A 72,089-nucleotide genomic window follows, 5' to 3' on the forward strand; every position below is an offset into this window, starting at 1 on the left:
CTCTGGACAAGCTGTCCAGCAACTCTTTTGATGTTTGGAACCTGTCTTTGGAGTGCTCCGGGCCTGCCAGATAACAGCTGTTGCGATGTCGATGTCTGCTGTGGATGCTCCTCATCTGAGCTATTGGAAGCAGCACCCTCTTCCCCCAATGGATGCCAATCTGGGTCAACAACTGGGTCATCCATCACCTCCTCTTCTATGTCATGTGCACCTTTCTCTGTGTCACCGTGTATGGTGGTATAGTGTGCGGGAAGGGGCACCTGAGTCTCATCAGGGTCAAAATCTGGCTCTGTACACTGCAAGGACAATGTAGTGCTCTGAGTGAATGTACCAGCAGAATCTTCCATCAGCGGCTGTGCATCAGTGCACTCCATGTCAGATTCATCTTGGCCTGGGTAATTCACCATTTGACTTGATAATCCAGGCATGGTATGTGAAAACAGCTCCATGGAGTAATCAGTAGTATGGCCTGCGTCATCCTTCAGTCTTGGTTGGGGTGAAGGACACAAGGAAAGGTGTGGTTCATGAACATGAGCCTCCAATGACAACTCAGTGCTTTTACTTTTTACAACTGAAGAAGAGGAGGCAATAGAGCTGGAGGCTGGGTCAGCAATGTAAGACAAAACTTTTTCCTGATGCTCTGCCTTTAAAAGCGGTTTGCCAACTTCTAGAAAACTAAGCGTTCGAGGCATTATGTAGACAGGCGATGATGCAGGGTCAGCACCTCCTGCATTTGGTCCTATTTTGCTCTTGCCACTACCATCAGATCCACCACCAACACCATCATTACCAGCTGCCAACCCCCGCCCAATTCCACGGCCTCTTCCACCAGCCTTCCTCATTTTTGGTAGAAATGTAGACAAAATCCAACAAACTATATAGTAATGTAAAACAAGGTACAAGGTGTCTATAGGACAGGGGAGTTTTAGAATTTCTGCACACACTTGTGGACAGTGGACACTTGTGGGTTGTGTGCGGCCCACTGATATCTGAGCGCTATGTGACACGCTCGATGGCACAGCTGCCTGTGACCAAAGTGACGAGAGGATAATGGAGATTTTGAATCTCTGCGTACACTTGTGGACAGTGGACACTTGTGGATTGTGTGCGGCCTACTGATATCTGAGCGCTATGTGACACGCTCGATGGCACAGCTGCCTGTGACCAAAGTGACGAGAGGATAATGGAGATTTTGAATCTCTGCGTACACTTTTGGACACTGGACACTTGTGGATTGTGTGCGGCCCACTGATATCTGAGCGCTATGTGAAACGCTCGATGGCACAGCTGCCTGTGACCAAAGTGACGAGAGGATAATGGAGATTTTGAATCTCTGCGTACACTTTTGGACACTGGACACTTGTGGATTGTGTGCGGCCCACTGATATCTGAGCGCTATGTGACACGCTCGATGGCACAGCTGCCTGTGACCAAAGTGACGAGAGGATAATGGAGATTTTGAATCTCTGCGTACACTTGTGGACAGTGGACACTTGTGGATTGTGTGCGGCCCACTGATATCTGAGCGCTATGTGACACGTTCGATGGCACAGCTGCCTGTGACCAAAGTGACGAGAGGATAATGGAGATTTTGAATCTCTGCGTACACTTGTGGACAGTGGACACTTGTGGATTGTGTGCGGCCCACTGATATCTGAGCGCTATGTGACACGCTCGATGGCACAGCTGCCTGTGACCAAAGTGACGAGAGGATAATGGAGATTTTGAATCTCTGCGTACACTTGTGGACAGTGGACACTTGTGGATTGTGTGCGGCCCACTGATATCTGAGCGCTATGTGACACGCTCGATGGCACAGCTGCCTGTGACCAAAGTGACGAGAGGATAATGGAGATTTTGAATCTCTGCGTACACTTGTGGACAGTGGACACTTGTGGATTGTGTGCGGCCCACTGATATCTGAGCGCTATGTGACACGCTCGATGGCACAGCTGCCTGTGACCAAAGTGACGAGAGGATAAGGGAGATTTTGAATCTCTGTGTACACTTGTGGACAGTGGACACTTGTGGATTGTGTGCGGCCCACTGATATCTGAGCGCTATGTGACACGCTCGATGGCACAGCTGCCTGTGACCAAAGTGACGAGAGGATAATGGAGATTTTGAAACTCTGCATACACTTTTGGACACTGGACACTTGTGGATTGTGTGCGGCCCACTGATATCTGAGCGCTATGTGACACGCTCGATGGCACAGCTGCCTGTGACCAAAGTGACGAGAGGATAATGGAGATTTTGAATCTCTGCGTACACTTTTGGACACTGGACACTTGTGGATTGTGTGCGGCCCACTGATATCTGAGCGCTATGTGACACGCTCGATGGCACAGCTGCCTGTGACCAAAGTGACGAGAGGATAAGGGAGATTGGATTGCTTTTAAAAAAGCAGTTTGCGGAGCAGTGGGTAAACAGCAATGCCAGCATGTCAGGAAGCCTTAGAAGGCAGCCCAACAACCAACACCACTGATACACCACAATATAGCCTCCCCTTGCACTGCACACACAGTGACTTGTGTGTTGTGCAGGCCAAATCGCTAGCAGCAGAAGCAGTTTTTTTGTCTTCTTCCCTGCCTAACGCTCTCCCTACAGAATCAGCAGCAACCTCTCCCTATACTAAGATCGGCAGAAGTAAGATGGCGGTCGGCGTGCACGCCCTTTTATACCCCCTTTGACGCCCACCAAAGCAAGCCAATCACTTGCATGCCCTTCTGAAAGATGGTGGTGACCCGTGCCTATGTCATCACGTTGCCCACAGTGTCCGTGGATCCTGATTGGCTGAAAAAGAGCGCAAAACAAACTTTTGAAACGCGACTTTGGCGCGTAAGTCGCCGACCTCGTGGCCGACCTCATCCTAGGGTCGGGTTTCGTTTCATGAAACCCGACTTTGCCAAAAGTCGGCGACTTTTGAATTTTTTCGACCCGTTTCGCTCAACTCTAGTATTCACCACAAATTTTGTGAATAGAATTTCCAGGGAAAATTAGAATTTTGTCTGATTTACTCATCTCTAATCAACAGTAGAAATATTGAGTCTTTACATAAACTTGATGAATTTATCAACAAACATTTAAAAACTTATGAAATGCTTGTAATTCAGTACAACACCTGACTAAAATAACTAAAAACAGTAAAGCAGCAAACTTTTTGAAAAACATTTGAGTCAGTTTCAAAACTTTTGACCACAACTGAAATTTTGCCATGTATGGTTGCCAAATTAGAATATTAAAACAGGAATGAACAAAGTCAAATAAAGCTAGGTTCACATTTGCAGTTGAGTCTGCAGCATGATGCCAAAAAAAGCTGCGTTTTTATGCGTTTGAAGGCGTTTGCGTTTTTTATATGCATGCGCTCCATAGGAAAAAAATTCTACAAGAGATTTTCCTTGACACAAGCCACACCCAATGGGTGTATTTCATGGGATTTCTGTATATAGACCCTTGTACAGATGAAATCCTCAGATTTTGTTCTTGTATCCCGCATCAAGATGGATCTTTGCATGGAGAGTTTCTATCGGAATCTGGACTTGGACATCAACTTGTTTCTTGCATTTGCTTGTGAGCAAGAATGGAAAAGACAAAGACAGAGAAGATGGCATAGGCGCTTTTGGCAACACCCCATTGTTGAAGTTCGGGATAGCCGTGGAGTCTACCACTCCTTATTCAGTGATCTCCTTCAAAACCTGGATAAATATTTTAAGTAAAGGAGGCTGTCTCAAGAGAGCTTCCAGGAGTTGCTGAGTCATGTACCAGGAGTCATCAGCAGGCAGGAAACCCAGCTCCGTAGAGCAATTCCTGCTGAGGAAAATTGTTAGGAATCTGTGTCCTGCCATACTTATGCAGAGATCCAGATCCTCACATTTGTCTCCAGAGGCAAAGTCCTTTCAGACAGCTTCTGAGCATGCTCCTGGAATGAGCTCCCATTGGAGTTCAGGAGTCAGGTGCTCAGGTCCTGCTCCTGATTCCATTGGCTTAGCTCAGGGCTCTAGAGATTTCTGGCAGGTCCCGTACGCTATAAAAAGTGCGCATGGCCGCTATGCCATGCGCTAGTATTTTCATACTGCTGCTGTATGTATGGTGATGGATGCTTGGACTGGTGGCTGACTTATTATGAAACCCCTTCCCTCTGATATTACGACTGTGTGAGTGATTGGGCAGCCGCCAGTAGCAGCGCTAGCGTCAGCGCGCTCCAGCTATACGTTCTCGGCAGCTAGCGTCCTGCATCGCGCCAGCGAGATTGCGGTGCCTTCTCTGTGGCTCCGTTCACACCGCGCTGCGGTTGCAGTTTTTCTGCATCTGCAGTTGCGATGCCTCCTGTCTGATTTCACGGTAGGTCTAGAGGGAGTAGTCCTGCTGCTTAAGGCTACTTCTGTGACTATTTATACCGTGACAGTTTCGCTGTTAGTCTGTGTCCCCGAACAGACTTAGCGTATCACTTTATTCTTTTGTCTGCAGCTCTGTGAGCATAACAGAGCTCGCTTCTGTGCACTTAGGGTGCAGTTAACCCCGTGCACATTACCGTCATAGTGCTCTGCCTCTCTAGCAGCGGTTATATCACCTGCCGCACGGTGGACCCCGGGCGGCGAACACGTTTATTTATATTTTTTTAAGCGTGTTCCGCCGCAGTAACAAACATCTGCTGCTGACACTAAGGTCCGAAATATTTAAAAATAAATGCCTGTCATAATTATTATTGTTCTGCAATGTACTTATTTTTTTTCCCTTTTTATGTTTTTCAAAACCCCTGCCCTAAATATTTTTGTTCTGAATATTTTTTTTCTTTTTCTGTTCAGCAGATTCCTGGCTACCAGAGAGAGCCTATCATCGCTTCATTTCTAGTTCTGTATTGGCGTTTCCACCCTTTCTGGGTTTGTTGCAGACACCTGCCGGCTTTGTGGGATGTTCTGCATGCGGAATTTATCCCCTACCCACCACAGAAATCTAGCAGGAAAATGCATAAAAATTCTTGGAACTTTGCAATTTCCGAACTGTTTCGGAGCAGTGGATGGAAAACACATTCAGAGTACCAAACTGGCTCTAAGTGGATCCAAGAACTTTAATTATAAAAAATATTTTTCCATTGTGCTCATGGCTATTGCGGACTGTAGGTTTGTCGCCGTGGACATTGGATCTTTTGGCCGTGGTAATGACTCGCAGACATTTAAAAACTTGGGCATGGGTCAACGTTTGTATGGGAATAATTTTAATTTCTCCCTGCCACGAACTCTTCCCAACACTGAAGGCCCACCAATGCCATTTGTTGTTGTTGGGGATGAGGCCTTTCAGATGTGTGGAAACCTACTGAAACCATACTCCAGTCGGGACTTGAACCACACAAAAAGGATTTTTAATTACAGACTGACCAGGCCGCAAAGAACTGTGGAGTGTGCCTTTGGTATTATTGTCTCGAAATGGTGCATTTTAGGGACAGCAACTAATCTCAAAATTGAGACAGTCGATGAGGTGGTAAAGGCGTGTGTGGTTCTCCACAACTACATAATGGCTAAAGAGCGACCAAACTTCGAACTTGATGAACCTGTTTGTAACCCATTGCCAGATTACCATCATTTCCCTCTGTGGACAACAAGGGAAGTTGCCCAAATGAGGGATACATTTGCGGCCTACTTTTTTTCTGATATTGGACGTGTTGCATGGCAAGATGAAATGGTTTAGCAAAATGTTCTTGTAATTTTATGTAATGTTATGGACCTGGAATGTTAAAATGTACCTTTAATGTTTGCCGACAATAAAAAAAACTCTAGTGAAACACCTGTCAACTCCCTGTCTCATGCAGATTGGGTTATGTCACTCATGCTTTACACTACACTACACTACACACTACACTACACTGCCAATAGATTAATGCACACTGAAGAGATGATGGAGCTAATCCACCTCCTATCTTAACCCACTTGCCCAAGTGTCAGAAATAGTGGACTCAGGATGCAGAAAACCCAGCATCCTGAGTGCACTAGTGCTGACACCTGGGCCGGTGAGCATTGCTGACTCCTAACCCTCTGTGCTGTATCACTTAATTTTTTTGGGAGGATTTTCATCTTTGTGTTTTTGCCACCACATAGCTTCATGACAGACACAAGAAGCAAAGCTGCAGTTTACATCAAAGAAAGAAATGGAGGAGCATTTTTTGTGTCATGGAGCTTTGAGGTGGCAAAGACACAGTGTGTAGATGGCGATGTGTGTGTTGATGGCACACGGTGTATGTTGCTGGTGACGAAAGAGACAAAGAACAAGCACTGATAGGGGAAAAACAACACAATTTTATAAAAAAAAACATTTACATTTTAGAAAATAATGATGGGGAAATGTTACGGACCTGGGGGGTGTGGAGCTGGGAGGATTGGCTGGGGGTGGACGATGAAGGTGTTCCAGAGGAAGCGCCTAATAAATGTGTGGGGTCTGGGAGGTCAAAGATGGAAGTAGACACATTAGGAGTGGAAACATGGGACAGGAGAGACACACTGGAAGGGAGAGACAAATTGGACAACACAGACACATTGGGAGGTGAGGGTGGTGGAGGTAGCACAACAGTTCTTTGTTCACGTCTCATTTCCTGTCTCTTTCTCTTGTGTTATCCATGACTGTATGGCTGGCTTTTTCATCTCCTTGGAAAGGTGGGAGTTGTGGGATCCGTTACCCACATGGTGGCGGTGGACGACCGTGCAGGAGCAGGATTCTGCATGTTGGTGGCGGTGGACAGCCATGCAGGAGCAGGACTAGGCGTGGTGGTGGAGTGGCTTTCAACAGGACCCGGCATGGTGGTGGTGCTGTAGTGGTGTGTGGCAGTACTGGGCATGGGGGTGGCCATACAGTGGTATGCAGCGGAACTCGGTATTGAGGTAAATCATGTAATTGGTGGCACAGTTGGAAATGCCAAGTGTGGCTTTGGGTAGAACCGAGTCTGCTGCATAGCTTGAATGTAAGCAGCACTGCAAGCCTGCATCACATTCAGCTGGACTTCAGGCGTAAGGTGTTCTGAAATGCCTTGCTCTATCGCAGAAAAAAATGGTTTGCTGGTCTCTAGAGGTCGGATTCCAGACGGTCAAGGCGTTGGTGGACAGACTGGAAAAGTGTGTCAATGTGGATCAAACCACTTTCCAGTCTATCTCCCACCTCCTTCAGGCTATTCTGGAAGACCCAGCTCAAATGAATAAACTCAGGCATGAGTGTCCTGTCCGAGGCCTTCTGCACTGTCGGGATGACCCAACAAAAAAGAGGCAGAGGTCTGGAATAGGGGAACACCTGAAGGACCAGCTACCTGTTCTCCAGGCTGTGACGCCGGCCCACTTTCTGCATCGCTGGTGAATGGCTGGGTGGTGGATGGCTGGGACTGCTCTGAGGCTGTTTGCTGAAGGACTGCTCCAGAAGACAATCCAGGTTTGAAGGGTGCAGCTCCATTGTTCTGTGAAAAGAAAAGCATTACTGCCAAAAAATAACAATTGTACAAGCGGCAATTCCTGTGGAATAGGAAATTTCAGAATAGGGAATACAACACAATGGAATACAACACTAAAATACTTACATTCTCTGAGCAAGGACAGGCCTCAGGAAAGCTACATCCGGTGATACTTATATTTCTGGATCCTTGCTGCAGCACCACTGCAAACTTGGATCTCCAGTCGCAGGTCCTTGTTGAAGTGATCCTTCATTGAACGCCAACAGATTCTGACTTTGTTCACTGTGAAGGGGGAAAAAAGGGTTAAACAATGCACTTTAGGTCAGGAACACACAACCGTGTGTGATGCGAGAAACTCGCAGGAGTTTATTGCATGACACACAGATGTGTGATCCCAGCTTTTACAGGTTCACTGCTGCTTCAGACCACATTGCAATACTTACGAAATTCCTTTCTGACGCGTGGCGTGGCATTGTCTCAGTCATCCATCATCTCTTGGGCCACCTCATTCCACAGTCGCCGAATCACCACATTGTCCGAGTGGTCTCGATCTCAGGTATCCCACAACGCAGCTCGATCCTGCACTAATGTGATCAGGAGTTCATTGTCAAGGTAGTCCTCCTCCCATTGTGGAACCTAAAAATGAAAGCGACACATTAATGTTGGAAAGATAAAACAAATTTAAAAAAAAGAGAAAGAAAAAACAGTCAAGAAAAAATATAAACAGTCAAGGAAAAAAAAAAAACTTAAACGCCGCCTTGCCACCAGAACTTGGGCCTCCGTCTGCTGCTCCTGCTCCTCTGCTCTTGTTGAAGTGTTCTGTAAATGAAAATACATGATTTTGACACATATGTACAGTGAATACTTACCAATCTGTTGCAAATGTACTCACTTCAGACTCCTGTCCGGGGTGCTCTGGACTTGAGGCCATGGTGATATGGTGATGAATGTTACAAGAAAGAGACAGAAATGATTACAGTCTGCAGGGAGAAAAACAGACACACAGACATTAGCTTGTATACTCACATTTTGGTAAATTCTGTGTCTTCAAAGATCTCTTCAATAGTCTGGAGTCTTCCAATGTTTTCCACAGTCTTGAGAGTACTGGACAATAAGTGCCCACACCCTCTTTTTATACATCTTTATGTGGGGGGTGGCTAAAACCAGTTCCTGCACATATTTACTCAAAAAAAGTACATGCGTATGCAAACGCAAGCGAACACATGTTATTGCGTATGCATGCGTTTTCGTAGACTGTAATGTGTTGTTTAGACGCATTCCTTCTGCAATCTTCCACATGCGTATGGCGGTGGCAATTTGACGCCTCCAAAATTCCAACATGTTGCGTTAGCCGCGCCCCACCGCACAACCCGAAACGACTCATGCGTAAGAAAATGCAGTCAAATGCATACAAACGCATGTACCTGCGTCCACAACATAAAAGATAGGAAGACACGATGCCTGCGGATGTATGCGTCAGAAATGCTGCGGACACAACCGCAAATGTGAAACCGGCCTAAGTGTACAATATTTTCTTTGCTTTTTTTTCTTAAATACTATTATGCCACCTTGTTTGGTACGTACATACATAAAAAGTGGCAATTATACCATTTTTTTGTGGCACATACTATCTCTAGATTACACTGGTTTTTTGTTTTCATTTTATAAAAAAATAAATAATTCACCCCTTTGACAAAAAACACTTAACCCAGTAATGTCAGGCACCAATACACAGAGGTCCAAAATTAAAAGCATGGACAATGCCGTGGGCCAACCCTGAAATTTAGTAAAAAAAATCAAATATAACAATGAACTTTTTCATGTGAAAACAAACTTAATGGGGTGGTTCCATAAAGTACATTTGAATTAATAGATCTTAAGAGCTACATCACATCACTGTAGCATGGAGTATTTGCTCACAGACAGGGGCATACATAGAAATCATGAGGCCCGATGTCAAAATTTCTAAATGAGCCAACACCTCCCAAAAAAACTAAATATTTGGTATGGTTCCAGAAGAGCATATCTCAACTTTGCAGCCCTTTCAAAGCAATTTTCCTCCTATTGAAGCCCTTAGATTGCCCTCTCATTGACCCCAAAAAATATAATGCCTAGCAAACCATATACTATCCCCACAGTCAATTCCTCCACACGCATGGTGTGATAATCTTACTGTACCCCGTTCAACCTCCTCCTGCAAAATATTGTGAACCGAACATCGCAGAATGTCCCAACTGTGATCCCAGTACAGCCCTCTGCACAGTATAATGGGCCCCATGTAGTCCTTATTACAGTGTAATGGGCCTCACATAGTCTTCCATACAGTATAATGTGCCCCAAATAGTCAATAGTCATCCATACAGATTTGGCCCCTCAGTGTTCCGTGCATTGTTATTATAGTCCTTCATATAGTATAATGGGCCCCACAGTCTTCCATACAGTATAATAATGCCCAAAAAGTCCTCAATAGAGAATAATGGCTCCACATAGTCCTCCATGCTGAATAGTGGCCACATAGCCTTCCATATAGTATTATGTGCTCCACCTAGTCCTCAATACAATACAATGGGCCCCATAATCCTCCATACAGTATAATATCCACTACATACAATAATTGCCCCACATAATCTTCAATATAGTACTATAGGCCCCGCATAGTCTTCTATACAGGATAATGTGTCCTACATGGTCCTCCATACAGTATAATGGGCTCCACAGTCCTCTATACAGCATAATGGATTCAACATAGTCCTTCATACAGAATGGGCCTCACATAGTCCTCCATATAGTATTATGGGATGCACAGTCCTCCTTACAGTAGAATGAGATCCACAGTCCTCCATGCAGAATAATGGCCCCATATAGTTCTCCATATAGTATTATGGCCCCACATAATCCTCTATGCAGAAAAATGGGACCCACATAGTCATCAATACAGTATAGTGGCTCCACAGTCCCCCATATTGTATTATGGGCCACAAATATTCCTCCATAAAGAATAATAACCCACATAGTACTCCGTACAGTACAATGAGCCCCACATTGCCCCACATTAAAAAATAAATACCTCTCCTAGTTTCTCCTAGCTCCATGCTTTCCCTGCTGTTCCTGTTTTAGCACCAAGTGTTCTGAAGCTCTTCACAGCTTAACACATAGGCAAGAAATAATGATGTTTTCAAACTTGAGATGTCAGATGAAGAGGAAAAAATTACACTACTGCTCGCCTTTCCAAAAGTGCTTCAGCACCACAGTAGTAGTCCACAGATAGAGCTGTGTGCTCTCACCACTGATCCCTACGTGGTAAAAGTCTAAAATGGAGCTGCTTGGCTGGCTCTCATCTTTTCTAATGGATTTCATAGTCACCCCGATTGGCTTGGCTAGACCATGAGATGTGAAAGTGGCAAGGCGCTATTTGGAAGGTCGCGCCTGACATCATTACTCGCTCTATTATTCTTCATCAGTATGTGAAATTGTGCCAGGCATTTTTCTTTGCAATCCTTGTGAATTGAATCACAAATTGTTCAAATTTATGGGGAACTGCAAATTTGAGCGAATTCGAGTGGAAGTCCTCTCTAGTAAGTAGGCTTCTTTTCCCATATTTATGTAATAATTTAGTATCCATTATGGCATCTTTGCAGCAGGAATGGTTCTGTTATGGGACATAATTAGAAAGCTTGATTCTGTTACAGTATATATCTAGAAAGATTGGTTTAGTTACTGTATCTATAAGTGTGATTGGATTTTTTGTGAAGATCTCTATACAGAAGCAAAGGTTAAAGGAGCTGTCTGACAGAAAAATATGGATCCATTGCCACATGGATCCTTTGCAGACTGCTTTGATTGTCTACATTGGCTTAGAAAGCAATATCTATGTCATCCAACAGTTACAGGAACTCTGAAGCCTGTGATTGGCTGCAGCAATTTGACTGCTCAGTTGAAGCAAGTGAGTACCATTAATATTCTTATGCTTAAACAAATACAATCCAGAGGCCAAAGATATGTTATAGCCTAGGCCATGCTTTAACCTCTGTACTGTAGATTCAGACACAATAGTATAATTACATTACTGTGCCCTCTTAAAGGAAGCTAAATGGAGTCCAAAGTTTCCTTGTTATACAGAATATGTGTATGGTTTAGATTTATGCATGTGATATATTCACTTTTAGTATACAGTATTTATTTATATGTGCGGTTTATTGATTGAGGTGCTGAGTACAGGTCATACGGATGTTCAATTTAATTTGGAGAAGAACTTTTTTGTAGAGGGCTGGAAAAGTGAAAAAAAAATATTCACTCCAATATTCTCATTGTCTGTACCAACCTGAGCGCAGCTACCAAGTCCTCTTCTTCATTCCTGCATCATGTACAACATTTTCTTCCTCCATCCCTGTGCTATGACTTCTGTTCAGATATTAAAACATTCATGATAGTCTCCTGACATCATAACCAGCGTTGTCCAAAGCCTGGTCAGTGCCTCGGGCGATGCACATTATAATGTCATGATGTGTGCTTTGACATCACAAGGCTACTCAGGACTAAAAGCTGAGGCACAGAGCGAAGTGGATGTTGTACACAGTGCAAAAGTAAGGAATAGGCCAGTGGAATTTGCATGAAGTACAGGATGATGGGCTGAGATGAAGGGAGAGATGAGTTGCAAGATGAGTATTTTTCTTTCGCTGTATGTTTAATAGGTTCTCGGTTTTTTAAGACATGCCAAACAATTAGAAACATTTGAATCACATTAAATTATTTCTTGCAAATCAATCTATAGTCAAAATTCAAACTGCTGAATTTGAATTTCAGGCAGACTCCATCATTCCAAGCCATCAATGTATCTGAACCATTTGTATTTTTCCAGATTCATACCCCAACCAATAAACCTTTGCAGGTCTCCATGCACCCATAAAACAGTATGGGTGCCCTTTACAACGCAAAAGTTCACACTTTCTATTCAATATCTAAACAGTAATCCATAATGTCCATGAGCCTTAACTCTTATGAAAGGGAAAATGTAACCACAATACTGTGTCTGACAAGACGGAAGTACATTTCAATGAAAATTATATTATATCACCATTAATTTAAACTTGATTAAAGTTGATGATTAAATGTGACTTTCATATCACCTTTAATTTATAGATACTAAATGCAGTTGAGAGAGTTATTAAGACATGTTTAGTACCGCAACTGTGCCGAGCACATAGTCTGAGAAGTAGTTATTCTTCAAACACTGCTTATTCTCACATTCCTTCTGCTTGATATTATCTGTTGAAAAAAAAAATCCTTAGTTATGTCTCATTGTCATACAGCAAGTACTTCATAAAACGACATCAAAGCTTTCTTTTCGATGACTTCCAACTCATCTTGTATTCGTGCTGCTTTGTTTCCTCTCGGGGTTGTAAGCTTTAAAACCACCACCTTTTTAAAGTCTAGAATTTCAGAGGAAAAGTACATGAATTTTCAAAAACAAGAAGGCTTTGCTTTCCTCAGGTAAAATCTAAAGTTAAAAAGACTGCATTGACCAATCGTACTTAGAAAAGTATTCCAAGCCCTGCAGCCAGAAAGGTATCTACCATTGTTTGCGAATTTTTTGTTTTGGTCATAGAATATAATTAATTCTTGACTACAACATTCACCTAGAAATGAGGATTAAAGCTTTAAGATGCTAAAGCTTGAATATAAAATAGTAAGTGCATAATCCTAATGATAAACATTCTACAAATGGTTTATTCCAAAGGGCCTGTCACACTAAGCGATATCGCTAGCAATATCGCTATAACTTGTGACGTTATAGCGATATTGCTAGCGACATCGCTGTGTCTGATACTTACCTCCGACCTGCTCCCCCGCTGGTTATCGCTGATCGCGCGAGAACGTCCAGGACTGTTTCTCGTCGTCAGCTTCCTGCGGCGCTTCCTGTGGAGAGACGAGCGACGAGCGTGGAACCGAGCGACATCGCTGTGTCTGATACTTACCTACGACCCGCTCCCCCGCTGATTATCGCTGATCGCGCGAGAACAGGCTGGACTGTTTCTCGTCGTCAGCTTCCTGCGGCACTTCCTGTGGAGAGACGAGCGACGAGCGTGGAACCGAGCGGGAGGACGCAGGATCGCCTCGTCTGACAGGTAAGTAGCGGCCCCGTCCCCAGCGATGTCGCTGGTGAGATCTGCCTGCGTGGCAGCTCACTAGCGACCACTTAGCGATGCACCAGCGATCCTGACCGGGTCATATCGCTGGTCGGGATCGCTGGTGCATCGCTAAGTGTGACAGTACCTTAAGATATTATTTTAGTAGTAACTTTCTCTTCTTTTTAATCTTATGTATTTCTTTCTTACCTTTATTTTGCGACTTAAAATATTATCATTAACGTTTGGTTTACTACTTTAGTATATGAAATATTGTAAAATTGAATAAAAGCTGATTTTATTATGCTAATCAAGTTAAGCAGTGATGTAATGAATTGCCCATTTATTTTGACTTTTTTTTTTATTAATGAACATGATATTTCTACTGACTACCATGCATGGCAAGTGTCCATGTCAAAGCAGCCCTGATATCTCTAGAACCTAAAAATCTGACACAAAATCAATATAATAAAATATATCTTGTTATTTATTATTTAAAGATTAAAAGCATAATAACAAAAGAAAAGACATGCTGCTGTCTATAAAGATGCACTGCATGTGTGTACACGCAGATCTGCCAACTGCATCTTTGTACGCATAGTGGAGATGGGATTTCATAAAATCCCCCCACTATGCTGTAACATCTGGATGCTGTGGGCTTGATGCTGCAGTTGTGCGCAGCGTCAAATCTTCAGCAAATCCTGACTGTGGAAACATACCCTTATATATTTATTATATAATTTTTACTTATGGATCTTGTACATAAATGTTCTATTGGCGATTTTTCATTTATCAATGTGTGCATCCATGTGCCCCACATTTCCTTGCACAGTTTCCACCTGTTTGTTTTTCCCTCTTTTCTTTTATTATTATGCTTCAAATATTTAAATAATAAATAAAAAGATTATTTTTAAGATTGGTTGTGTATCACATTTGTAGGTTCTATATTTACTCCAGTGGAGACAACCCTTTGTATTTTTGTGCTATATTTACATTAGTAACTCTGATATCTGTAGAATAAATATGGAAAAGCAGGAAGTAAGCGCCAACAAAGCAGAGTTCCCAGAAGCTGAGCTATCGCCATTACACTGCATGCACAAATTTTAGCCAATGAAGCAGTGGCGTAACTAGAGTGCAATGGGCACCGGTGCAAAATTTAGACCTTGACCACCGCGTGCATGTTTATAAAATGTATGGGTCCTTGTAGAATTCTAGAACCTATATAGACAGTCATATTCACCCCTCCTGTAATGTCTTGTACTGTCTCCTTTAATAATGTCCCCCTTTCTGGCCCTTTCTAGTAATAATATCACCCTCCTGGCCCCTTCCTGAATTAATGTCCCATGTACTAGGCCCCTTTCTGTAATAATGTCCCCTCATCCAATAATAATGTCCTCAAAGCTGGGCCCCTTCCTGGTATAATATCCCAGATCTTGGGCCCCTTCCAGCAATAATATCCCTTATTCTTCTCCCATCCTTTTCTATAGCTGACTCAAAAGCTGGCAGCTGGCTTCGATCTGCTGGCACAGGCAGGACATCACAAGACTGCAATGTGCTGCCCGTTACATGCATGCCGTCATTAGCTTCTGGTTTCTGATTGGTCAGCAGTGTGTATTGCAGTGCAGAGAAATAGCAGATCTCTGTGACACAATACATTTCAGCTCCATGTGCATTGAAGGACGCATATCCAGATGAAATAGGGGCTGGTGTCAGCGGGCACCCCTCCTCGGTATGCCCATACAAGAGAGTATTTTGACAATATCATTATTTTTATGCATGTATTCCAAAGCCAGGCTGTTTAAACTTGAATGCTTATTAGGTTGACACATATCAGCTGATACGCATTTGTGTAGTGAGAGGACGTGGCCTTAGGGTACAAAACTAGTTATCAAGGAGTGCATAATTATTAGGCAGCTTGCTTTCTTCAGCCAAAGTGAGTCCAAAAAATTTTAACTAAATATTGTGGCGTGATCACAGAACCATTAAAAGTTTTGTTGCAAATAAACATGGTCACAAAAAAGTGTATTGAGAAAAAAATGATGCACATTAACTGACATAGATTTGAGAAGAATCAATAGTGAAGTGACCAGAAACCCATTATCCTCCAAACCCGTCATGTTCCAGAGCTACAACCTCCTTGGAGTACCCAGATATACAAGGCACTCAATGATCAGTAACATAGCCAAGGTAAGGAAGGTTGAAACCCAACCACTTCCAAACAAGACACATAAATTGAAGCACCTAAAATGTTCCCAGAACTATCTGAAGAGAGATTTTTCAAAAGTTTTATGCACTGATGAGATGAGAGCGACTCCTGATGGACCAATTTGATGGGCACTTCACTGTATCATTAACGGGCACAGACCTCAACCTCAAGTTAGATCCAAGCAAGGTGGTGGTGAAGTACTGCTATCGACTTATATTATTAAAGATTAGCTAGTTGGACCTTTTCTAGGGGTATATAAACTCAAAAAAACACTGCCAGTTTCTAGAAGACACTTTCTTCAAGCAGTGGTTTAGAAAAAGTCTGGCTCTTTCAAGAAAACCATGATTTTTATGCAGGACATTGCTCCATTGCATGCATTGAGAAGCTACTAATGCAGACTTATGAAAACTAAGGCTTTGTCAGGAATGTAAAACTGGCTTTGGCAGTGTAGGGCTAATGTCAGTGGGAAAATGGGAATAAACACTACAACATTACTTCATTTTAAATCCATAATACCTAATCTTTCAATAGTAGAACTTCTACTATAAGGGTGGATGATACTAGTTATTCTTTGAGCATCAGAACCCAGGTTCTCTCTTTCTCAAAGGGCAATGCAGCATTTACAAGCAAGGTTAAAAATCATCAAAATGCCATTCTTTAATAGAAGAGGTAAGCAAATGATTGACAGACCAGCACTTCAAGCCCTAAATGAGAAATGTAGCGTTAATGAGTCCTGATGATCAAAAATTTTGACTAAATTTGAATTTGAAAGTTTGCTTGAATTTGGGAAAAATCTATTTGCATCCATCAAAAATAATACTCTGGGGTCATTTAGAGGAAATAATATACATATGTTAAAAGAACACATATACCCACCCAGATCACTTCTGTCCTGCAGCACAGCCACACTCTGGCACTGTCATTAGCTATGGTACAACATCATGAGTCAACTAAGGAGAAGTTAAAGATGGCCTAGTGAAAACCGTGACCCGACCAATAAAGAAAGATGAACACTAGGTGAGTATTAATCTATGTTTAATTTTTTAACTCCTTCATAGCCTTTTAAATGCGCACTGAAATAGGTAACTCATGTTTAATTGAGCTTGGAACTGGCTCTGTTCTCTATATGAGAGACCAGCATCAGCTCCAGCCATGTAAGAAAGGTACTTGGTCCACCCGAGATCTAAAGAGATAAAATCTTTGGAATTACAATATAAGTAGTCCACATACACTGGGATCTTGCCTTAGGTCTCTTTCACACTTCAGTCTTTTGGCGTCAGTCTAAATCCGATATCGCAACGGATCAACGGATTCATCAAAAATAGTGAAAAACGGAGCCAACGGCACCGTTTTTTAGACATATCCGTTGGCTCCGTTTTTCTCTATTTTTGACTGATCCATCGATCCGTCGCGATGTCGGATTTAGACTGACGCCAAAAGACTGAAGCGTGAAAGAGGCCTTATTTGTAAATTTGTACACAATATTTTATACGCAGTAAATTGCAATGGGCACATTAAGTAACATTCTAATTGGAGCTACTGTATAGATCAGTTCATAGGTCTTGGATTTTTTATTTCCTTTTTGTCACCAGGTTTCTGCTATCTCATCTGGGAGCAGCACGATGTAGAGTAAGAGACCATGATTCAGGCGTTGGTGCCAGTTAATGGGCTGCTTGCTGTAGTTTTGATAAAACAATATTTTATCAGCAGTAGACTACCAATTAAAAGACAGGAAAGCCTGCAGAAATGTAGTCCTCAATATTCATGACCTCTGGTATAGTCACAACCCCTACAACTTATCGGCAGTTTTCTTTCTACACTCTGCATAGGCTGAAGTTGTCAGTCAAAAATGTGGATTTGGTTATACAGAGCTCAATCACAGAACTTGAAGATGTGCAGCAGATAAAATAGTGATTTTATAAAAACTGCAGCAAAAATCAATGTAAGTGATCCACAGCTGGAATCATGGACTCTGAGCTTTTATTCTCCTGCTCTGAGAAGGAATGACAACAAAAACCTTGTGACAGTCCTTTTAAATGCAGACTTCTAGAATTAAAATAGAATGAATATCATCATTATAGGATTTATATTGTATTTATACCAGGTCACAACGTCTCACTTATATTTCCATGTAATTGACCTTTATGATTCCTGTTTAAAGAATGAGTGATGTCTTTACCAAGAAATAGTTAACCTACTGAAAGCACCGTCAATAAAAATGATTTAAGATTAGTGACAACCTTCTGAATTGCAATATTACTAATAACAATATATGTCAATCAATAAGCAGGAGGAAGAGTGTTATCTCACATAATTTTAGACAGGAAAATAAGTTAAGGGATTTTATTAGTTCTGCGATGAGATTTGTTATTGATATAATCCATTGTGCCTGTCAAATTTAATACACAGGGAAAGAAATTAGATCTCTTAGGAATATGATCTCAGTGCTTGTCTGAGGTATGAAACCAGCCTTGACGTGGAATATAAGAAGCTTGGCAATTTACAGAATACTGTCTAAGAGTTGAACGGCGGCGTTTTCATTGACTGTAAAGAAAGAATTGTGAATTAAACATTTCAAAACATGAAAAAATATATTCAAAAAAGTTTCACTTGGACAATTCTAATTAATAGTAATTTTCTAATATAAATTATTGCGCAGCAATCTATTACTTATACAAATATGTTCATAACCTACAGTCACAATTATGTGAAACTGAGATCACATATTCACAAATACTCTAGAGCAAAAGATATTCACAACAAACAGATAACGGCTCCAAATAATTGTCCTGATTTAAAAAGTGTCAAAAAACAGATTAGCTTATTTGCATTGCTCAAATTATAGAAACTTGTGCATTTCTGTTGCACAATATGGTAAAATTACACTCCACGATTTTAAGAACTGCATACCAGCAAATCTGGTTTGTTTGCTTTTTTTATTTTTTTAAATTCCTGACAAATATTTGAACTATGAATAAAAGGATCCAGGTTCTGTGTATTGTGTGTTGGGGCTAACGAAAGACAAGAATATGCCATCTCAGTAACTGAATACGTTGCCTGAAAAAAAGTGGAAGTATAAATATGATGCAGAATTTAATGCATTGGGACATATATAGTTAAGGACATAAAAGTCTTTATTGGATATGACTTCTGAAGACTCAAAAGGATACTTATGCATATAGCAATGAATAAGACTTAGTATTTATTGTACCATAACAGAATTAAGAAATATTTTAATATATGGACAGAAAGCAACAGGAATCTTTTTTTATCAAAAAGGGAACTTGGAAAAGTCTTAGTTACTTACCGGTAAAGTTATTTTTCAGAGCCCATGACAGCACCACGAGAAAGGGGATCTGACCTTCAAGTACAGGAAACTTACAGACATAAAAGGGCGGCACCTCTCTCCTGCATCAGTTGGATTACAGAGCATGAGAAGACCTCCAAGGTTAGTAGCATTATACACATTCTGTACACTAAATAATTTCTCACATGTGATTATGCATAAGTAAATAAAGTGCTCACCCACACGTGTAGGGAAGGAATATAGATGGTGCTGTCATGGGCTCAGAAAAATACCGTTACTGGTAAGTAGCTAAGACTTTATTCGGTCTCCTATGACAGCACCACGAGAGAATTATAGAGAGGTAAGAAAATTAGGGAGGGACCACAGCCTGAAGCACACTCCTCCCAAACGTGAGATCTGAGGAGGCACACATATCAAGCCTGTAATGCTTATAAAATGTGGAAGGAGAAGACCATGTAGCTGCCTCACATATCTGCTCAATCGACAACTCCGATCTCTCTGCCCAGGAAGTCGCCGTGGCTCGTGTGGAATGCGCCTTCAGACCCTCTGGAACGGTCTTACCACTTGCTGTATAGGCTAAAGAAATCGCTTCCATCTAGTTAAAGTGCACTTTGAAACCTTAAGCCCCTTCCTAGCCCCCTGAAAGGACCCAAAGAGTTATCCCTTTCCAAGGGCCAGTCACAGAAACATATCTGAGTAGGCATCTCCTGACATCTAGTGAATGAAGCCTCTCTTACTTCTGATTCCCCAGGTTGGCACAAAAGGAAGGAAGAACAATCTCCTGCAGTCTGTGAAATTTAGAGGCTACTTTTGGTAGGTAAGACTGATCCAGCTTCATGACAGCCATATCTTACAGGAACTGGGTATATGGTGGAAGTATGGAAAGGGCCTGAATGTCACTAACCCTATGGGACAATGTTAATGCAACAAGAAGGGCCATCTTAAAGAAAATAACTTTTATTGGGGCTGAATCAATAGGCTCAAATGGAGATTCTGTCAATGCTGTTACAACTAGGTTTAGATCCCAAGGCATTATTCTCCCTTTAAAGATGGGTCTAGACCTAGCCAATCCTCTAATATACCTAGCCACCCTTTAATTGCCAGCCGGATCACAACTATATAGGGCCCCCAGAGCCGATACCTGGACTTTGAGGGTGGTTCCATCTCTAGGCCATTTTGTAGGATTTTCAGAACTTGCCCTATCTGAACCTGTCCCTCTAATGCATTAGAGGCTGATAGAAAAGTATTCCAGGTTCTGGCATAAATCTTTGAAGTGGATATTTTCCTACTCTGAAATTGAGTGGTCACTAGATTGTGAGAAAACCCTTTCCCTATCAACAGCACCCTCTCAAATTCCATGCCATCAGATTTAGACTGGACACTCATGGATGGAAGATTGGTCCTTGGGAGAGGAGATCTGAGATTTCCGGAAGAACCCATGGATTGGTGACCGATATCGTCCTCAGCCAGGAAAACCACAGTCTTTTGGGCAAAAGGGGGCATTTTAGAACTTGTGCCCTGTCCTACTGGATCTTTCTCAACACCAATGGAATCAGGGCTATTAGGGGAAAAGCTTATGCCAGACTGAAGTCCCAAGGAATCAGAACAGCATCTACTCCCTGTGAATCTTCACTGGGGTTTATAGAACAGAACCGATGCACCCTTCTGTTGTCCCTGGTGGCAAAGAGGTCTATGTCCGGACATCCCCATATCTGCACAATTTGGTTGAAGTAGGTTCGGTTTAACACCTATTCTCCCTGCCAGAGTTGGTTGTGGCTTAGGAAGTCAGAGCGGTTGATGACGGCAAATGATCTTCGGCTATTTGGAATATATGATCCACCACTTCCATTGAAGGCCTGGACCAGGTCCCCCATTGGTGGTTGATGTAGGCCACTGTCACCTGACTGCTGGAAAGGATTCTGACATGCTGACCCTATAGGGACATAAGGAGCCATCTTATTGCCAGCTCCACTGCCAATAACTCTTTCAGGTTAGATGAAGCACCAATCTCAATCCCTGTCCATGTCCCCTGTACCATCACCTTCCCAAGATGGGCCCCCAACCCTTGGAACCGGCATCCGTAGTGACAATCCGGGAAACCCCTCTGGACAAGTTTGCCAAATTTAACCACTAAAGAAGGGATTGTATAGTAGAGGGGGACAGAGATACCCTCCCTTCTAGGCACCCTCTAAGTAAATAGTTGCTACATAACACTTCCCACTGAAAGACCCTAGTATGGAATTGTGCCCACTGGACAGCCAGAATACAGGAAGTGAGGGACCCTAAAAGGGACATTACACTCCTAAAGGACATAGATGGATTGTTCACTGCCTTCAAAACTTGATTTTGAATACCCTCTAGTTTAGGCACCGGTATCCAACACTCCTGAGTCTCGGAGTCCAGCACGAGACCCAGGAATTCCTTCACCCTCAGGGGTTTCAAATGTGATTTTAAGGTCCAAAAGTCCCCCCAACCCTTCTAGAGTGAACATTTTACCTTCCAACTGTCTAGTAGAACGAAGGACCGAACTGCCTGCTTTCAAAAATTCATCCAAATAGGGGACAATCACAACATTTTTTTTCATGGAGATGTGCCATGACCTCTGCGACCACCTTGATAAAGAACAGTGGGGTAACAACGAGACCAAACAGGAGGGCTTTAAACTGGAAATGTCTAACCATACCACCCAGTGACACAGTCACTCTAAGAAACTGCTGGTGATCCGTGTGTATAGGCATGTGGTAGTATGCATCCTTGAGATCCAACACTGCCATAAAGCAATTTTTAAAAATAAATGTTATTGCCGACTTAATGGACTGCATCTTAAAGGGGTGCACTATCAGGAACTTCTTCAGACCACTTAGATTAATAATGGTCTGAAAGGAACTGTCTGGTTTCTTAATCAAAATGATGGGGGAATAGAACCCCCTGCCTATTTCAAACACAGGAACCTCCACCATGACCACCTTACACCATAGTTCCAGGACTTCTGACTCCAGGGCCTGCTGTTCCGCAGATGAGGAATGAGTAGGAGTTGTCATGAATTTGTCCTGTTGTATTGAACGGAACTCCAGCCTTAGTCCTGATCTAATCAGAGTATGGATCCAGCTTCTATTCGATATCCAACCCCTACCTGGTTAGGGGTAGTTTCCTATGATCTCAAACATGTACCATCCACCTTTTCTCTTCCTGTCATCCCATTTGCTTTTGTCTCTGGAGGGTTTTCTACTGCTGAATCTTCTTCTGTTGATGGAATGTCTGTAGGAAGGGCCGAAAAGTTAGGAAACTTCTTTTTATTGTTCGGCACCTTTTCCACTCCATCCAACACTGGTACGAACAAGTGTTCCCCTTCACAAGGGATAGTGCAAAGCTTCAACCTGGCCTGGATGTCCCCTGGCCAACACTTTAGCCATAAACATCTTCAGGCTGCATTAGAAAGGGCCGTGGCTCTTGCTGTCAACCTGACTGAGTCTGCAATGGCATCTGACAGAAAGGCTGCAGCTCCCTGCATCATGGGAAGTGTAGCCAAAATACTCTCTCTGGATGCCTTATCCTTTACCTGAGTCTGTAACTGGTACAAAGACCTGGCTGTAAAGGTGGCTGCCACCACTGGCCTAAGGGATCCTGCTGACATTTCCCAAGCGCATTAAGAAATGTAACTGCTTTCTTATCTAGTGGGTCCTTCAGACTTCTGATATCTTCAAAGGGTAGCAAGGATTTCCTAGATTCTTTAGCTACCCCTGCATCCAGCTTTGGGACTTTATCACACAAAGACAAAGCAGACTCCTCAAATGGATAGCTTGTTTTCAAGGCCGGAGGTAAGGAGCCTTTTCTTTCTGGTCTCTTCCACACCCGAAGAATAAGAGAGCAGATATGGTCTTTCAGAGGAAATGACCTGTGTGTTTTCTGATCTAGACCTTTGAACGTGACGTTCTGCATGGATTTTTCTGGCCTGGGCTCAACAATTCCCATAGTACTGTTAACGGCCTTTACCAGTTTACCCACCCGGTTAATAGGGAAGCAAGAACAGCCTGACCAAGGCTTCTGAAGAGGATGAAGTTGAAGCAGATGAACACGAGATATCCTCACCTTAGTCACTATAACTGTCCGACACCCAGGATCTAGGCTTACTTTTTTTGCCTTGCTAACACTTTCCTGGGAAAGAGACTTAACCTCTGCCCTAACGATCTGTCTCAGGCTAGAAGTGAAGTCTGGCGTCTCTTCCGCTACTGTCTGCTGAATGCATGACTGGCACAGTCTCTTCCCATAAATATCTGGTTGTAAGGCCCTGCAAATTGCACACTCCTTATGCTTTGCCTTAGCAGTACACTTCTTCCCCTAGCAGAAAATTTAGGAGAGACGAGAGGAGGACTACATCACCAAGTGATCTTTCATGATCACTTATCAGTGAGGAGTAAATAAATGATACCGGATTGTGCAGGAAACACATCTCAGGCAAAGGATCCTCCCTACAGGCTGATGACTTATTCAGTCAGCTGGAACTCCTCTGACTGGATCTCCTTTCACACTCATGAACACCTCCTGTGCTGCTACGTGGTCATCACTGGGTCGCTTGTAAGTGGGGCTCCTTAGTGAGCTGCTGCTTTGTAGATATATGCTGAACCTGCTCCTGCTGCTCTTGTGACTTCATGATACTTTGCTGGTATTATGGGTTTGGAAGCACCTGGACTTGTCCTGGCCTGCTTTAATATCCTAGGCCACTCCCCTGGTCTACCAGGTCAGCAGGTCCTCTATGTGATCTGCCAGGTGCTTCCTATCCTGGAGTCTGCAGGCTGTGCCCATACCCCGGCGATCATACCCCCGGCACGCCCACCACCCTGCCGGCCTGATAATGCAAACCCGAATACCCACAGCCCAGCGCTCCCTCTATCTCCCGGATACTCCTGCCCACAGCCCTAGGAATCATGTCCCCCTGCACTTACAGTCACGGTGGCCCTGCTGCTTCATCTGGAATTCCAGCTGCATCACAAGGGGCATGTCCCGGCCATGTCACAGGGGGGGCGCGCCCCTGTCATGCCATGCCACCTGGGTCCGCCCTGGCCACTGGAAGCATGCCAGCACACGCCCCAAGACCGCAGCCCCGGAAGCTACACACCGCCATCAGCACAAGGCATACTCACCTGCACCTATGCGCTGGACCATAATCGAGCAGGTAATCCTTCCCGGACACTGCTCTCCTGCTTTCACTCAATATCGTGCAGTCCCCCTGGACCCACTGTGGTGCTTCCCGGAACCCCACATTGGCTGAGGCAGGGGACTCCCGCTGCCTGAATTGACCAGCCGGGCCTGGTAATGCATTATTCTTCTACCTTCAATAGATATGTCTGTAAGGCCTCTTTCACACATCCATCTGTGACCATCAGTCAAAATCCGCCGTTTTGCAAAAAAAAACGGATCCGCCATTTTTCTTGGCGGATCCATTGTTTCCCATTGACTTGCATTATTGGCGGATCTTGACGTATGGTCATCCGTTGGATCCGTTTTTTTACGGATCCGCCAAAATTTTGGCATCCGCAGACATGACAGGACGGACACTGAAACATTTTTTTGCTGGCTGGATCCGCATTTGTACACTGCGCATGCCCAGAAGAATTGCCTCTGTTGGAAATTTAACCCTAAATTCCATGTCTGGCTGCTGAAAAAAATTCTCTCTCTCTCGGGCACGGGTTCCTTTAAATTTCTGCCTTCCCCGGATCCGACAAAGCAACGGTCGGTAGCATACGTGGCTTTCAAAACAGTTGCGGATCCGTGTCCCGCGATTTTCTCGGATTGCAACTGATGAAAAAAACGTATGTGTGAAAGAGGCCTAAGAGGATCACCCGTCAAGGACAGGAAACCAACTGATGCGGGAGAGAGGTGTCGTCCTTTTATGTCTCTAGTTTTCCTGTCCTTGAAGGGTGGATCCCCCTCTCTCGTGGTGCTGTCACGGGAGACCGAATAAATGCCATTTACCTACAGATCTATTGCTAATCTGCAGATAAACAACATTACAATGCTGCCTGCCTGCCTTTCTTAAAGTGCAATGATCAGGAGAAAATAAACTTAATCTATTTACTCCTGGGAGCCGCTGATTTTTAACCATAGGGGTTTGGGAGGTGATTATAGTCACCGTTCACAGCACCACTCTGTACTGTGAACAACAGCTGCAAACACCCCTGCACTTTGAATGACATCTCACTCTGCACAAAAGTACCGAAGTCACCAGCTGTCAATCAGAAGGCCAGGAAGTTCTTGCATACATTCATTTAAAAAAAAAGTGCTGTGAGCATTAACGGTAATCACTCTGTGGATCCTTGGCTATTGCCACTATAACCATCATCATTAACTATTGCTTTCTATACTCTTCATTTATTGAATCTTCAATTTTTCATATGTATAACTAGGAAACATTATGTGTCTAGTAGGGATGAGCGAACATGCTTGGTGATACTCAAATATCACTCAAGTATCTGAGTGCATGGATATGCTCTGCACTCGGTGAGCATTAACCTGTGCTCAGATTTAAAGCTTGAAACCCCACCCTGCATATTTGGCAATGGTTACACAGCCAATAAATATGCGGGGATTGCCTGCCAGTCACTTCAATTCCGTAGCTATATTGGTAGTAACATTACTTTGATTGCTGGTCACATTAAGGACAGGTGCCATCATGCTTGGCACACTGACACTATTGCACAGCTCAGGGACAAATTCTCATTGGAGAGAGTGATTTGTTAATCTGTGGACAAGCACGGAGTCAAGTACTGTTGATACTGGTGCTGAAGCTAAACCATTATGCCAACAGTCTTTTTAAAGGCTCATCTTGTTTTTTTCTGTTTATGTGCCATAAATTTTGCATTTATCCAAGGTACAGCTGCAGTAGCAGGGAGAGTAGCATAAATTCAGAGTTTACTCTCTTATGGAATAAAATTCTTGGACTTATGTGCGCTGCTAGACAAAATATCAAATCCAGGTTACATAGATAAATTAACCTTTTATTTCCCAACGCGTTTCGAAGTCCATAAAACTTCTTCCTCAGAGGATGACATATATGAGTAGATAGAGCTGTCTCCAGTTTTATACATCCACAGTTTGAAAATTGGCGCCAATGATAACAATGATAACATGTGATACAGAGCAAAAGTCAAAGTTCAAACAGATCAAATGTCATGGGAATATCATAATAATTTATCCTTAGTTGATAAAATCAATTGTTCTTTTATTTATTTCACAGAGAACTTAAAAAGAAGAAAAAAAGAAAAAATATATATGATAAAAATATTAAAAGCGAACTCACGCCGCAGAAAAAGCAAGGAGAAGGATCCACAGTCCAACACCCATACCATCACTCCAGACAAGATTATGTCTTGGAGGAGGAAAAGAAAAAAAGGGGAATTTGATATACATATAAATGTGTATATTTAAAAAAGGGGAATAGAAAAAGAGTATTTTTATAATATTAATACTTTTAATATTTTTATCATATATATTTTTTCTTTTTTTCTTCTTTTTAATAGTTTTCTCTGTGAAATAAATAAAAGAACAATTGATTTTATCAACTAAGGATAAATTATTATGATATTCCCACGACATTTGATCTGTTTGAACTTTGACTTTTGCTCTGTATCACATGTTATCATTGGCGCCAATTTTCAAACTGTGGATGTATAAAACTGGAGACAGCTCTATCTACTCATATATGTCATCCCCTGAGGAAGAAGTTTTATGGACTTTGAAATGCGTTGGGAAATAAAAGGTTAATTTATCTACGTGATCTGGATTTGATATTTTGTCTAGCAGCGCACATAACTCCAAGAATTTTATTCCATAAGAGAGTTACTTGGCGGTCACTGTGTGGACCGTTGGACGTGCAGCAGGCTGACTAATTGATCTTATATGCTCGGCTCTCTCCTGGAAAGGGTGAGTATATCTCTTTATTACCTTTCAAAAGTCACCCAGATAAGACCCTATTGCGCTCTTTTTTCCTATAGTTTGAATAATTTGGAAATTCAGAGTTTAGGCATGGCTTAGGGATTTGCAGTCCGTTGCTAAATATATTTCTGCTGCACATGACCTCATTTTTTTGGGGTGGAAGATGAAAAAATTGACTATATTGTCATCCATAGAGTATTATGTGCTTTTTGTTAAATTTCAATGGTATGTAACACTTCAAAAAAGCATTCAAACATTTTCTGAATTCAATTAGTTATCCATAGAGTATTACATCCTTTGTTAAATTTTGGCGGTATACAACATTTTTTTGAAGCTTTGCACAGTGCACAGAACTTTTGTGAGTGCAGAAATCCCACAACTATACTTCCTTAATATTTGAATGAAGTGCTATAGTTGGTTACTTGAGGGATGTATGGATGACCTTGATTGTAATATTTGGCAGGCTTTGCACTGTGTGCAGAGCTTTTATGAGTGTAGAAGTACAACATTTTGTTCACAATATTTGAATGAGATACTGAGTTTTACGTTCTTTATTAAATTACAGTGATTTCTAAAACTCAAAAAAAAGTTCAATATTTTTCCTAGATTGAATTTGTAATCCATAGAGCATTACATGGTTTTTCATTTTGGTGGTGTATAACCCTCCAAAAAAACATGCAAATTTGTTTCATTCATCCATAGAGTATTGCATACTTTCTTTTACATTCATACAGTTTAATGTGGTTATTGTTACATTACGGTGGTATATAAAATTCCAAAAAAAGTTCAAAATTTTTTCCTTGATTCAATTAGTCATTATAGATGAGTGAACCCAAACAGTAAAGTTCGGGGTCTGTACCGCATACCTACTGTTCGGGAACAGACCCCGAACATGGATTTTATCAGGAAGTCCATCTTAATGTTTGGGTTCGGCCCCTCGAACACAGGATATTTTTTACACTGTCATCTGAATGCCATGACAGTGTGGCAAACACTGGACGTTTGGGCCCCCCATTCAAGTGAATGGTTTTCAGGTACTTTTCTGGTACCTGATCCAAACTTTTTTTTTTAAAACTGCTCAATTGAACCCGCCAGACCCGAACATTCAGGGGTTCACCCATCACTATTACTCATCTACACAGTTTTACTGCTTTGCCTGGTACATTTCAAAATATTTTTGCTCCAAACATTAACTATTGTCATACATACTGTATATCCTGCTTTGTGTGAAATTTCAATAATTTGAAATAAAAGCAAAAATTGGCTACAGGCTTACAAATTTATTCCCTTGGTACTCAATCCACAGCCACCACTTTTACTCCCATTGTGGTGTCTCTGTCTGGCATCAGCATGTGTTCAGGAACAACAGCCTTAAATGCAAGAAGTGCTAATGAAATAGTGGCTCCCTTGCAGGATGTCTGGTCAGCAGAAGAAAAGGACTTCCACATGAACATTTTGTTTCAGGGCTCTTGCCTGCATATATTATCCTATAATTCTAGTCATGGCCATTGATTGAGCTGGATTTAAAGGGAACATGTCACCACTAGTGTTGAGCATTCCGATACTGAAAATATCGGGTATCGGACGATATTCGCTGTATCGGAATTCCGATACTGAGTACCAATATTTTTTCAATATTGGATACCGGAATCAGAAGTTCCCATAATGCAATGAGCCACTGTTGTGGCCGTGATTGGCTGCTGAAATGTCATCATGATGCACGGTCTGTGCGCATCATGATGCGCAGTCAGTACGGGCCTGCCGGGGGGTCTGTGCCGGCTGCCGGGGGTCTGTACGGGCCTGCCGGGGGTCTGTGCCGGCTGCTGGGGGTCTGTACGGGCCTGCCGGGGGTCTGTACCGGCTGCCGGGGGTCTGTGCCGGGTACCGGGGGGTCTGTGCCGGCGGTCTGTATGGTCTTTCTCACACAGCAATGCCAAAAGTGAGACTAGGGACTATTTTTTTTACAGTGGCAAAGGAATACAGTGCGGAAGGATACCTACCTCCCGTCATTGGATTCCTGGAGCCCCTAGAGAACGGTCTCATCAGCTGATGCTGCTGTTCTCCACGGGAGATCGTCGTGGGACACTCACTCATGGATTTCTGCGGAACAGGGAGTATTTGGTGGTTTGTTGTTTTCATATTTTTCATAGATGACACTGGCTTCGGAGATCAAAGTGACAAGTAATGGTGAGTATGTACTCTATGTTATATGTACTGTATGTCTATATGCATGTATTGTATGAATGTATTGTATGTAGTATGTCGTATGTATGTAGTATATCTGTAGCATGTTTTATGTATGTTGCATGTATGTATGTAGTATGTATGCATGTTGTATGAATGTAGTATGTATGTAGTATGTATGTATGTTGTATGAATGTAGTATATATGTAGTATGTATGTAGTATGTATGTAGTATATATTAAGTATGTATGTAGTATGTACGTATGTTGTATGAATGTTGTATATATGTAGTATGTATGTAGTATGTAGTATGTATGTATGTTGTATGAATGTTGTATGTATGTAGTATGTATGTAGTATGTATGAATGTTGTATATATGTAGTATGTATGTATGCTGTATGTATGTAGTATGTATGTAGTATGTATGTATGTTGTATGAATGTTGTATATATGTATTATGTAGTATGTATGTATGCTGTATGAATGTATTATATATGTAGTATGCATGTAGTATGTATGTATGCTATATGAATGTAGTATATATGGGGTATGTATGTAGTATGTATGTTGTATGAATGTTGTATGTATGTATGCTTTTTTTTACATTCAACACATTAGCCGGATGATGGGACTACTACTGTCCCATCATTGGCTAATGTGTCATTCACTGCCATTGTAGCAAGCATCACCTGATGGGACTTGTAGTCCCATCGCACGATGCCTGCACACACACACAGACCCCCCGGCAGCTGACACAGGCCCCCGGCAGGCACGTACAGACCGCCGGCAGCCCGCACAGACCCCCGGCAGGCCCGTACAGACCACCGGCAGCCAGCACAGACCCCCCAGCAGCTGGCACAGATGCCCGGCAGGCCCATACAGACCCCCGGCAGCCGGCACAGACCCCCGTTAGGCTCGTACAGACCCCCGAGAGGCCTGCATAGAGCCCGCCCACACACACAGACACGCACAGTGTCCGCCCACGCACCGCCCACACTCTTCCCCCCTCCCGAACTGGATGTACAAGGAAAGAAAGGGTTTTTTTAAGTCCGATATTTCTGTCCCATTGACTTGAATGGGACTTCCGGTATCGGAATCGGCGATACCCGAAACTTTTTGTTTATCGGGCCGATCCAATCCGATCCGATATTTCTGGATATCGGATGGTATCGCTCAACACTAGTCACCACTTTTCTGTCCTACCAGCTAAAATATTTTATTCAGTGTCAAATTTGCATTTCTTAACTAGTTATGCAACCCCATGACTACGCATGTATCACCCATAATAAACCTTTATTTCTCCCGTGATGTATGCTAATAGGGTCAATTTGGTCTGATGGGCGTGGCTTCATTTCCCCAACTGCACCCCTCTTCTTGTCTGCTGTACACAGTCCTTGACGTGAATAGCACAGATCACTGAGAGATATCGGGATATCTCACAGCTATAACATTTTTGGCAAGCGTCCTCCACTGCAGCCCTCAATCATGTGTGATACACCAGCCTTTGCAGCCACTGAAATGTCTTCTCCAGACTGAAGTGAGCCCCTCTCTCATGAACCTCTGTAGACACTACTCTCACCAACTTTTCCAGGAGCACGACTTGCCAAGTGACCCCCCCAATTCTCACAGCAGCTGTACTCTCTGGTGTAGCAATCCATCTTCCAACGGGAGCCTCTCTCACTGCCTCAGAATCCACAGGGCTCCTGAAGACAGAGTGTCTCTCTCTTGCCGGCTGAGAAGTTGCTTCAGGGCCACCCACTGTCACAACTGAGTGCGATTTCCTTATCTGCCTGTTGAAGTCACACCAAGTCTTCCTGGGGTTGTCCCAGCACCTGTTCTCCAGATGCCTTTCTGATTTGTCCCTGCATTGACACCAACAATTTGGCAAAGTACTGGAAACATGAAATCTCTTCTGCTTCCAGCTCTTCATCTCGGTCACGTTCAGGTCGCTCATGAGTCAACCTTGAGAGAGCATCAGCGTGGGTGTTCTGAGCCCTGGCCCAGTAGGCGATCTTGTACTGATACTTCACCATGAGGGCCACCCATCTTTGTTCTAAGGTCTCCAACTCTGCATTTTCCAGATGAGCCAGGGGTTTTTTATCCACCCGCAGTTCCAACTTGAAGGCGCTATAATTGTCCGGATTCTGCTCTGAGTCGTGAAGAGACCGTCTCGCGTAGGCCATCACTCTTTCCTTCCTGCATTTGTGATAGATCTGCCCTCAGTGCATGTATGCTTCCATCAGTGTGAAGAATGAAGTGCTGTGAGAAATCCGCATAGGTGAGTATTGGGGCTTCTGTCAAGACCATTTTCAAGGCTCTAAAGGCTAGTTCTTGACTACTTCATAATTGAATAGTTTGGTTCTTTGAGCTGGCCGTCATTCCTATTAGCAGTCCTAGTAAGGGGTTGGCAAGGTGGGAGAAATGAATCTTCCATAGTGCCCAGTAAACCCAAGAAAACCCGGACATCTTTCACTGCTGTTGGGGTGGGCCACTCTTACATGGCCACAACTTTCTCACATGCTGGTTTCAATCCTTCAGCGGATACAACATGCCCCAGATACTCAATCTGCTTGTGAAAGAGGTGACATCTTTGTGGCTTCACCTTCAGGCCATGGCTCTGCATTGTTCCAGCCACTGAAGTTGCTATTTAAAAGTAGCCGCATAGACTATGATGTCGTCGAGGTAGATAAGTGTTGCTTCAAAATTCAAAGTCCCCCAGGCATCCCTTCAAGTGCTGAAATGTCACGGGGGTGTTGGTCAGGGTATTCAGTTAAACTCAAACAGTTCCATGGGCAATATGAACTCCACCTTTGGTTGGTCATGTTCAGTCATGGGCACCTGCTGTTAGGCTTCGACTTCCCTCCACTCCACAGGGGGAATCTCAAGCCATGTCCTCTGCGGTCTCCCATTCTTCTGCAACCACAGAGGTTTCTGCTCAGCAAAGACGTCGGTCCCAGCGTCTTGCTATGTATCTGGTTGCTGCTGCCGCCCCAGGTTCAGCTATAGTATCCAGCATTAGTCAGCGGTGAGCAGACGCTCCTGGGACTAAGTCCTGTTTTTCTCCACCTGAGCATGCCCGTGAGATGACCGCTCATTGGTGGTCGGAGGTCACATGCTCAGGTCCTCAAGCAGATTGGATTGGGCCATCAGCAAGGTCCCGGAAGGCTGCGGTTATAAAAGGATCGCATGGCCGTACTGCCGTGCACTAGACAATGTGGAGTGAGTGTTGTATGCACGTATGAATGCCTCTGGTGACTGACTCATTATGAAACCCCTACCCTTGGTACGCATATGTTGGTCAGCTTTGCAGGTAGTGCCTAGGCTAAAAGTGCAGGTAGGAGGCAGAGTCAGGGCCTAGCTTCAGCGCCAAGTAGTGGCTTTGCCTGTACGCCACTGTGTACTTGATCTGCACTCCACAGTAGCCAGCGTCTATTAGTGGCATTCGCAGGTGCGATGCCATGCTCCTAGTGGGTCTAGAGAGGCTCTTACCCCATGTCCTTGGGGCAGAGTCTTGTGACCGTACACTAGCACTGTCAGTTGTGCCCTGTGACAGTCAACAGGGTACAACATCTGTGTTATGTGGTACTGTGGCTCCATGAAGCAACAGAGCCCATCGCTACTACATACTGGGTGGCGTTTAACCCACGTGTGTCCAGTGCGACACCACTATTTAGTGTCCGTCATTACCGAGTGGCAGTTAACATCTCTGCACCCCAGACCCCAGGCTCAACCAGCACTAACATTATACTGGCACCAGGGTCTGGCTAGCAATGGCGGATGAACAGTGACTACAGCGGTACATTCAGCAGCTGGAGGACAGGTTGTCAGCTCTCGAGCGCACAACCATTGCTGTGGATGTGACTGCAGTAGCTCTTCAGGCAGCCATTGAGGCTGTAGCCCGTATGTCCGCTGCCACCCCTGTTCCGACCTTATCCCACCTCCTGCTGCCTGACAGGTTTTGAGATGACAGCAAGTCATGTAGGAGATTCTTGAAACAGTGTGCGATACACCTGGAGCTACTGGCTGCATGTTTACCCTCAAAGCTGTCTGTGCAGCTTCACCTGATGCCATTATCTTGCTGTCTGAATTGACAGTTGTGTGTGAAATGGTAGTGCACCCATAGACTGAGTCATACATACACATTGTATATTAGTGCACCCATATACTGAGTCATACATACAAACTGTATATTAGTGCACCCATTTACTCTGTCATACATACACATTGTATACTAGTGCACCCATGTACTGAGTCATACATACACATAGTATATTAGTGCACCCATATACTGAGTCACACATACACATTGTATACTAGTGCACCCATATACTGAGTCATACATACACATTTTGCTGCAGTAAACAAAACTTTGCAAAAGTTAAGGTAAAAAATGCAGAAAATCAATGAAGAACAAGCTGGACGCATGCAGCGCCAGTTTATCTAGAGGACCTCAGAGCATTGTCATTGCTCTGCATTTTATATGGGAGGTCACTTCCTCGCCAGACTCATATGCACTTTGAACAATCAATACAAAATTACATTTCAATAGAAATATTTTATTAACAAATATTTGGGAAGTTTGTTTTTGATGATTAGAAATTTTTTTTTAATCTTGTCCAATACCGTATTTCATATGAAGAAAAATGCAGGCAGCAACTCTAATGTATTTTTTTTTTATTATTATTATTATTATTATTATTATTATTATGCATTTATATAGTGCCATTTATTCCATGGTGCTTTACATGTGAAAAGGGGAAATATAGACAAGTATAATAAACATGTGTAAGACAAGGGACACACAAGTACGTAAGGAGAGGGGACCCTGCCCACGAGGGCCCACAGTCTACAGGGATGGGTGAGGATACAGTAGGAGAGGGCAGACCAGGTCTTGCTGTGGTTCAGTAGACCAAGGACCATTGCAGGCTGGAGGCTTGTCGGAACAGGTTGGTCTTCAGGTTCTTCTTGAAGGTTTCCGTTGATGGTGAGAGTCTCATGTGTTGTGGCAGGGAGTTCCAGAGTATGGGGGAAGCATGGGAGAAGTCTTGTATGTGGTTGTGGGAAGAGATAAGGGGGGAGTAGAGAAGGAGATCTTGAGATGATTGAAGGTTGCGTGCGGGTAGGTACCTAGAGACCATGTCACAGAACCAAAAGCTACCCGTTAACATATTAGTATCTCCACAAACAATTTTTTATTTATATTTAGCTGCAGCCACGCTGGGTCTTGTGCCACATACAGCATCCACTCATCAGCTTTTTGAATGGTGCAGAATTAAGTCCTTGTACCAAATGCCGTGAATAAGAAATGGTGAAACTTATTGCTGGTTTCCTTTGATATTCTACACAGATCCACATTCTTACAAGGATCAATACCATTTATGTGACTGCAGAGAAAATTTTGAAAATAGGCTGAAGTAATTGTTAAAACAGTTATGTTCTATAATAGAATCTTAAAAAAATTTGAAATATGTTGTTCTATGTAATAAATGTTCATGACAAACTTAAAGATTGTTAAAGATTGTGCACCCGTGATTTACACTGAAGATTGTTATACGGTAACAGTACGTGTTTATGTCTGAGGGTCACATTTAGAAGTTAAACCACACAAAATCAGAGCAATAAATCTAAAGGCATTAGCATCTGATACACATTTGTAACATATGGAATGTTAATGATATAACTATCTTATAAGTGCAAGCTACACACACCTATCAGGAAAATGGGTTTTCACGCTTCCCCATTAATCAGTCATGAGTGAAAGACCATACATTTCCGCTATGTAGAGTTTTCAAGATACAGAACCATTGATATCCGAACCTCTGATCAACATTGTACAAAATAAGAAGATGGGCATGAAAAACTGGGACATTATGTCATAGCTAATGATCATTATGGGGAAACCATGCCAAACAGTATTAGATCATTCTCTGATGCTTCACCATGTAAGACATAGTGCCACACAAATTTTTCTTTGAGAAGCAAATATCTTGTGAATTTGCGTGGAACTGTGAATTTCAAGAAATCCGTCTTGAACGCACTCTTCTGCGAACAGATTCACCTAGTGGAGGTGGTGTTGTTGCTGGTGACTTTCGCATGATTATCCATGGTATTGCTTTTTCTTTCCATTACATTTTCTTTTGCCATATGTAAAGCAGGTAAGCGGATGCAGTAACACAGAGCCCGTAGTTCATTGAACTGCAGATCCGAAGAGTACAGCTCTACACGAATCTCTACTCAGCGTGCGCTTTCCTGTGCACCTGCCAATACTTGGATGACCGTACTGCAATGCTTCACTTGGCACCCGACACTCACTGGCACCCAGGAGTCCCCCTGTGCTTATCCTGGGTCTCTGCTCTGCAGTCTGTCTCTCTGTGGTGCGCAGCAGGTCCCTGCTCTCTCTTCCCTGATGGGGTAACTCTCTGCCTTTTCCCACACTCGACTCTCCCTCTTCCCCTCGCTTACCATGCCCCTTCTCTCTAGGTCATGGGTGTCATGATCCATGTCTGGGTTTGCTTCTTGCTTTTCTTTCCCCGGCCTGGTCATGGCGGGGTTTAGTTTTCCTGCCTCTCTTTGCATTTGGGTGGCTATTTATTAATATTTTTTATAGCCTTTCTCAGTGATAGTTCTGGTCCTTGGCTTGAGCAGCTGATCCATATACCCTAGTGATCCTTCTTCCTCTGACTTTCCGTGTGTGTGTCTTACCCGTTCCCTATCCCTGACTTTGTGAATGCTAGGTGATTTCCCTACAGTGTATGACTCGGCTTGAACTCTGAACTCCACCACCGGTTTCTTTGTCTCTGGTACTACGTTCTCTGGCCGTATTTTGACCCACTGGCTTGTACCTTGACTTCTCTTTCCATCTCACATTTTGGATACCGTGCTCCCAGCTGGCTCTGACCTTTGGCTCCTCCCTGACCTCGTGCATTGCTGTGATGTCTGGTACTTCGTCTTCCTGTTTGTTGCTGACTCCAGCCTATCTAACTACTCTGCCGCCTCCCAATGGCGGCCTGCACTTCTGCACCAAGGTGCTACACAGTAAGTGCAAACTTTTATGCCTTAACAATGCCCCCTGGTAGAGGCAGCGTGCAACTGCTCTGCAGTTGCATTACATTGGGTCCTTTCCGTCAATAATTTCCTTCCCCCTACAACAAGAGGCACAGCCCCAGCAGTTCCGGACCCTGTGCTCTGTTAGCACCCACAGCACGGTCTTCCTTCTTACACCATACATTTTAGATAACAAATTAACTTTTAAACTATTCAACCCCAATTATTCCACCATTGCCAAAAAAAGATGTAAATCAGAAATACAAGACAGGAATTGTACATAGCCAAAAAGCCTAAAACAATAGGTCACTGTATTAATGTACAGTTGACAAATTGGGATTGTTAAACAGATGTGCAAAAAAAGACATGAAAAGTTAAATGTAATAATAATAATATAATAATAAATTTTATTTCTATAGCGCCGACGTATTCCGCAGCACTTTACATTTCAAAGGGGATTTGTTCAGACAATAGACATTACAGCATAACAATAATCACATAGATTATAACAGATACCAAGAGGAATGAGGGCCCTGCTCGCAAGCTTACAATCTATGAGAAAAAAGGTAGACACGAAAGGTGGGTGGTAAATGTCTATATTACCTAGTTTATGAAAACACCTAACATAGAAAAATTGAAAAAAAAATGCATATCATAAGGAAACAGCCTTACCAAAACATGTCAGATGACAAATGCACTAGCAGGATGCAGCAGGCCCCCACTGATAAAAGCAGTGGCAGCACAGGTGAAAACTACTGATAGAAACAGCCACTCATACACCTACCAGATTGTGGGGGGTTTGTCTGTCTAGTAGAAAAATGTGCACAATATGAGGCTTGCGAAGAATGTCAGTCACACAGGATTATGTGATGCAAAGTGTCTGGCTAACAGCCTGTTAGTGATGCCCTTAATATTAGGTGTGGTGCCCATCACTATATACATGCACCCCACAGGGACAGATGCCCCAATACACTAAGCTAACAAAAAGGGGCCTAGCTGCATCCTGCAAAAATGCTAAAAAGTGCAAAAAAAGATGAAAACATTACATTAAATGAGGTATTGGTTGATATTTTGGCCAAAATAGATAAGCTCGCTGTTAGGGTTGGCGGATCACACTGAATAAAAATAACTAATTAAGTGCGATCACAACCCAGGGTCCACCGTACAGAGATGTTAACCTTCTGCTAGTGAGCAATGGCGGAACCATGCGGCGAGCAATCTCAAATAACTTTTGTGAGGGTAGGAATACTACACCTCCAGTAATGGTTGAATGAAGTACTAAATGTGGTGGCTTCATGGTGTATGGATGACCCCGTTTGTAATTTTTGGCATGCTTTGCACTTAGACCTTTTATGAGTGTGGGAATACCACAACTACACTTTGCTTAACAATATTTGAATGAGATGCTATAGTTGGTGCTTTCAAGGGTGAATTATGACCCAGGTTATAATTTGTGGAAGGTTTTGCACTTCAGGCATAGCCTTTTTGACACTAATACATGTACAAATGTACAAATACATGACAATTTGACCAGAATGTGTAGGAGGCCCTCCTTTACGTGTAATATATTGTGTATCGGCATCCTTCTATCAAATTTTTGGCAGTTCTCACTTCCTTAATAAATTAAATAAAATTGGAAATTTCAGCGTAATAAAGATTTCAATTTTGGTTTACTTGGATTTGTTTTTCTTAAATACCTTTTAAATTTTGCCTTATATACAAGTCATTATACATGAAAGAATGTTTTTTAAAAAAAATTCTAGTAAATACCAATTTCTCATCAATTTTGAATGTTTTATTGTCAGTAATTAAAGTGGAGTAAAAGTGTGACATCATTGTTCTCAGCAGCATTCTCGGAGTCAGGGATCAACATTTTCATTGTCTCTCCCCAGTTCTCCTTGTAAGATCTAGCAGAAAAATGCTTGGATTTTCTATTTACTCCCATCGTGCTCGTTACTTGAAATGAGCATCCGAGCATTAGGATTTGCTCGGCTCGAATAACAAACTTCCGAGAACTTTAGTGCTCGCTCCCTAATAATTATTATTTGTGTGTCTCACATCACAAAGGTAATAGCTGGGTTCAGACATCTTTGCACTTCTAAATTTTGTTTCTACTCCATGCTTGGTGACATGACCAGGAAGGAAATTGCACAAAAATGCAACTGAACTATAGTACATTTGCAGTGAAAACAACAACACCTTCTAAAGCAGAATGATATGAGTTGCCTGACTGCAAAGAAATTTATTACAAGAAAAAAGTCATAGGGCAGGCTCAAACAAAAATGAAAAGCTAAGAATTACTGTTGTGTACTTTACATACACAACTTTTAAAAGTTGCACTATAAAATATAAAATAAAATTGATCCTTTTTTACAGAGATCAGTGCCCCATTATTTTGATGCTAATTAATCGTTAGTATTCCAATTTATTATCAAATATGCTCTAACTTGAAATGCAACTTACACAGCATGCACCGCTGTGTTAAATTTGCTAGATCTTGTGAATGCCTTGTCCAAGCTTGCTTTTAACCCCTTAACCCCCAAGGGTTGTTTGCACGTTAATGACAGAGTCAATTTTTACAATTCTGACCACTGTCCCTTTATGAGGTAATAACTCTGGAACGCTTCTATGGATCCCGGTGATTCTGACACTGCTTTCTCGTGACATATTGTACTTCATGTTAGTGGTAAAATTTTATTCATATAACTAGCATTTATTTGTGAAAAAAATGGAAATTTGGCAAAAATTTAGAAAATTTCGCAATTTTCCAACTTTGAATTTTTATGCCCTTAAATCACAGAGACACGGCACACAAAAAACTTAATAAGTAATATTTCCCACATGTCTACTTCCATCAGCAAAGTTTTTGAACCAAAATTTTTTTTGTTAGGAAGTTATAAGGGTTAAAATTTGACCAGCTATTTCTCATTTTTACAACACCATTTTATTTTTAGGGACCACATCATATTTGAAGTCACTTTGAGGGGTCTACATGATAGAAAATACTCAAAAGTGACACCATTCTAAAAACTGCACCCCTCAAGGTGCTCAAAACTACATTCAAGAAGTTTATTAACCCTTCCGGTGCTTCACAGGAATTTTTTTAATGTTTAAAAAAATGAACATTTAACTTTTTTTCACAAAAAAATTATTTCAGGTCCAATTTTTTTATTTTCCCAACAGTAACAGGAGAAATTGGACTGCAAAAGTTATTGTGCAATTTGTCTTGAGAACAATGGTACCTGATATGTGGGGGGAAGAAAAGGAGCGCCGTTTGACTTTTTCAATGGAAAATTGGCTGGAATTGAGATCGGGCGCTGTCATGTTTGGAGAGCCCCTGATGTGCCTAAACAGTGGAAACCCCCCACAAATGACCCCATTTTGGAAGCAATACCATCCAAAGTAACTTATCTAGATATGTGGTGAGAACTTTGAACCTCCAAGGGCTTCACAGAAGTTTATAATGCCCGGGCGTAAAAATAAAAAAATCATATTTTTTCCACATTTTTTTTAATTTTATTATTTTTCCCTAACTAAGGGGGTGATAAAGGGGGGTTTGTTTGGCAGCTGCATTACGCTAAAAGACGCTTTTTATTGTAAAAATAGTTTTTGCATCACCACATTTTGAGAGCTATAATTTTTCCATATTTTGACCTACAGAGTCATGTGAGGTCTTATTTTTTGCAGGATGAGTTGACGTTTTTATTGGTACCATTTTCGGGCAAGTGACATTTTTTGATCGCTTTTTATTCCAATTTTTGGGACGCAGAATGAACAAAAGCCAGCATTTCATGAATTTCTTTGGGGGGGCATTTACACCATTCCGTGTGTGGTAAAATTGAAAAAGGGGTTTTATTCTTTGGGTCAGTATGATTACAGCGATGCCTCATTTTTATCATTTTTGCATCGCTTTATTCTGCGAGCTATAACTTTTTTTATTTTTTCACTGATGATGCTGTGTGTTGGCTTGTTTTTTTGCGGGACAAGATGATGTTTTCAGCGGTACCATGTTTATTCATATCCGTCTTTTTGATCGCGCATTATTGCACTTTTTGTAGGGCGGTATAATGATAAACCATTGTTTTTGGCTAGTTTTTTTTTTTTTGAAGGGGTTCACTAAAGGGGTTAACTAGTGGGACAGTTTTATAGGGCGGGTTGTTACGGATGGGGCAATACTAAGTGTGTGTATTTTTATTTTTTTATTTACAAAAAATAATTTATTAGGGAATATATATTTTTTTAACTTATTTAGGAATTTTGTAAAAATTATTTTTACATGTGTTTTTCTTTTTTTTACTTTATTATTTTGTCCCGGGGAGGACATCACTGTGACGTTTCAGATCGCTGATCTGACACTTTGCTGAGCAGTCTCAGATCAGCGATCTGACACAGGCACTGCAGCAGGCTTTCTCGGCACCTGCTCTCAGCAGGCACTGAGGAAGCCGCGTCCCTGCAAGCCCCCGAAGGCCCCCGCAACCATCTTGGATACGTAGGGAAGGAGACCCTTGGTCGTGCTGCTCTGGGGGTCTCAGGGAAGCACGCAGGAAGCCCCCTCTCTGCGCGATTCTTCCCTAATCCCCTGGTACACTGCAATCATGTTTGAGCGCAGTGTGCCAGAAGTTAAAGTGCCGGGGACATTCCGTAACCACCCCTGACACATAGTGCCGGGTGTCAGCTGTGATAATCAGCTGACACCAAGCCGAGATCAGCGGCACTCCCCCCAGGGGCGCTGCTGATCACTATGACGTACTATCCAATCCTTGGGAATTAAGTCCCAGGTCACATGGACAGGATAGTACGTCCGATGGCAGAAAGGGGTTAAAATAACAAACTGCTTTAGTAAAATATTGGACTAATGGAGTAGATTTACTAATCCTAATTAAGCATCAGAAATTTAGACCAGAGTCTGAAAATGTGTGAAATGGATCATGCTGTACGAGTTCTTTTGTGTTGTTGGACTTTGTCTAAATTTATACAACCTATTGGTTAGCTTAGTTTATTACAATATTTTGCATCACAATTTTAATAAACATTGTGACATTTAAGCCACACTCTAATTGCTTATTCTCTACCTTTCCTCACAGATACATGCTGTGTGGACGACAAAGTCTCCTGCTGCTTCCACATTCACAAACCATCAGGCCTCAGCCTGCTCCATGCTTGATCCTGGGCTCCAACAACGCAAGTTGGTGTTCAGAAGTGCCGTCTTCACAGAGAAAAACACACTAGCTTCTGTGTTAGTGGGTTCAGTAACGTCAGCTGTTCCCCTGCTGTGTGGACGACAAAGTCTCCTGCTGCCTCCAAAATCACACTACATCTTACTTTCTTCTCTCTCCAAGTAGGCCTCAGCCTGCTCCATGATTGATCCTGGGCTTCAACACAGCCAGTTTTTGCTTGGAAGTGCCGTACGCACAGAGAGAAACACTAGCTCCTGTGTCAGTGGGGTTCAGTAACGCCAGCTGCTCACCTGCTGTGTGGATGGCAAAGTCTCCTGCTGCCACACTTGTTCCTGTGTTACTGGGGCTCAGTCACGTCAGTTGATCCCCTGATGTGTGTCCGGCAATGTCTCCTGCTCTGTCCACATTCCTATTACTAGTAGTGGGAATGTGGACAGAGCAGGAGACCTTGACGGACACACATCAGGGGATCAACTGACGTGACTGAGCCCCTGTAACCCAGGAACAAGTGTGGATTGTGCAGACGCCACTTCTGAGCAGCAACTGGTGGGGTTGGAGGCCGGGGGAAATACTAGAGACAGTGGAGCCAGAGGCCTAAGTGGAGCACGGTTACAATCAGTAGTAGTGTACAACCGATATAAAACTTGCTTCAAGTAGGCCTCAGCCTACGCCATGATTGATCCTGGGCTTCAACACAGCCAGTTGTTGCTTGGAAGTGCCGTCTGCACAGAGAGAAGCACTAGCTCCTGTGTCAGTCGGGTTCAGTAACGCCAGCTGCTCCCCTGCTGTGTGGATGGCAAAGTCTCCTGCTGCCTACACAGTCACACTACTACTGATTTTTAACCGCGCTCCACTTAGGCCTCTGGCCACTGTCTCCAGTATTTCCCCTGGCCTATAACCTCACCAGTTGCTGCTCCGAAGTGGCGTCTGCACAATCCACACTTGTTCCTGTGTTACTGGGGCTCAGTCATGTCAGTTGATCCCCTGATGTGTGTCCGGCAATGTCTCCTGCTCTGTCCACATTCCCATTACTCGGCAGTGTCTTCGGCACGGGTACTCCTTCCTGCCCAACCTGGTTCCAGCACGCCTGCTGTTTCCGGGTAGTGTCGACGTCACTTTGCCACCAATACATAGTCCTGTCGTGTTGCGGTCGGGTTAGCCGAGTCTATGGTGCCTGCAGTTTAGGTGCTTCCTATGTGGGCTGCGGGTTCTGGTAATAAAGGCTGGTTCCGTAGTGCCAATAGGACAAGCACCCCCTGTAGGACTGTGGGTTTCGGTAACTGCGGCCGGCTCGTGGCCTTGCAGCATTGTTTTTCAGGGGTAGCTTCTGCTACCCATCCGGGTTCCAGCACCATCATCTGGTTCTCGGCAGTGCCTTTGGCCTAGGTGCCTCCTTCTCGGTATCTGAGTTCCAGCAACGTCTGCTGGTCCTTGGTAGTGCTTTGTAGCACAGGTACCTCCTGCTTAGTAACCGTGTTCCAGCTTTGTCAGCTGGTCCACGGTTGTGCCATTGGCTCTTGTTCCTTCTGCTGCCACTCTGGGTACCAGCACCGTCAGCTGGTTCTTGGTAGTTCCATTGACTCTTGTAGCTTCTGCTACCCATCCAGGTTCCAGCACCGTCAGCTGGTTCTGGGCAGTGCCTTTGGCCTAGGTGCCTCCTTCTCGGTATCTGAGTTCCAGCACCGTCAGCTGGTTCTGGGCAGTGCCTTTGGCCTAGGTGCCTCCTTCTCGGTATCTGAGTTCCAGCACCGTCAGCTGGTCCACGGTTGTGCCATTGGCTCTTGTTCCTTCTGCTGCCCTTCCGGGTTCCAGTACCATCAGCTGGTTCTCGGCAGTTCCTCAGCCTTCCTGTACCTTCTGCTATTTTTCAAAGTTCACGCTTGTGGAAATGGTTTTTGGTTCTCACTCTGGATCTCCCTGACGACGACCCTGAATCGACGACCCTGAAGACCACACCGAAGAAGACCAAAAAGATGACCCTGAAGAAGATGAACAAGATGACAAAGAAGATGAAGACAACCACCAAGATGCAGAACAACAAGAGACAGAACACCAAGAAGCAGAAGAACAAAAAGCAGAAGGACCAAAAGCAGAAGAACATTAAGCATAAGACTAAAAATCAGAGCAAAAGATATTATCTAAATTCTAAGCAGAAGAAGACTAAGCAGTGTATGGGGGTGAGTCCGTCCCTCCTCGTGGTGCCCCTGGAAAACTGAAGGCAGACAAATCCTGTTGTAAATCTTTTGTGACAGGCAGAACGGAAGGTGTAATCTTCAAACTTTTATAGATAACAACTACAGGAATGCCTGTCACAAATAAGAATATGATGAAGAAGAAGATGAAGAAGAAGAATATGAAGAATGTACAAAAAAAGAATAATAGGAAGAAGATGAAGAATGTAAAAAAAAAGAATAATAGGAAGAAGGTGAAGAAGAATATGAATAAGGTGAAGAAGAAGTTGATGAAAAAGATGCTGCTGCTGAGGATGATGAAGGAGAAAGTGTTGGAGAAGTAAAAAAGAAGGTGAAGAGGATGGAAGTAGTGAAACATACATATCTAACAAAATATACAAAAGCTTAACATAGTCAATATCTTTGTAACTCCGAACATCTTTAAAAAAAAATTTATTCCTGCTATTCAATTTGATTGGGCTAAACCTCTATGCCTTTAATGTCTCCTCCACCTCCCCCAATACATTCTACATTATTCTTAGTTGTTTTTCGTCATGTAGAATTAAACTACAAGGAAAGAAAGGGTTTTTTTTTAATTCCGATATTTCTGTTCCATTGACTTGAATGGGACTTCTGGGATTGGAATCAGCGATACCCAATACTTTTTTCATATCGGCCGATTCAATCCGATCCGATATTTTTCAATATCGGGTGGTATCGCTCAACACTACATGTGAGACATCCAAGTCCCTAAAGCTATTAAACCATTTTTCTGAAGTAAAATGGTTTGAGAAGTCACATTTTTTTGTGCAATATGCAACATTTTGAAACTTTTGGATGTTACGTACTAGTTTCTGTTGGCTCTTCTACAATTGTTGAAATATGGATGGCATGGAGTGTACTTGTCAAATGTATGATGAGATGTGGCTTACCTTTTCCAATAAATTTTACTCCATCACAAATCTTAAACTTAAAATTGAAGGCAGGACTCCACTTAATTTTAGTCAACTGTGTTATTATCCTTAAATGCTTTTAGGAATAGTAGTCTATGTGTCACGGGGCAGTAGAGGGAAAACAAGGTATGAGGAACCTGGGCCCCTGAACTTCCCCTTAGGCTAAGGGGGTGCCCTGACTTTCCTTAACTTGGGGGTACACTTGATGATAGTGAGGCCCAAGTCACAGACCTGTCCCAATCTCCTGTTTAGCCCTGAGCTAAACCCCCAACCCCCTCCCCAGCAGGTGATACAGGGAAAAAAGTGAACTGCACCAAAAACCAAAGGAAAGATAAGACATCTCGGGGTTAAATCAACTAAAAAAAAATCTTAGCTTTATCTGCTGCAATGCACCGTACAGCAGAGTAAGGCTCCTGAACTCAGCTTTCAGCAGAACCACCACTGCTCCTGATAAGCTGCACTAGGTAGCTCCAGTCTTCACCACGGTTGGTAACAAAAGGAAGTGTATCATCAACAGTGAGCTGCAGAACCTGGTGACCTTTTAAAGGAAGGTGGGAGTGGTCAACCACCTGCATAGCAAACAGACCCGACATGCAATTACACCAGCGGCCACTGGGGGGGAAAAGCTGATATTAACCTCCGATGGCCTAAAAGGAAAAAAGGTTTAATATGCAAAGCAAAATCTGCCACAGATCCAAAAATGAATCGTGACACTATGAAGAGGATATTTTTGCCACCTGATTGTTGCCAAGCAGAAAAGCAGTTTTAGCCGTTGCATGAGGCATCAGGGCTTCCAGCACAGCAGGCCTACACCAGTCCCTCACCCACCTACTCTTAATTTAAACTTCAATTTGAAGCTCTAAATGCTAGCCTAGACCCTGATACCTCATGCATGGCACATGGCTCACTGCTGCTGTACCATAATCAAATTTCTACTGTGGGTCAATTGATGTCACTTTTCATGCTGTCTGTCCCTAATTTTTGGAAATGTTTGGACTCCAAGTTGGGTCTCCTTCATGTGAGTTGCCTGAATTTGGAGGTCTCATAGCACCAGGTCTACACCTGTCACATTCACTTGTTACTGATCAATGTTTCAACTAAAAATCCTGGTCCAAGCCCCTTCTCAGGCCCTGCCGCATGCAGCACAATTATAACATTTGTACTCTGTGTCATTTGATGCCAATTTTCTTTGTGTCTACAACTAATTTGAGCTGTTTTAGCAGCTTTTTGGCCCCACTTAAGGTGTTGTCTTTGTGTTTGGTTTTGTCTTCCATTGAATTCAATATGGTTCGGCTATGTTCGATGAACTGTACAGCAAACATCGGGACGTTTGCCGAATTGAACCATGAAAGGGTTTGCTCATCTTTAATCTTTTCCCCAGCAGCCATGCTTTTCACATGCTTAGGTAGAAAGATCCACATACAAGAAACTACTGAAGTCAGCAGCAGTGAATGCTTGGCAAAGCAACACAAAGTAAAACACGATTTTTTGACGTTTAAGGCTTCCAGACTAACTAAGTGGACCCGGCACTAAATTTGAAACAACTTTTAATAGCCTTATCTAATAAAGATTCCACCATACTAGACTGCAGTGTTATCCAATGCAGTACTATTTATTAACACAGATACGGATACTAGTAGAAAAAAAAAGATACAGTGGGGAAAAAAGTATTTAGTCAGTCAGCAATAGTGCAAGTTCCACCACTTAAAAAGATGAGAGGCGTCTGTAATTTACATCATAGGTAGACCTCAACTATGGGAGACAAACTGAGAAAAAAAAATCCAGAAAATCACATTGTCTGTTTTTTTTTTTCATTTTATTTGCATATTATGGTGGAAAATAAGTATTTGGTCAGAAACAAAATTTCATCTCAATACTTTGTGATATATCCTTTGTTGGCAATGACAGAGGTCAAACGTTTTCTGTAAGTCTTCACAAGGTTGCCACACAATGTTGTTGGTATGTTGGCCCATTCCTCCATACAGATCTCCTCTAGAGCAGTGATGTTTTTGGCTTTTCGCTTGGCAACACGGACTTTCAACTCCCTCCAAAGGTTTTCTATAGGGTTGAGATCTGGAGACTGGCTAGGCCACTCCAGGACCTTGAAATGCTTCTTACGAAGCCACTCCTTCGTTGCCCTGGCGGTGTGCTTTGGATCATTGTCATGTTGAAAGACCCAGCCACGTTTCATCTTCAATGCCCTTGCTGATGGAAGGAGGTTTGCACTCAAAATCTCACGATACATGGCCCCATTCATTCTTTCATGTACCCGGATCAGTCGTCCTGGCCCCTTTGCAGAGAAACAGCCCCAAAGCATGATGTTTCAACCACCATGCTTTACAGTAGGTATGGTGTTTGATGGATGCAACTCAGTATTCTTTTTCCTCCAAACACGACAAGTTGTGTTTCTACCAAACAGTTCCAGTTTGGTTTCATCAGACCATAGGACATTCTCCCAAAACTCCTCTGGATCATCCAAATGCTCTCTAGCAAACTTCAGACGGGCCCGGACATGTACAGGCTTAAGCAGTGGGACACGTCTGGCACTGCAGGATCTGAGTCCATGGTGGCGTAGTGTGTTACTTATGGTAGGCCTTGTTACATTGGTCCCAGCTCTCTGCAGTTCATTCACTAGGTCCCCCTGCGTGGTTCTGGGATTTTTCCTCACCGTTCTTGTGATCATTCTGACCCCACGGGGTGGGATTTTGCGTGGAGCTCCAGATCGAGGGAGATTATCAGTGGTCTTGTATGTCTTCCATTTTCTAATTATTGCTCCCACAGTTGATTTCTTCACTCCAAGCTGGTTGGCTATTGCAGATTCAGTCTTCCCAGCCTGGTGCAGGGCTACAATTTTGTTTCTGGTGTCCTTTGACAGCTCTTTGGTCTTCACCAAAGTGGAGTTTGGAGTCAGACTGTTTGAGGGTGTGCACAGGTGTCTTTTTATACTGATAACAAGTTTAAACAGGTGCCATTGCTACAGGTAATGAGTGGAGGAAAGAGGAGACTCTTAAAGAAGAAGTTACAGGTCTGTGAGAGCCAGAAATCTTGATTGCTTGTTTCTGACCAAATACTTATTTTCCACCATAATATGCAAATAGAATGAAAAAAAAACAGACAATGTGATTTTCTGGATTTTTTTTTCTCAGTTTGTCTCCCATAGTTGAGGTCTACCTATGATGTAAATTACAGACGCCTCTCATCTTTTTAAGTGGTGGAACTTGCACTATTGCTGACTGACTAAATACTTTTTTTCCCCACTGTAATTAGACCTAACAGTTATTGCATTTCCATGTATTTCCAGGAATCCATCAGCACCATGGAAGACATCCTTTTCATCCTCATTGGGACAGGAAACAATGAAAGGTTAAAAGGACCATCCCATCTCCACCCCTAAGTGTCTTTTCAAAGTATCACACCTGGATGCATGCAACATAATGTTATGGTCGGCGGAACGCACCAGATATAAAATAATAAGAGGTGCTTTCGCCGCCCGGGGTCCACCGTGCGGAAGTTGGTAAGACCGCTGCTGGGTAATGGCAGATGCACCAGAAGGTGACGTAGTGCGCACGGGTTAACGTCACCCGAACGCTATGAGCGGCTCTGTTCAGACACAGAGTCGCTTGCCAGAAATATAAGCAAAGGCGCTGGCCCTGTTAACATCACAGGAGTCAGCATGTGGCGTCGCAGCCGAGAACACCAATAGCTGCTGTTAATGCAGCGCAGCGGCAACTAAAGCCGCAAGTGTCGGCGCCGAGAACCGGGCACCGACGGACGCTAGTGTAGGCGAGGGAGCACTGTGGTGTAGCTTGCCACTACCTGGTGCTGACCTAAGAACACACTCTGTCACCAATCTTATTATCCGAGGGAAGGGGTTTCATAATGAGTCAGCCACCAGTCCATGCATCCGTCACTATTCACACACATAGCAAGATAAGTCTACACTAGCGCATCGCCGAGCCGCCCTGCGGGCTTTTTATAGCGATGTGCTTCTGGGACCTTCCATTAGCTTGGGAAGGACCAATCAGATCCGATGCAGGACCTGAGCATGTGACCCCTGCTCTCCAGTGAGAGGTCAAGCTGCGGGCATGCCCAGTGGCACGGCATGAGGACTTAGCCTCAGGAGAGGTTCCCTGCAAAGCAGGTTGCGCTGCCATTGCTGCACCAGAGGTGGCAGCAACATCCAGGCTGTCAGAGCGAGTCTGAGCAGCAAGCCTGGCTCGCTGAGTTTGCTGAGCAACACACGGACCGGTCGAGGAAGAATGGGAGACCGCAGGATGTCTGGCTCTGGATTCCTAATGTGCAGTGCCAGGAATCCGATGCCTAACATTGCCCCCTCCCCTCTGAGCCTCACTGCGCTTAAAAGCCGCGATCAGGAGCGGTGCATGAATGTTCTCCACCGGCTCCCAGGTCCGAGCCTCGGGACCATGACCCTTCCAGTCCACCAAATAAAACTTTTTGCCACGGACAAACCTGCACCCAACGATGGTGTTAACCTCAAACTCGTCAGACGATAAATCTGATGACCCGGTGGATGGCTCAGAAAACCGGACCATGTGAACTGGTTTGAGGAGGGACACATGAAACACGTCCGATATGGCCAAATGTGGGGGAAGAGCCAGGCGGTAGACCACTGAGCTAAGTCGCTCGAGGACCTTGAACGGTCCAATGTAACGTGGTGCGAATTTGGGAGACTCAACCCGCAGTTTGATATTCTGGGTGGAGAGCCACACCATGTCGCCAGGGGAAAAGCTTGGTGCGGGTCGCTGATGCGTGTCGGCGGACGCCCTCATCCTTTCTTTAGATGCCTGGATAGCATCCTGCGTGCAATCCCAAATGTCCCGGGCCTCCACTGCCCAGTCTGCCACCCTGGAGTCAATGGAGGACACCGGCATTGGGACAGGGACGCGAGGGTGTTGACCATAATTTAGGAGAAAAGGCGTCTGACCCGTGGAATCGGCCACCGCATTGTTTAGAGCAAACTCAGCCCAAGGCAGCAAGGATGCCCAGTCATCCTGCCTGGCAGAGACAAAATGTCGTAGATAGGTGACCAAGGTCTGATTGGCCCTTTGGACCAAGCCATTCGTCTCGGGATGGTAGGCGGAAGACAGATTTAGCTCGATGCTGAGTAAGCTGCAGAGCTCCCTCCAAAAATGAGACGCAAACTGGGGACCTCGGTCACTTACGATTTTGTCCAGCATACCATGTAAACAGAATACATGCTTAATGAACAGGACGTCCAGACCTCGGGCGGAGGGAAGGCGTGCGAGTGGCACCAGATGTACCATTTTGGGAAAATGGTCAGTAACCACCCAGATGACCGTACTGCCACTGGGCTTGGGCAGGTCAACTATAAAGTCCATGCCCACCATTTCCCATGGTCTATCCGCTACTGGCAGGGGAAATAAGAGCCCCGCCGGCCTCTGTCTAGAGGGCCTGTTCCGGGCACACGAGACGCATGCTTTCACGTATGCCTTGACGTCTCGAGCCATATGTGGCCACCAATATGACCTTGCCAGGAGTTCGGTGGTCCGCTTATTACCAAAATGGCCACCTAGCCTGGCAAGAACCTCCGGCCATAGCCGAGAGGGCACCAAGGTCTTGTCTGGCAGTACCGACTCGAGAGCGATAGGAGCCACGGTCGTAAAACTCTCCGGAGGGAGAATTAACCGAGGCTCCGCTTCTCCCTCCTCCGCTGAGACCACCGAGCGTGAGAGGGCATCTGCTCGGACGTCCTTCTCCCCGGAGAGGTAGTGTAGGGTGAAGTGGAAGCGAGAAAAGAAGAGCGACCACCTGGCCTGACGGGAATTCAGGTGTTGGGCCGTCTGAAGATAGACCAGGTTTTTATGGTCCGTGAAGGCCTGAAAGGGGAACCGGGCTCCCTCCAGGAGATGTCTCCACTCGGAAAAAGCCAATTTCATGGCCAGCAGCTCCCTGTCGCCGATGGAGTAATTTTTCTCCGCCGGTGAGAAGGTCTTAGAATAGAAGAAGCAGGGATGCTTCCGACCTTGAGCATCCTTTTGGTAAAGGACTGCTCCTGCACCGACGGAAGAAGCGTCTACCTCAAGGATAAACAGCTTATCCACATCGGGACAGTGTAAAATGGGAGCGCCTGCAAAGTGGGACTTTATGGAGGAAAAGGCCTTAGAAACCTGTTCGGTCCACGCCTTAGGATTAGCTCCTTTTTTCGTGAGAGCAACCAAAGGAGCTACCAGGGTGGAGAAGTGGGGTATAAACTGGCGGTAATAGTTAACGAACCCTAAAAAGCGCTGCACCTCTTTAAGAGAATGGGGTTCCTGCCAGTCCATAACCGCTTGCAGTTTGGCCGGATCCATAGCAAACCCCTGGGCTGAGATGACGTAGCCCAGAAATGGCAAGGACTCCTGCTCGAACTGACACTTCTCCAGCTTGGCGAACAGGGAATTCGCCCGTAGGCGGTCAAATACCCTGCAGACATCTTTCCGGTGGGTGGGCAAATCTGGCGAAAAGATGAGGATGTCATCCAGATAGACCACCACCGAGGTAGAAAGCATGTCACGGAAGACGTCGTTGACGAAGTCCTGGAAGACAGCGGGCGCATTACAAAGGCCGAAGGGCATGACCGGATACTCATAATGGCCATCCCGAGTATTAAAAGCTGTCTTCCACTTGTCTCCTCGCAAATACGGATCAGGTTGTATGCCCCTCGTATATCTAGCTTAGTAAAGAGTCGCGCCCCACGCAACCTGTCGAACAACTCGGAGATCAACGGGAGAGGGTACTTATTCTTTGCCGTGATGGCATTGAGACCCCGGTAGTCGATGCAAGGGCATAACTCTCTGCTCTTCTTCTGAACGAAGAAGAAGCCTACCCCGGCCGGTGACACCGACTTCCTGATAAAGACCCGTGCCAGGTTCTCCCACATGTATTGGGACATTGCCTCCATCTCCGGGAGAGATAATGGGTAAACACAACCTCGAGGAGGTTCTGTGCCTGGCAGGAGGTCAATCGGGCAGTCATAGGGACGGTGCGGCGGGAGTGTCTTTGCGGACTTCTTAGAGAAGAAGTCCACATATTGATGGTAAGGTTCAGGGAGCGTGGAGAGATCTGTAGGCAGCTCCGTAGGTGCTACCTGAAGACTGTCCCTGAGACACCTACCCTCGCAGTCCTTGCTCCAGCCCAATATTCTCCCCGAAGCCCAATCAATGTGAGGGGAGTGACAACGAAGCCAGGGAACCCCAAGGAGTACCTGATTGATGCCATGAGGAATAATAAGCAAGGACAGGGTCTCCCGATGTGAGCGGGACATGGAGAGACCGAGTGGGACCGTCTGATGGGTCACTTGAGACAGCAATGGTGCCCCATCCACCACCCTGATGGTCAGAGGTTGTGGGAGTAATACCAGAGGGATAGTGTGACTCTGGGCAAAACTCGAGGACATAAAGTTCCCCTCGGCCCCGGAATCCAGAGTGACCTCTGCCTCCCAGGTGGAGGAACCGTTATCTAGGGTACCCCGGAATACCGGCTTAGGCTACTTTCACACATCAGTTTTTTGCCGTCAGGCAGGATCCGGCTATTTTTAGAAAAAACGGATCCGGCATAAATTTTGGAGAACTGTAGAAACGGATCCGTTTTTCTGCTGGATCCGTCTAGCAGGTTATATCTGTTTCCTGGGGGCTGGCCAATTGGATCTGAGCATGCGCAGACTTAAAAAAACGGATCCGGTGGCTGGATCCGTCTTTTTCTGGATCCGGCGCATTCCGGCGCCCATAGACTTTCATTGTGGCAAAAAGCCGGAAGCGTCGGATCCGGCGCTTCCGGCTTTTTCGCCGGATACAAAAAACGTTACAGTAGCCATTTTTGCCAGAAGCCGGAATGAGACAAGTAGCCGGATCCGGCAAAAAACGGATGAAACGCAATGCCATCCGGCGCGATCCGGCGCTAATGCAAGTCAATGGGGAAAAACTGGATCCGGCATTGCATTTTGCCGGATCCGGTTTTACAAAAAAAAGCCGGATCGCGCCTGACGGCGAAAAACTGATGTGTGAAAGAGGCCTTAGGCGAAAAGGACTCCATCTGGGACTGGCCACCACCTACAACCATGGAACGGGGTCGTCCCTTCGGCCGCTGAGGACATGTGCCAGCCGAGTGGCCAAAGTGTTGGCAGTGATAACAGCGCACAGAGCCCTGCACCTGACGTGGCTTAGTGACGGTGCGAGATACCTCCATGGGCTCGGTGGAGGGAGACTCCTGTGTGGAATGGCTCAGCGGTTCGGTAAAGGTGGGAGCCAGGTTAATTTTACGTCTGGATTGAGTCCTCTCCAACCCGCGCTCCGTGAACCGGAGATCAATAAGGGTGGAGACGGCGATCAATTCCTCCAGAGTTGTGGGAATATCTCGGGTAGCTAGCGCATCCTTGACGTGCTCAGCTAGACTTCTCCAGAACGCTGGGACTAATACTTTGTCTGGCCACTCCAGTTCGGAAGCCAATGTCCGAAAGCGGACAGCATAATGGCTAACCGAGAGTGACCCTTGTGTTAACGACAACAGTTGGAGAGCCGTATCGTTCGTGACCCGTGGTCCTAAGAAGACCTGCTTCAGAGCCGCGAGGAGCTGAGCAGGCCCCTGAACCACGGGATCATCACGTTCCCACAATGGCGTGGCCCACTGCAATGCCCGGCCAGACAATAAGGAGACAATGAAGCCCACCTTAGCCCGCTCTGTAGGAAACCGTGCAGCCAGCAACTCCAGGTGAATGGAGCACTGACTGACGAATCCCCTACAGGTGGCGCTTTCACCCGAAAACTTATCGGGGAGCGGGAGGGAAGAGATTGTCAGCGAGGGCAAGAGTGTGGGCACACGTGAGACGGCCTCAGCGACCGTCTGGGCGGCAGCTAGCGCAGCATTCGCAGCTGAGTTGGTGCTCTCGATAGCCGCCAACCTGCTCTCCAGCTGCCGAATGTAGCACTGCAGCTGCTGCACATCTGCCATTGTCAGCCAGACCCTGGCGCTAGTGTAATGTTATGGTCGGCGGAATGCACCAGATATAAAATAATAAGAGGTGCGTTCGCCGCCCGGGGTCTACCGTGCGGTAGTTGGTAAGACCGCTGCTGGGTAATGGCAGATGCACCAGAAGGTGACGTAGTGCGCACGGGTTAACGTCACCCGAACGCTAGGAGCGGCTCTGTTCAGACACAGAGTCGCTTGCCAGAAATATAAGCAAAGGCGCTGGCCCTGTTAACGTCACAGGAGTCAGCGTGTGGCGTCGCAGCCGCGAACACCAATAGCTGCTGTTAATGCAGCGCAGTGGCAACTAAAGCCGCAAGTGTCGGCGCCGAGAACCGGGCACCGACGGACGCTAGTGTAGGCGAGGGAGCACTGTGGCGTAGCTTGCCACTACCTGGTGCTGACCTAAGAACACACTCTGTCACCAATCGTATTATCCGAGGGAAGGGGTTTCATAATGAGTCAGCCACCAGTCCATGCATTCATCACCATTCACACACATAGCAAGATAAGTCTACACTAGCGCATCGCCGAGCCGCCCTGCAGGCTTTTTATAGCGATGCGCTTCTGGGACCTTCCATTAGCTTGGGAAGGACCAATCAGATCCGATGCAGGACCTGAGCATGTGACCCCTGCTCTCCAGTGAGAGGTCAAGCTGCGGGCATGCCCAGTAGCACGGCATGAGGACTTAGCCTCAGGAGAGGTTCCCTGCAAAGCAGGTTGCGCTGCCATTGCTGCACCAGAGGTGGCAGAAACAGCCAGGCTGTCAGAGTGAGTCTGAGCAGCAAGCCTGGCTCGCCGAGCTTGCTGAGCAACACCCGGAGCGGTCGAGGAAGAATGGGAGACCGCAGGATGTCTAGCTCTGGATTCCCAATGTGCAGTGCCAGGACTCCGACGCCTAACATATAAAATTTATTAGTTATTCTTTATACAAACATTACATAACATTAGTAAAGGATTTCTCAGAAGGGAGGGAACTATCCATGTTGTCAGGATGGATTCCTGGAAATACAATTGCCGGTAGGTCTATTTACAGTTTTCAAGATCATCAATCTTGATGGCACCATGAAGAAAATTAAAGTATGATGATCTAAGGTGGGACCACAGCATGAAGAACCTTCCTACCGAAGGCCACTTGCCCTGAGACCAAGTGTACCTTGTAATGTTTCTAGAAAATATTCAGACTCGACCATGTTGCTGCCCTACAAATCTGATCCACTGAAGCCCCCCTTTTTTCTGCCCATGAAGTAGCCATGGCCATAGTTGAATGGGATCTGCAGTCTGCCTAGTTACCAACCACTCTGGTTTTCTGTGGCTTAGCTTGTTTTGCTTTTTTCTCCTCGGTGACCCATTCATAACAGATCAGGCAACAAAGGTGGAAGCTATTATGGTCTAAAGTGAAGAGATGAAAGTCTCCCAGGATTTTTTCAGCAGGCTTTCCACCTTTCTATCCAGTGGATCCTTATGCTGAGATGAGTCCTCAAAGGGGAGTGCAGTTTTCTTGGCTCTTTGGCTACTCTCGTCACCTGCACATCCACTTTAGGAATATACCAACTAACTGATTCTCCCTCCAGAGAAAACCTATGTTTAAGCTCCGAGGGGGTGCTCACCCATTTCTCCTGTGACTCTCACTCCTGAGAAATCATGTTCAGGATGTTCTCATGCACCGGGAAACCAATCTGCTTTCCTTCTTTCAACTCTCCAAACATTTTGTCCTTAATTGTTTGGCGAACCTGTTCATCCTTCAAACCCATAGTGCTACAGACTGCATTAACTAACTCCTCCATATATTCTGCAGAAAATAAATATTTCCTAGTCTCCGGCATCTTACAGGATGAAAGCTCTCATGGTTATGAAGCTGAACCATGAGAGCTTTCAGAATCCATTCTCAATTTAGATCTTTCTCTTCTTAGGCGGAGATGGTCCTGGAGAAGGTGTTGGAGGATGGGAAGGTGTAAAAGCGGCCAAGGAGGTCTGGACAAGGGTACTTATTTCATCCAGGAGTGAGGGATGATTAGCCCTGACCATCTTATCTGTACATTCCTGACATATACGGAACTCGGCCCGATATTTGTGATATCGGAATTCCGATTCCCGATTCCGACATTTTTTTCACATCAGAAATCGGAAATCCCATAATCCTTCATCCTCTGAGCGCTCCGTGGAGCCATGTCAGTCAAAGGGCATATTGACACCACCACTGGCAGTTTTAATTTAATAATGTAAAATCACTTACCCTACCCCTAACTATCCCTAACCCCTAACCCTTAACCCTTACCACTAACCCTAACTAACCCTAACCACTAACCCTAACCCCTTACCCTAACCCTACTAACCCTAAACCTAAACCCTAGCCCCTAACCATAACCCTACTAATCCTAACCCCTAACCCTACTAACCATAACCATAACCCCTAACCCTAATAACCCTAACCCCTAACCCTAACACTACTAACCATAAGCATAACCCTAACCCTAACTAACCCTAACCCCTAACCTTTCCCTAACCCTACTAACCCTCCTAGCTGGAGGAGAATTGGAGACCGCAGATGTCAAGGCTCGGGATTCCCGCTGTGCAGCGCTCGGAACCCGACGCCTAACAGCTTCTTATTACTGATGGCACATCTCTACTTAGCAGGGTTTTCGGGGCAGACTTGTCTCACTTGGGAAAAAAGGGAAAAGAAAAGTGTAACTAAAGGACCCCATATAGTACTCTAAGATGTAGGACTCTGGGCTAGGGAATACCCCTCTCCACAGAGTTAATGAGGCTGGGGCAGCACTGGGTTCTGTAGGTGCAGGGCATCAAACAGACACACCATCCATAAAGCAGGGATTAACACTGCCTGGCCTTGATTGACAGCAGGTTTATGTAGGAGTAAACCCTGCCCCCAGTGTCCATGTGGTTTTTTCTCCTCTACCTCCGGGTCCTGAGCAGGCATCAGCAATTTCAGCATGCTCTGCATGCCGCTCAGGAGTTTAGAGGCTGTGGAAAGCCAAACCTGGAAGCGTATGCATTTCACTGTGGAATGCAAAACCCAGAAGTGACTCATGCATGTTATGATGTAACTTCCGGGTCACACTTTAACGGCGTGCATGAGAGAGAGGTAGCCAGAGAGCTCAGGGAGGCCTCCGGCTATGGGGATCACTGGCCTGCTTTACCCACAGCAGGAGCGCAGGTGGGCCAGAAGGTCCCAAATCCTCTGCAAGGCAAGGAGACAGGTGCAGCAAGGAGGAGGAGAGCAAACCCAACAACCACCACTGCCCTGCTTCCAACAAAAAACAGGTACACTGCAGTCACTGGCCACAGAGCATACAGAAAAACAAAACACAAACACCTCTCCGTGCCTCATGGGGGACAGGAAAGACACTGGCGATTAGGAGGTGGGAGGGGCTTTTAACCACTTTGTGCTTACTGTGCCCCATTAGGGCATGGAAAAAAACTCCTATACTGTCGTGGAAGGTGACTAGAGAAAAATTTCAATTGCGGTGAAATTGAAAAATTCACATTTTTTTTTACCATGTTCATTAAATGCTAAAACTGACCTGCCATCATGATTGCCATCATGATTTTCCAGGTCAGTATGAGTTCATAGACACCAAACATGTCTAGCTTATTTTTTCATTTGGGGGTGCTCACCTGGGAATGAGGGCGGATACCTGTGTCTGAACGGTTGGAGATGGGAGAGTTCAGTATGGGTTCAACATGGGTTCATGCCAACCCATTGGTGACCTGTGATCCCATGACGAGTCACTGATGGGTGGGATTTCGAGCATGCTTACCAGAAGAGCAAGTTAAATGGCAATGTCAGATTGACAGCGGTATTTAACAGGTTAACAGCCGCATGTCAGCTGTTCAAAAAAGCTGGCATGTGGTGGGAAAGATGTGGGCTCAGCCGGAGGGATTCCGACGAGGGCATACTGTTACACTCAACATCGGAAAGGGGTTAAGGTACTTTTGGGGTGATAAATTAGGTTATCTAAACACTATGGAAGCTGAATCTGTCTCACTTGAATTAGTCTTATTTCACTTTTCGAATGAAAACAGTGGTGAAGTTATTTGTACATATTTTTTTTAATAGTAGCCAAGAGACATCTCCTTAAATGTTGCTTAGGACCATCAGACCAGCTCTTAAAGGCTTCACCCCAGGAGAGGAATCATATTAGGATAGGTTCCCAGCAATGAATGATGCCTTACTGTGGCTGCAGGACATGCATCATTTGGCCAAATTTTGTGCTACGTATCTTCATTTTTTCCAATTTTCTACAGCAGTAAAGTAATTCAGCTTCATATATTTCATGTTTGCATGCTATAGCGTTACAGAGTGCAACTTTATTTGCAAGTTATGTAAAGAGATGGCTACTCTTCGTATGCACATGTACACACCAGCTTTCTGTCTGGAAGTGATGGCCAGTCTTGATATTCAAACATTTTTAACAAATTAATAGTTTAGTGGAAGCACTATTTTACTTAATCAGAGCAGATTTTTTCTAAATGGAAAAGTGGTACACCAGAGCAACCTATGAAATATTTGCGTAAGTATTGAAGTTAAATATTGGGCATATACTATTTGAACTCTATACATAGTTTATTCAAAGTATCAGAAATAGCTTTCTTCTGTTTATTTTGAATGTTTTATTAAAATATCTGTTAAAAGATAAATATAAATGAAGCTCAGTTTATTATAGAAACCTATGGAATGCAATAATAAATGCCCCTCATTTAAAACAACTGACGAACCTAATAAAATAATGAAACATGCAATACTATTTTTTATCAGTTATTATATTTACTTACTTTATCCACTGTAATAACTTACCTAAAAAGTTAAGTAGAGCCCAAGTTTTTATAGAAAAACAAATTATATTTATATTCCTATTCAAATGCCATCCTTGAATATAGTCACAGTTCATTGTATAGTCTGCTTTAATGACATTTGCTAACTGGGAGGCAACTGGGACTCGTGAGTACAATCAGCACACCATTTATCATGCCACACAAAAGCACCAGCATATCTCTTTTACCTAATCATTTTTTCATATTGCTCTTTGATTTTCATATTGTATTTTTCTGAATTAGTTTTTCACTGATTAAAAAGCCATGGGAATTTGATTACTCCTGTAAAGTTTCTTCATTTATTTGCTTGCATCTGCTAGTTAATTTGAGCTAATGCATTCAAACTGTTGGTTCACTCCCAGGAGGACTAAATTTTTTTTTTATTTTTTAATAAAAAGAAAGAAAAAATTGAACAATTGCAGCTTTTATTCTCATCTGCATCACAGTAAAGCCCGGCTGACATTCTGACTACAGTTCCATGAACTGATTTTAAAGTAATAAATATAAAAGTCAAAAATACATCAATATAAAAGTTAAAATAGGTAAAACTAAGATTCGTTTCTTGAATTCATGCCTTTAGGAAATCTCATGCCCAACTTCAAAATCCAATACGGTTCTCTTGTAGTAAGAATTCTCTGTTTATCACCGCCACGTTTAGGCCCATAAGGGCGATCAAAAGATTTATCCTTCAAAATGGATTTATGCACTGGTGTTCTGTTCCAGTTATATACCTTGTTATTTTTATAATCAAGGGTATCTCTTGCAATTTTAGATTTTAACACATTGCTAAACATATTTCTAACATTCAGAATAAAAATGCTTCTTATTCGGGTGCATCCAAGCATTTTGTCAATATTCATCATGGTGATATCACTAATTTTTCTTTTTATGCTTCTGAAAAATTTTTTAGTCCTGTACGTGGCGGTGATAAACAGAGAATTCTTACTACAAGAGAAGCGTATTGGATTTTGAAGTTGGACACGAGATTTCCTAAAGGCGTGAATTCAAGAAATGATTTGTTTTATATCTATTGAATCTGTTCTCTAATCGTAGTGCTTTTTTCACATGTTCATGCATATGTTGTAATTACTGATGTATTGTGGTTGGTCTTTGTCTTATATGTCTTATATGTTGTTCATTCTTTTATACTTGTATGCTATGAGTAAGGGTTCGTTTTTTTGCACCTGAAACGCGTAAGGTTTTGTACATGGTTTTAACCTTGCTTGTACCCTTAAGTTGTGAGGTCAAGAAACTTTTCAAAGTGCTTTATGATCCATGTAGTGCTGGACATCTGTTTATCTGACCACAACATTTTATTGGGTCCTGCTGTCTCAATTTAGTTTGATTGATTAACGAGAAGAGAGTGAGCACAAAAAAGAAAAAATCTAAGCCTTAGCCTCCTATATATTCAGACATAGCTTGGGGGAGCATTAATGCAGGGGGCATTTATGCACATGTAATCGAAGTACATGTATCAAAGTACTGGCAGTTATAACATGGCAGTTAGACAGGGCAGGAGACAGGTAAGACATTTATATACATCTATTCCCTGTACAATAGGAGTACAACAAATATATACCATATGCATTTGGGTAATTTATATCCTGGCCGCTGCATTCACACACATCCACCGCCCTGGCATTAACTCTCTACACTCCATCCATTTTGGCCCCTCGCTCTTTCCTCTCCAATGTATAGCACTCACAATCTTTTCACATTGTTAAATTGCACAGATCCAGTCAGTCCCACCATTCAACATAAGAGACGCTCTCACAAATCACTTAACCATCTGCTCACTCTTTCTATCCTCCTTCTCCTAGTCGCAGGAGACATTGCTCCCAACCCTAGTCCCCCATGTTATGGAAAGTCAAACCCCCCAACTGCTACACTCAGAAACCCCTCTAATCTTATTAATATTCCCTGCTTGCCATCTGTCTCTCTTAATTGTGCCCTTTGAAACTCTCGCTCAGTGTGTAACAAACTCTCCTTCACTCATGAGTTTTTCCTTTCTAATTCTCTTAACCTCCTGGCTCTTACTGAAACCTGGATCCAGCAGTCAGATACTATTGCTGCTCTTTCATGCGGGGGACTACACTTCTCTCATACCCCAAGATCAGACAATAGAGCAGGTGGAGGCGTTGGTCTGCTCCTATCACCAAAATGTACCTTTCATGTTATCCCTCAACTACCCTCACTAGTCTTCCCTTCTTTTGAGGTCCATGCCGTCAGACTCTACACCCCCTTCTCCATGCGATTGGTGGTGGTGTATCGTCCTCCCGGCCCCTCCCATCAGTTCCTGGATCATTTTGCCACTTGCCTTCTACATTTTCTCTCCTGTGACATCCCTACCCTCATCATAGGAGACTTCAACATCCCCATTGCTCTTCCCCTCTCCCCATCTGCTACTCACCTTTTATGTCTAACCTCCTCATTTGGCCTTTCACAGCTTACTAATTCTCCAACGCATGAAGATGGAAACTCCCTCGACTTGGTCTTCTCTCGGCTTTGTGCAGTGGATGATTTTGTAAACTCCCCTATCCCGCTCTCTGACCACAATCATCTTTAATTCTTTATCAAGAACTGCCAGGCTGCTCAGGTCACCCCCACTGTCCATACTTATAGAAGCATACAGGCCATTAATACCCAGAAACTTATGAAGAACTTGCAGTCTTCATTGGCCCCTTTCTCCTCCCTCTCATGTCCTGATTCTGCATTGAAGCATTACAATGAAACACTTCAAAGTGCCCTGGATGAATTTGCACCCCCTATAAATAGAACACCACAACACAGACAGCGACAACCCTGGCAAACCCTGCAAACACGTTTCCTGCAGCAGTGCTCCAGGTGCGCAGAACGTCTCTGGAGAAAATCCAATCTACACGAAGATTTCATCCATTATAAGTTTATACTTAGAACATACAACACTGCCCTTCACCTCTCCAAACAAACCTATTTCAACACCCTCATCACCTCACTGTCCAATAACCCGAAACGTCTCTTTGACACTTTTCATTCTCTACTCAACCCAAGAGTACAGGCCCCCACCACGCAGCTCCGAGCTGACGATCTGGCCAATTGCTTGAAAGAAAAAATTGACCAGATTCGACAGGAAATTATCTCCCAATCACCTCATACCATGCACCGTCCTCCCTCCCCCACTGCATCTAGCTCACTCTCTGATTTTGAACCAGTCACAGAAGAAGAAGTAAGCAGGCTCCTTGCATCTTCTCGCCCAACCACTTGCACCAGTGACCCATTTCTGTCACATCTCCTCCAGTCTCTTTCCCCTGCTGTCAACCCTCACCTAGCTAAAATATTTAACCTCTCTCTCTTCTGGTATCTTTCCCTCCTCATTTAAGCATGCCATCATACATCCACTACTTAAAAAACCATCCCTCGACAAAAACTGTGCCGCTAACTATAGACCTGTCTCTAATCTTCCCTTCATCTCTAAACTCCTGAAACACCAGGTCCACTTCCGTCTTATCCACTATCTCTTTGATAACTCTCTTCTCGGCCCTCTCCAATCCTGTTTCCGCTCTTTACACTCTACTGAAACTGCCCTCACTAAAGTCTCTAATGATCTACTAACAACTAAATCAAATGGTCATTATTCCATGCTAATTCTCTTGGATCTCTCTGCAGCATTTGACACTGTGGATCATCAGCTCCTCCTCACTATGCTCCGTTCCATTGGCCTCAAGGAGAGCGTTCTCTCCTGGTTCTCCTCCTATCTCTCTGACCGCTCCTTTACTGTATCTTTTGCCGGTTCCTCCTCCTCTCACCTTCCCCTTACTGTTGGGGTTCCTCAAGGATCGGTTCTAGGCCCCCTCCTCTTCTCCTTGTACACTGCCCCTATTGGTCAAACAATCAGTAGATTTGGTTTCCAGTACCATCTCTATGCTGATGACACCGAATTATACGCTTCTTCTCCTGACGTCATGCCAGCCTTTCTAGAAAACACCGGCGATTGTCTCAACGCTGTGTCTAACATCATGTCCTCACTATATCTGAAACTGAACCTGTCAAAGACTGAACTCCTTGTGTTTCCTCCCTCTACTAATGTACCTATACCCGACATTGCCATTTCTGTGTGTAGTTCCACTATTACTCCCCAGCAACATGCCCGCTGTCTTGGGGTCATACTTGACTCCGAGCTTTCCTTTGCCCCCCACATCTGAAAACTGGTTCGCTCATGTCATCTGCACCTCAAAAGCATTTCTAGAATTCGACCTTTTCTTACTTTTGACTCTGCAAAAACTCTTACTGTTTCTCTTATTCATTCTCGTCTCAACTGTTGTAACTCTCTTCTAATCTGTCTCCCTCTTACCAAACTCTCCCCTCTCCAATCTGTCTTGAATGCTGCAGCCAGGATCATATTCCTCACCAATCGTTACACCAATGCCTCTACCTTATGCCAGTCATTACACTGGCTACCCATGCACTCCAGAATTCAGTATAAACTTATTACCCTCACGCACAAAGCCCTCCATGGCTCAGCACCACCCTACATCTCCTCCCTTGTTTCAGTATACCACCCTACCCGCGCCCTCCGTTCTGCTGATGACCTGAGGTTAGCATCCTCAATAATCAGAACCTCCCACTCCCGTCTCCAAGACTTTACACGTGATGCGCCAATTCTTTGGAATGCACTTCCCAGGTCACTATGACTAGTCCCCAATCCCCACAAATTTAAGCGTGCCCTGAAAACGCATTTATTCAGACTGGCCTATCGCCTCAACACATTAACCTGTTGTATCCCTGTGTGGCACAGCCAAAAGTTTCACCATAACCAGGTTCCCTGCATCATGTTCCCACATGCCTTATGCATCCATTAGCCCTCTGTGTCTGTACTGTTACACACTTAACATTATGGCTGGTCCATACAATCAGGGCAACTGTTACCACCCACCTTTCATGTCTACCTCTTTCACAGACTGTAAGCTTGCGAGCAGGGCCCTCATTCCTCTTGGTATTTGTTATAATCTATGTGATTATTGTTATGCTGTAATGTCTATTGTCTGTACAAATCCCCTCTGAAATGTAAAGTGCTGCGGAATATGTCGGCGCTATAGAAATAAAATGTATTATTATTATTATTATTATTATTATTATTACATGATTGCCAAATAAACTTTTTTCATTTTTTCTTATGATGTGCCACATTCCTCCTTGTCTTTTGCTTTGCTTTCCAGCCTTGTTGTGCACCCACCTGCCTTGTTGATTGGGCTCTAACCTACAGTTTTTTTTTTCATTTTGATCCCGTGGAGGCTTGCATGTTCCTCTCTCCTGCACTATACATGCCAATAGTCTATTGCCTTCAGACTAGAGCACTGCAAGCAACCAACTTTGACATTCCTGATGTCTCTTTTGATTAGTTGACTGCTGTGAGGTTGTGGCAGCCTACTAAACAGAATAGGCTCAGGAAATATTGCTAGTAGTAGTAGGTTTGCAGTGATTCGGCCTGGTGAACATTTCCTTCAATGTGACCTCTGAGTCAGGGTTCTACAGATTTGTTAAAAAAAAATCTAGGTAGTATGTACAATGTATGAAAAAATACAATAAAAATAAATGTTGTCTAGCATAAATATATCAAATTCATTGCTAGTTAACATAATATAGAGCAATGATTCAAGTTATCAATTTGAAATAAGTAAACATGGAAATTAATTTATCTTATTTTCTCTTGTTTAGGTATTGCCAACCTATAACACATTCCTGTTTCTAATGGGGTCTACAATCCACATTGCTTATTGATTTCATTGGAGGAGTTGTCTTATGTTTAGAAAGGAGATCAGAAAATCATGCCGAAAATTACCATCTCCATGTAAATGTTGCTCTTTAGTTGGACTTGAACCTAGGACTCCAGCAATGCAAGACAACAATGCTACCCAATGAACGGCCATACTGCAAAACTAAAAAATGTTTGAACATGTGATTTTATGTTAGATTTATTTCATGCCAAAAGCTTTGTCACTTACTGTTTCTGTGCAGTGTCCAGTCTTGAAGCTACTAGTTTAACAATGATCAACGAAGGCAACACTTTAAAATATAGGCAATACCAACAGATCTACAGTATTTTCTTTAACTTAGGCATTAATGGGAATTGGTCAGCTGAGTTTTACACCTCAAACTATTTATATGTATGTAAGAGTACGAGCAGGAACGTGGGATGCATTGACGAGAGGGAGGCAGAGCAAGAGTTGGAAACAAATTATAAGCAACAAACGGTGCAGGGTCAGAAACAAGATTAAAAAGAAGGATGTTGGAAGATCCCACAATGGCGCCAAAGGAGGCGCGAGACATCATTGAAACGGTCCCAGAAATAGTTGTGACGCAGTCTCTGTACTGAAGCGGTGTTGCCTAGTTGTCCCTAGCAGAATCTCCCAGTTCTGACATACGACGGGGGATGGCTGGAGTTCTGTGGCACAAAGGGCGAAGTACGGAGTCCTGGAGCAAAGCCCGCAGCTGTGTTGTTGGGAGCCGCATAGTGAGGGAAATCATCACTATGTCGCATGCCCAGAGTAGTCAGGGTCAACGGTCTGTCAAGACCCACACGGTCAGCAGACCGGAGGGAACTAGCATCAGAAGCCACATAGTCAGTGCATGCAGGGGAGATCAGGTGGTGGAGCAGACTTGATATTTGGCCTGGGTCAGCGGAGAAGGAGTCAACCTTCTGCTTCTCGGTAAGCTGTCTTCCCGCCAAAAGCCCCAACTTCGCGCACTTCCCTCTTTTTATATCCAACTCGCCCCCTTCAGTCAGTTGCTCAGGTTTGCTCTGTACAGAAAGCCCTCCCCCATGGCAACACTGATGACAGGCCCGGAGACGCAAGGAGTGGCCTTAGCTGGGTCAATCCTCCTACATGTGCATGTAGACTTTTAAAAGACTAGCCAGCAATACCTTTATTTGACCAGTCCATTCCTGCAACACCGAGAAATTAGCAGTTGTGTTGATTTTCAAAAAAAGCGCAATAACTATTTAAAGGGCAGAATTTGTCACTCCAGCTCTATTGACTCTTTTGCATAAAGTCACACAGTATAGAAATAGAACCTGTTAGTCAAGCAGGAGGAGATAGCAAAGGGTGAGAAATAAAGCCCCAGATCTACAATAGGTTTTCAGCCTCATCTGGAGTGGAGGGGGCAAAATCCTTCTGACAGATTCCATTTAATCTGTTACTGACCATTAGATGACATTCATTAATGATCGAAGAAGCTCTTCTGTCTTAACAATATGTCATTGATGGGGTTGTGATATTTATTAGTAGGGTATATAAACTTATGCTTAATCTGTTTATATTAGTCACACATGCAGATTATAAAAATTGTAAATTAGCTTAACCCCTTCATGACCCAGCCTATTTTGACCTTAATGACCTGGCCATTTTTTGCAATTCTGACCAGTGTCCCTTTATGAGGTAATAACTCAGGAACACTTCAACACATCCTAGCGATTCCGAGATTGTTTTTTCGTGACATATTGGGCTTCATGTTAGTGGTAAATTTAGGTTGATAATTTTTGCGTTTATTTGTGAAAAAAATGGAAATGTGGTGAAAATTTTGAAAATTTCGCAATTTTCAAATTTTGAATTTTTATTCTGTTAAACCAGAGAGTTATCTGACACAAAATAGTTAATAAATAATATTTCCCACATGTCTGCTTTACATCAGCACAATTTTGGAAACAAATTTTTTTTGTTAGGAAGTTATAAGGGTTAAAAGTTGACCAGCGATTTCTCATTTTTACAACAAAATTTACAAATCCATTTTTTTTAGGGACCACCTCACATTTGAAGTCACTTTGAGGGGTCTATATGGCAGAAAATACCCAAAAGTGACACCATTCTAAAAACTGCACCTCTCAAACTACTCAAAACTACATTCAAGAAGATTATTAACCCTTCTGGTGCTTCACAGGAACTAAAGCAACGTGGAGGAAAAAAATGGACATTTTAATTTTTCCAACATAAATTTTCTTTTAGCATCAGTTTATTCATTTTCACATGGGTAACAGGATAAAATAGATCCTAAATTTAGTTGGGCAATTTCACCTGAGTACACTGATACCTCATATGTGGTCATAAACCACTGTTTGGGCGCACGGCAAGGCTCAGAAGGGAAGGAGCGCTATTTGACTTTTTGAATGGAAAATATGCTTGAATATTTATCGGTTGCCATGTCGGGTTTGGAGAGCCACTGTGCGCCTAAACATTGGAGCTCCCCCACAAGTGACACCATTTTGGAAACTAGACTCCCCAAGAAACTTATCTAGATGCATAGTGAGCACTTTGAACCCCCAGGTGCTTCACACATTGATCCGTAAAAAAAAAAACTACTTTTTTTTCACATAAATTTTATTTAGCCTCAGTTTTTTCATTTTCACATGGGCAACAGGATAAAATGGATCCTAAAATTTGTTGGGCAATTTCTCCTGAGAAGACCAATACCTCATATGTGGTAATAAACCACTGTTTGGGCGCACGGCAGGGCCCGGAAAGGAAGGAGCGCCATTTGACTTTTTGATTGGAAAATTAGCTCCAATCGTTAGCGGACACCATGTCGCGTTTGGAGAGCCCCTGTGTGCCTAAACATTGGAACTCCCCCACAAGTGACAGCATTTTAGAAACTAGACCACCCAAGGAACTAATCTAGATGTGTGGTGAGCACTTTGAACCCCCAAGTGCTTCACAGAAGGTCATAAAGCAGAGCCGTGAAAATAAAAAAATAATTTTTTTCCCTCAAAAAATGTTTTTTAGCCCACTATTTTTTATTTTCACAAGGGTAACAGGAAAAATTTGAACCCCAAAAGTTGCTGTCCAGTTTGTCCTGAGTACGCTGGTACCCCATATGTGGGGGGACCACTGTTTGGGCACACGTTGAAATGCAGACTTGATGGAATGGTCTGCGCGTGTCATGTTACGTTTGCTGAGCCCCTGATGTACCTAAACAGTGGAAACCCCCCACAAGTGACCCCATTTTGGAAACTAGACCACCCAAGGAACTAATCAAGATGTGTGGTGAGCACTTTGAACCCCCAAGTGCTTCACAGATGTTTATAACGCAGAGTCGTGAAAATAAAAAATATTTTTTTTCCACAAAAATAATTATTTAGCCCCCAATTTTTTATTTTCCCAAGGGTACCAGGAGAAATTAGACCCCCAACGTTGTTGTGAAATTTTTCCTGAGTACGCTGATACCCCATATGTGGGGATAAACCACTGTTTGGGCGCACATCGGGGCTCAAATTGGAGGGAGCACTGTTTAACTTTTTGAACACAAAATTGGCTGGGACCAATGGTGGCGCCATGTCGCGTTTGGAGACCCCCTAATGTGCCTAAACAGTGGAAATCCCTCAATTCTATCTCCAACCCTAACGCCAACACACCCCTAACCCTAATCCCAACCCTAATTATAACCCTAACCCCAACACACCCCTAACCCTAATCCCAACTCTAACCCTAACCACAAGCCTAACCATAATCCCATCTCCAACCCACCCCTAACCCTAATCCCAATCCTACTTACAACCCTAACCCCAACCCTAATTCCAGCCCTAACCCTAATTCTGGCCCTAATCGTAATTCCAACCCTAACCCTAATTCCGACCCTAACCCTAATTCTAACCCTAGCCCTAACTGTTATGAGCTCATTTTCTGCTCCACCAGTTGAGAGTTCCCCTTCCGTTCTCCCTCTGATGGTGACAGGAGGTAGTGAGGTTGGTTTAAGTGGTAGTGATCTGCCACCTGGTGAGGAAGATACTGATTGCATCTCAGACTGGATATAAGATAGCCGACGCCCTATCCTGGTGCTGGTGATTCAGTCTGCTTCTCAGGTCTAGGACTCAGCTCTGTTCCAGTCTTCTCAAGATACGTTTGTTTTTTGCTAATGTTCACACTTGCTCTTGTTGGTCTTTTCAGTTTTTTGTGTGGTCAGCCAGCCCGGCTGGGCTGTGCTGAATTTCCACTCTTATTTGCCAAATTGCCTTTTTTCGTTCCTTTTTAGATTGGCCTCTTTTTGCTCAGTCTCAGAATATTTCAGAGTGCTGATATCGGTGGAGAAGTCTAGTGACTTCAGGGTTAATTTTGCTATCAGTTGTGTTGGACATTTTGTAGGGTTTTTTGGCAGACTGCAGACAGTGTCTTTCCTTTCCTGTCCTTTCTAGTTAGTTTGGCCCCATTGTTTGCTCAGCCTATTTTCCTGCCTTTGATTGTGTTTTCATCTTTTTTCACCGTCAATACATGTGGGGGGCTGTCTCTCCTTTGGGGTCTGCTCTGGGGCAGTTAGTTTTTCTCTTTTCCTGCTTTAGGCTTATTTAGTTCTCCGGTTGTGATGAGGCGTCTCGGACCACCGTAGGAACGCTCCACGACTGCTGCTAGTTGCGTGTTAGGATCAGGGGTCTGCAGTCTGCATAGTTACCAACCTCTTTGGTTTTCTGAGACTTTGCTTGTGTTGCTTTTTATTTCCTCCTCGGCTACCCGTTCATAACACCTAACCCTAATTCCAACCCTAACCCTAATTCTAACCCTAGTCCTAACCCTAGCCCTAACCCTAGCCCTAACCCTTATGGAAAAATAAAAATATTTTCTTTATTTTATTATACGTCCCTACCTATGTGGGTGATAAGGGGGGGCGGTGATTTACTATTTATTTATTTTGATCACTGTGACAGTGATCAAAATAAATGAATGAATCTGCAGCGTCGCAGATTCCCGGCGGGCCCCATTTTCCAAGATGGCGTTGCCCATGATCTGGGACGGTGGGACACCGGGATGGCCAGAGGGAGTTCAGAGGCCTCATGGAGGGTGATCGGAGGGCGGGGGGACCGGAGGGAAGGCGGGGGGCAGATTTTGACAGCGGCTGCCGATCGGCGCCGTCAGATGGTGGCGGCGGCCGATCGACGCTGTCAGTCAGTTGGGGGGGTAGGTTCAGTGTCTCCAGCCATGCCCGATGCTATTTCAGCATCGGCCATGGTTGGATTTGTAATATTTCATCAAATTTCATTGATGAAATATTACAATCTCTCTGATTGGCATTTTCACTTTTAACAGCCAATGAGAGCGATCGTAGGCACATGGGGACTAAGCCACGCCCCCTAGGATTAACTCTAAGGTGTCCTCTGTGTGCGGGTCGGGTGACCTTTCAGTGACCCCGGTCACCCGACCCGCAGGGGGGCTTTAAATTCATAACGCCACATAGGCGTCATGGGTCGTTTTGACACCTCTTTTCATGACGCCTATGTGGCGTCAAAGGTCGTGAAGGAGTTAAAGAAAAAAAACTTTATTGTCCCTAACATATTTGTTAAAATCAAGATAAAGTGAACTGCCTTCTTATGGAATAAGGAAATGCATATTTAGGAAAGGTTATCATACTCTGGTATATTTAGAAAAATGACAAAGAAATTATCTAATCATTATGTAAAATATAGACTTGTGCTTTAAAGTTTTTGAACTTTTCAGATTCTCTCATTTCCGCACAAATCTTAATTGTATATAAAGAGAACAAATAGAGGGGAGTAAGGGTCCTGTTACATTTAACGATGCACCAGCGATCCCGACAATGATCAGGATTGCTGGTGCATCGCTAAATGGTCGCTAGTGAGCTGCCAAACAGGCAGATCTCACCAGCGACGCTGCAGCGATCCAGTGATGCTTGGCGGTTGCTCCTCCCTGTCAGATAGCAGCGATGATGACGTCTTCCGCCTGCGTCCATGCGTCGCTAGTCAGCGCCAGCGAGAAAGAAATGGCCCAGGACGTTTGCGTGCGATCAGCGATATCCAGCGGGGGGCAGGGTCGAAGCAAAGTGTCACATGTGGCGAGATCGCTAGCGATCTCGCTATGTGTAAAAGACCCTTAAGAGTTAAAAAGTAAAGTTTTGGACTTTGTTATTGTTTAAATGAGGTAAATGATCTCACATCCCTGAGTGACAAAAGAATGTGATCTGGTTAGATTAGCAAACACCTTGAAGGTGAAATTGTAGTCTGTTTTTTCAATCAATTGTAGTACAATCAAGTGTGCGCATACAACCAGTTTTAATTTAAGGACACACATCCTCCGTCATAGTAGAATATTGCACTCCCATAGTCATGTTATAAAGCACTACCATATCATAGCCATATAGCGGTATAATGCAATCTCAGTCCTAGATAACAGTATAACCCACCCCTTAGACATACATAGTAGCATAATGCACCCTTATAGCAGTATGGCCACAAAAAAAATCTATGTAAATAATCTACTCACCTTTCCCTTGCTCCCAGCTGTACACATCCTCTTGTGAAGCTGGTGGCTGACTTCGACCTGTGACAGGAGCTCATTGACATCACCACCCTGTCACTTGCATGCCGACATCAGCTGCTGGCCTCTAATTGGCCTGCAGCATATATTGCTGCTGATGGACCCAATGATGTCAGCACGCCCGGTCACAGCACTGACCACTGCAACAGCGGTTGATACGCCAATGGACTCCTCCCACCACCGTGTTATCTATTCAATATCAGTCTTGTGTCCAGCCTCATCCTCTTCTCCAACTACCAAAGTGTTTCAGGCATCTTGTGATCATGACATCTTTAACTTATTGCAGAAGAAAAGGATGCCATCCACACAGCCTTTAATTATGTCTTCATGTTTCTGCAAAATATGTCTAACTTTTATCCCCCTAAGTAATTATCCACAGCATAGAACATACAATTTTTACTTCTAAATTAACACCAACCGTACCACATGGTCACTGAAGAGACATGGGAGTAACTCAAATAGTGCAGACCCAGTGCACACTCCTGGGGACAAGGCACTCTAAGTCACTCACGTACACATGATGAGTGTGTCAGGCAAGACTGCATGACAATGGTAAATCACATGTTACTGTTTTTATCTTCTTCAGAAACAGCAGGCCAGCCCTGCACAGTGTCACACAAGCACAGCACGTAGACACAGACAGAAGCGAGAGCCTAGAAGGGCAGAACCCAGCCCTTCTATAGTGTGAGAATGTGAGTACAGGAACATAGAAGGTGCAGCTCCTCTCACTGACAGGAACTGGCTGCATCTCTGCAGCGCAGGCACTGGGCCCTCAACCCTGCAGGGCATGGTCGCAGTTGCAACCTCTATGACCACAGTAGTAACACCTTTGTTTACAACACATGCTGTGGAAGTGTACCATTGCACAAGAAAGATTTCTGATGACCTCAGAAAAAAATGTTGCAATGTGGATACTCAACAGGCTGGGAAAGATTAAAAAAAAAAAATAAAATAATAAAATAGATTCTAGAAATCCACAGTCACACAGATTTTGTACAAATGGAGGAAATATAAGACTAATAACTTCTTTAAAAGTGGTTGACCAGCAAACCACTCAATGAATAGTCTTACCACACTGAACATATGCTGAAGACAGTAATGTCTGTACAACTACAACAGTGATGAGGAGTGCAGTATTCTTGGAATATAAAAATTCAATTGATAGGGTGAGTAAGAGGTAGGATAGATGTTCACATCAGTGACAGATTTAAGGCTCATGCCCACTTGCGATGAAATCGGACAAATTCAATCCGATAAAAAATTGGATTGAAGTCGGACCATTGTTAATCTATGATTGTGTCTTCATCTGCGTTTTTTTCCAGCTCTGATCGGATCACAATATTTGTATCTGTACGTTGCACTTTGCTCAGCTCTTCTCACTTGCCCTATAGTGGTGGCAAGTGTGGTAATATTTGTGGGATTAGTGTCACCTTTGTATTGTCCGGTGACATCAAG

The sequence above is a fragment of the Dendrobates tinctorius genome, unplaced genomic scaffold (assembly GCF_039654945.1).
Source record: "Dendrobates tinctorius isolate UK_male_01 unplaced genomic scaffold, ASM3965494v1 ptg000103l, whole genome shotgun sequence".
Taxonomy (NCBI): domain Eukaryota; kingdom Metazoa; phylum Chordata; class Amphibia; order Anura; family Dendrobatidae; genus Dendrobates; species Dendrobates tinctorius.